Below are 72,089 nucleotides of genomic sequence, written 5' to 3' on the forward strand. Positions count from 1 at the left end.
ATGAAGTGTGTGAGATAGAGGTTGTGTGTAAGAGTCTTATGGCTATTGAGTTACCTCTGAATCTCTTATTAGTGGTACTCTTGCGAAGAGATTTCTTTGCAAGTATATTGTAATCTATTTTGATTGTTGAATAATATATTGGGAAAATTTTAGAGTGTGGGGTTTTTCTCCCGAAAGGGTTTTCCCCACGTAAATCACTATGTTATGGTTTGAATGTTATTATATCTATTTCTGTTTTCTGTAACTATTTTGATGATCTATAAATTTTTTTGCATTACTCTCCTCTCAAGGTTAGTGTAGGAAGTTGTGACTTCCTTACAATTATCTGTGATGATTTCTTTAGGGATTCCATATCGGTAGATGAGGTAATTCACGATGAACTTAGAAATTTTTTTTCTAGTGGTGAAGATGAGGGGTATGGCCTCCACCCATTTGGTGAAGTATTCAGTGGTGGTTATTATGAATTTGTGGCTATTGGATGAAGTGGGATGGATTTTCCCTATGAGATCGAGTCCCCACTAAGAGAAGGGCCAAGGTGTAAGAAACAAATGCAGATCTTGATAAGGTGCATGGATTTTGTCACCATGTTTCTGACACAGGACGCATTTCTTTTGATAATGGTACGCGTCTTCTTCCATTGTAGGTCAGTAGTATCCCATGTGCAAGAACTTTTTAGCCAATGTGAGGCTGCTTAAGTGTGCTCCACAAATACCTTCATGCACTTCACGTAGTGCCCATTTAGCCTCCTATTTGTCTAAACTCCTTAGGAGGGATCCATACAAATGCCTTCAAAAAAGGGTGTCACCAAGGATAGTGTAGTGGGCGCAATGGTAGATGAAGGTTTCTTTTTGGGTTTTGGTGAGGTAGGGTGGGATGACGTTGTCTCTGAGGTAAGTGAAGGTTTCTTGATACCATGGGGAGTCAGAGCCAACAAGGACACACACCATTTCAGATTCAAGAATATCATATGTCAGGATAAGAGTTTCTCTACCAATAACTCACACTTTTGAGTGTTTGCCGACATTTGTAGGAGGGAGCCAATTGTAACCATAGCATCCACAACTCTATTGTTTTCATGCGGGATCTACTCAAACTGAATGATTGTGAAGTGTTGCTTGAGATCCTCAACCATACTATAGTAAGGAAGAAGTTTATCATCTTTTGTCTTGTATGCGTCATTGACTTTCTTTATGACCAGTTGGGAATCACCGTAAACTTTCAATTCCAGTATCTTCCATTGAATAGCCAAGAAGAGTCTAGTAATTAGTGCTTCATATTCCGTTATATTGTTGGTGCATAAAAAGGCTATTTTGTATGACTTAGGGATGCAGTCTCCTTGAGGTGTGACTAGTAGGATTCCTACCCCCCAATCCATTCTTCCCAAGAGCCATCAAAGTATAACCACCATTTAGATGATGTGTTGTCAGTAATTATGGAATCATCAGTGAATTATGTGATGAGAGGATGATCCCCTTGTAATGGAGCATCACTCAATTGATCTACGATTACTTGTCCCTTGATTTCTTTTTTGTCTACATACTCGATGTCAAATTCAGTTTAAAGCATGACCCATTTTGTGGTTCTTCCTATGAGAGCATCTTTTGATAGTAGGTACTTCAAGGGGTCAATCTTTGCAATCAATTTTGTCTTATGGTTGAGCATGTACTAGTGGAGCTTCTGTGTGTTGAAGAGCAAGGCAAGCTCTTTCAATGGGGGTATAATTGAGCTTGTACACTACTAGAGTGCGGCCGATGTAATATGTAGCATGCTCTTTACCTCGATCATTTGTTTGTGCCAATAATGTCCCCAGTGCCACTCTAGTTGTTGATATGTATAGGAGGAGCGACTGTCCTAGAATAGGATGCATAAGAACTGGTGGTGAAGCTAGGTATTCTTTTAACTTTTCAAAATCCTTTTGACACAAACAATCCCATTTGAATTTTGTATCCTTTCTGAGGAGGTGTACAAATGGGTAGCACTTGTCAGCTAGTTGTGCAATAAATCTTCTGATAGATTGAATCTTGACTTGGAGACTGCATAACTACCTTAGAGTCCTCAAGGGAGGCATTTCCATAATAGCTTTCACCTTGGCAGGATCCACTTCTACACCTCTTTGAGAAGCTATGAAGCCAAGAATTTTTCTAGATGTGACACCAAAGACACATTTCTTGGGTTTTAAGCATAGCTTGTACTTTTCAAGTCTTTCAAAGATTTGCCTTAGGACTAGGATATGCTCATCTCTTGTCTTAGACTTCCCAAGGAGGTCATCAACACAATCTTCCATTATTTTGTGTAGCAGGTCATGAAAGATTATAGTCATCACTCTTTGGTAGGTTGCTCCTATGTTTTTTAGTCCAAAGGGCATGACTTGGTAACAGAATGTACCCCATGGTTTTGTGAATGTAGTTTTGTGTTGGTCTTCTTCTGCCATCCTGATCTGGTTGTAGCTAGAAAATCCATCCATGAGGAAGAGCATCTCATGCCCTGTTGTCAAGTCCATGATCATATCTATATTAGGAAAATGAAAGTCATCTTTAGGTCATGCCTTGTTCAAGTCTCATAAGTCTATACATATTCTATTGCCCCTAGCAGGATTTCCAATAGGTACAATGTTGGAGACCCATTCAAGATAATCAATGGGCTTAATGAAGCTGGCATCCAACATCTTCTGCAACTCTGCTTTAACTAGGAGGGCGATTTGAGGATGCATCTTGCATAATTTTTGCTTAATAGGTTTGGCATTTGGACAAACTATGAGATTGTGTACCACCAAGTCAGGATCAAGGTCCAATATGTTAGCATATGACCAGGGAAAATTGATTTGTGTTTCTTTAAGAAAGCTTATAAAGTTCTACTTCTCTTGATCAGCGAGTGACTTGGCGATGGTACATTATTTGGTGTTTCTTTTGTGCCCATGTTGATTGTGTCAGTTTCCTAAATGAGTAGAGGGGAATTTTCCTATTGTGGGGGAGCCATGGTAGGGAGGTCAATTACCTCATCTTCAAATGCTTGATTTAAGTTTTCACTTGAAGATGCGTCCTTTAGTTTTACTTTTTCTATGTCTAAAGGTGCCTTAGAGAGGTTTTCGCCAGGGGACTTCTGATTTTTCATTTTGTTCCTACTTTTGCGACTGAGGGAGTTGACCTGACTACCAAAGTAAGCTTCTGGATGAAGCTAAATTCAATTGATAGATGTGTGGTCCACAAGGTTTTGCATGTTAAGAAATGCTATAAGAGAATCATCATTGATGCAGATGTCTATAACAAGTGTTCCTTGTTGGTCCTTGTCAATAAGTTCAGGGTGGACAAGTTTAAGTTCATATGAATTGGAAGGGGTGATAGGGGTGATAGTGTTTATATGGGTGTCATTAAATATGTCGTCGAGGTATTCAAAAGGCATTTTGTGGAACTCATCTTCATCGAATCTTCGACTTCATCAGGAAGGTCTGGTTGGACACTAGCGATAGTGATCTTAGGTTTTGGAGAGAAACTCAAGCCTCTATTGTACTTATAAGAGATTGGAGAGATGGGTGCATTTATGCCTTTTTCTTCTGGTCCAAGATAATGTCCTTTGTAGCCCACCTTATCTGCTATGGAAGATTCTTTCAAATACATTTGTTTGGGGATTTCTGTCGGTTCTTCATCTTCTTCTCGGTATAACCAAGAAGTGACATATGTTTCTAACCTTTCCTCATCAAGTGGGCCCCATTTTTTGAAGGTAGTTTTCTTTGCATTTGATAATGGGTTTTTTCTTGTTTCTTGATTTCCCTTGGTTTTCCATATGAATTAAGAGAAGGTGGGAGTTGACCCACATAAAGAGCATTTTGGAGGGTATACTCTCCACAACCATTATCAATGATTGTGACCTTTTTCTTAGGTTTGGATGAGGTGGATGCAAATATTAGATGGGTGAGATGTGGGAACCAGAGAATGCCTATTGAGTGGAAAATGGTAGGGATGCTGGAATAAAGGATCACTGAGAGGGGGGTGAATCAATGATCTATTGATAAATATATTTTTTTATTTATTCTAAAACCACCAAAAGCATATGTAAGAAAGTAAAGTGCAGAAACACAAGATAAACAACCACAAGACCATAACAATAGGATTTTTACATGGAAACCCAAATGGGAAAAACCATAGTGGGATTTGAACCCACAATATTATTCCACTATGGCCAGTAGAAAAATAATATTACAAAAGGGGAATGCACTTTGCATTCAGGCACACTGCCTAGAGCTTACAATTCAATTACAATAAGGGATGCAACCTCAAAAGGCTCATTGCCTTACAAGTCTTTTACAATGATGAATTACACTTATTGAACTCCAAAATAGCATCAAACAATACCTAGATGAGTTCCAGTTAAGTGCACAAAGTCTGATTGTACCACCTCTGCTACTTTGCTCTATCTTCTGTCTCAGACAGCTACCAGATAAAGGATGTGCATGTGAAACAGTGCCAAAAGGATTTCTTGATCACAAATTGCTCATATAACTTCACACATTCACCAAAAAATTCTTCTACACTGGTCTTATATATCCGCAATCACAAAATAAACACTTATCAAGTTGGCATGTAGTGTACTATGTAATCATGAGTTGGCTTGAACCAGATCACCAAAACATATGTGGATCCACCAAATGATGTCAAAATTACTTCCACAAGTCGACCCTATCACCACATACGCGAATCTCACCATGACAATCATCGGAAAGCTTTCAGACCAAAACTCCAATGTTTAGCCTGAATTACCAGAGCTAGATTACTAATTACCGGACCATAATAACTTCTGGATATCAAAATATGTGATTACTGGATAAGATCTTCAAGGAGAGTTTCCATCAATGACAACCCTAGACCATTATCCATGCATCAATATCCACCAGATGAGTGTCAATTGCCAAAAATCTCCCCTTTTGGCATTAATGGCAACACTCATGAAAAATGACTAAGTGTTAAAACTTGTACACGAGATCAAAATTTCTAAGGCTCCCCCTTAGATCAAAAACTCAAAATCTTGTAGCAATCTATCAACCCAAAAAATTGCATCCTTATGTATATTTTTTACTCTACTCTCCCCCTTTGATAGTAATGCCAAAGATGGGTGCTCCTCAAAAACTTATGTACAAGAGTGTATACCGGATATACTAGACATATTTGAAGATATTTGCAAAAATGATCTTAAAAAATCCTATGTGAGTATCCCACCCACTCTTCAAGTTGTCCAAAATTGTGATGAATGCACTAAAAACATAGGCATGAATCTCCACGTCCTTTAATTCAGTCAGAAGAGGTTGTGCCATAACTTTCATACAATCTAATTTGTTACTTAACATGGTGTCCATCCAAGGGGCAATCAGGTTCCAGAGTTCACCAACTCTCCTCCAAATTTTGTCTTTACTTGCATAAAGGCTCGAGATTTGATCATTTAGAGCTATTACTTGCCCTTTTATGCTGCTGGTTAGGGCTATATTTGAGCCAAGAGACTATGAAATTCCAGCTAGCTTACCTTGACAAATACCAATCTGCTTATTTATATCAACTATGAATTTGGACAAAATAAGACAAGACTTATATATCTTACCACCTTTAGTCAAAACTTTTGAGATTGTTTGCAAACTCTTGTTCAGTCTCACTCTATCATCCTCTATCATCTTCTGAAATGTTTGCATGTGAACCTCCTTAAATCTGTCTATTACTCGCTTGTTGGTAGACTTCTCTAGTGATTCAAAGTTGGTAATTACATTATTAATCAACTATAATAATTTATCAAAGGGGTTAGAATTGGGATCTAGTTGTACTTCCGGTACCACCTTCTACAGAATACCTACAGACATCTCAATTAACTTCTTGTCTTCATTCTCCGAATTTACTAAGTCTTGACAAGCTTGAGCCTAGATTGCTGCAACTACCATTAGCCTTTCTATTGGGGACATATGTCTGATATCAATAGGTTTATCAAAATTAATAGATATCTGCAGAAGAATTATTTTCCCTTTGTCCTTAGGAGTGTCAATTATCAGGACAATCTAGACATTGATGGTTACATGCTCTCCCTTCTCATGTGCCTTATCCTTCTCTGCCTGTTGTTTTCCTGCATCCGGTTGTTGCTAAGTAAAAAAAAATTCTTTATCCTTTACATGTGCATCGGTGTTGCCACTTGGTGTAGTAACATCCTTGGGAGTCTCTTGAGCCTCTTCACCCTTCATCTCCACTACATCTGGAGGAATTTTACTATCTCTAGCATCGAGGGTTGAATGGCTCTGGTCTGTCGGATGAGAGGTGTCATCCTTCTGAGATTCATCTTCATTGGTTGGGACCTAATTGTTCTTTAGAAACTTTCTCCATATTACTTTTGTTTCTTTCCTCACTTCTTCAACCCTGGTAACCATAAGCTTGTTCACTCTATTTTTACTTATGAATTCCTTCCGGTTGGCCAACTCCATAAGTCTATCAACCTCTTCTTGAGATATGCAAGCACTTATGTTTATCAATTCTCTCTCTTTCTTTTCTTTATCTAATCTTCTTGATGTTAGCCACCTAACATCAAGAATATTATAAAAAGCTTTGGGAATACTGCGTTCTAGCTCAATTAACGACTTGCTGAAGTTATACAGATGAAACACAACTTCCTCACCTTCCCTTTGCTCATTTTCATCAAAGTCATCATAGTATACACTGATATTCTTAAGATTACCACCCTTAACAATTTCATTAGTTAGTTCTTTTACAGTTAACAGAGGAATAAAGGTATATTTACCCTCTACCTTGCCAGATTCAAGGTCCTTATCAAATTATGTTCTTATCCTCCTTCCTCTTTTGATCTCGTTGGTTAGAAGTTGAGCTCCATCGGACTGAGGTTTCCTGATTACTCTAAAAAAATCACCTTTCATCTTTTCTTTCTCTACTTCCCCATCAGACTCAGTCTCAGAAGCAACATGGGATATAACTACATATGTCCTCTTTGGTTTTTCTTTTTGCTTCATAACTCCTTTGTCAGATGAGCTTTGTGTTGCAGAAGGTTTTACCAGAGCAGGGGCAAACTTGGTCTCCTTATGATTTGCCTTGGAGGGGACCGGTTCAGTCTTAATCTTTCGTGATTCTTCTATTTGTGTCACCTTCTCCCTTGATTTCTTGATTGCCTCTGTAGTGAATCCCATCTGCACAACCACTTCCTCAACCATTTTGGATACTTTTATTTTTCTTGTCAGTTGGGTAAACTTCTTATGAAGCTCCAAATACTTCTCCTTGAAGGTACCAAATTTTGGTTCATTTGGATCCACCAGTTTGGTCAGAAGGTGTTGAGCATAGACCTCAAGTATTTGCACATCAACCTCATAACCCATTGGCAAAATATAGACTATCCTAGGCTCTACAACCTCCATATGACATTGGTCCTTATCAACCATGAAGCAGATAGTTTTTTCAGATTTCTCCACCACTTTCTTAGGAATCCTTTCCCTATCCTTCATTTTGCCTTGGAAGATTTTGAAAAAGCTCCACAGGGCAGCAGTCTAATCCTCCCTATTTCCCAATCTCTACATGTCTTGCTTAATTTGGATGGCCACTGGTAAGTCAAATGCCCATTGAAGTCTCCCTATTTTGAGGATCTCATTCATGAAATAGAGTGCAAGACAATTGATTAGAGAACCAAATTTAAAAACATTCTTCTTATCTGATTTAATCTTCTTTAAATTGCTGAGAAGCTCTTCAAGAAGAACTGAACATAGATCTTACTGCACATCTTCTTTCACCATCTGATAAGTTGCATAAATTGTTGTACCAGAAATATAATTTAGTCTACTAGACTAGTAAAATTTATATCTGATGATCATGGATGCAAATCTCACATCATGCTCCAAGATATCATCAATTATCATATATTTGTTATCAAATTGCACACCGGTTAACTTAGTGATGATAGGGTTCATTACCTTCCTCAAATTAGGTTTGTCACCAGTTTGATTTAGGCAAGTGACTGCATGGATGGCTTGCTTAGTTATCTTGTATGGTTTGTCCAGACAAATAAAATCATCATGCACATGGCTTAGAATGTATCTCACCCACTCATCTTCATCGAACAACAAGAAGTGAACAAATTGCATGAAACCCTTCCTCTGCAACCGAACATATTCTGATTTGATATTTCCATCTCTATCCCGGAGGTGAGTGTTATAAAGTGCTAGGATTGATTCTTTTCCAGTTTCCTCAATGTTGCAATGAATATAAGCTCTCACATCATCTACATGCAGAACTCCATATGGTACTGACGAGAAAGCACCGTTGGGATTGTCCTCTATTGATTTAAATGGATGTTTCTTGAATTAGGGCCTTGCTCTTTCAAAAACCTCAACTGCCAAAGGCATGTTAACAAAAGAAGATGTGATTTCAAGTAACTTAGGGTTCAGAATATGCTTCTATAAATACCTCTTATTCCAGACGGATGTACAATAACCTTTGTCATATCACCTCAAACCTTTTAATCGCCTTGGAAACTAGTTTGCCTCACTTTGCTGCTTCAACTCTTCGCTCGCAATGTGAGAAGTGATTCACATTATCCCTTTTTAACCTCGCAAACCCTAATTTTAAGTTGACATAAATGCACTGGTAAGGTTCAACCGGTTATCGGATGCCCTGTTCAGCATAATCCATTCAACCAGATTCAAAGATTGTCATGAAGAGTTCCAGATAATCATCTGAAATCAACCACGATTGATCACAAATCTCTCAAGGGGGTTCTGCAAGATTTTGCATGAAAATGCCACCCCCTAAGGCCAAAAGCCTTAGTTATCGAATGAAGATCCTACACCAGATTCAAGTGCACATCCACTACATGTCTTGGATTCATCTTTTCTAACCAACATCTTCTCATGATTGTCTCCTATCTCTTCTGTCTTCTCTTTGCCTTTCTCATACGATTTGTCTTTGTTTACCGGATCATTATTCTGGCTTCTATAATACTTTGCAATGTGATAGATTTTGTTGCATGTATGACAAACAACATTTCTCTGCATAGACTTGAAATTAATCTGATTTCTTCTTATCCTCCATTGGTTAGAGATATGTCCAAATATCCCACAAGCATAACATCTCTTATTCTGAAAATTATTCATTACTGTTTTGCACATGTTTGACTTGTGATCAAAATTATTGCATATGAAACACTGACTGGTAAAGATAGGACCATTGTTCATATTATTCATCCCATTTCTACATTGATTCACCTTATGACCAAATTTATTGCAAGTAAAACATCTACCATTGAATTTATGAGCATTAGGTTGTCTTACCAGAGGATTCTTTCTCTTCTTATGATTAAGTTTTGCATTGACTTGTTTAGATCCGAAGGATTCACCTTTCTCAAATCCAAGTCCTCACATGTCCTTTCCATGTCTACGACTTTCCAGCATCTCATCAAGCCATACTGAGATAGTATTTAATTTGTCTTTGTATTCATTTGCAGTAGCAAGTTCATCTCTTAGGGTAACAATCTGTCTCTCAAGTTCTTGACCATTATTCTTTGATTGTGTTAACTCCAGCTTCAACTGATCATACTCATAGGTAAGCCTAAAGTATTCATCTGCATTGTCCTTCAATGATTGAGTCAAATTCTCTTCATTCTTCTTTTGGTCTTCAATCTCCTTAGTCAGCTTCATCACAATGGATTGTATCTCATTCTTCAATACAACATTTTGTCCTGATTTTCCATGCTTTGATCTTCTCTCTCCTTCAGTTTTTCCATCATCTCTTTCCTCTTGTCTCTTGAAGTGTTGACCTGATCTTTCAAATCATTAGTGAAGCCTTCTGCTGCATTCAAGTTTCTCTTTAAGGATTGTATCTCATTTCTTACTGCATCAAGATCCTCAAGTGTCACACAAAGTTGTCTCTGAAAATCAGAGTCCATTGATTCAATCTCTCGAACCTTCCTCAAATGGTTAGGCTTCCTCGGAGGAACTAGGCTATGATACCAATTGTTGGAATTAAGGATCATTGAGGGGGGGGGGGTGAATCAGTGATCTATTGAAAAATAAAATTTCTGACTTATTTTGAAACCACTAGAAGCATATGTAAGAAAGTAAAGTGCATAAACACAAGATAAGAAACCACAAGATCATAACATTAGGATTTTTTATGTGGAAACCCAAATGGGAAAAACCACGGTGGGATTTCAACCCACAGTATTATTCCACTATGGCTAGTAGAAAAACAATATTACAAAAGGGGAATGTACTTTGCATTCAGGCACATTACCTAGAGCTTACAACTCAATTACAATAAGGGTTGCAACCCTTGGAGGCTCACCATCAATGATAGCCCTAGACCATTATCCATGCATCAATATCCAACGGATGAGTGTCAATTGGCAACAAGGGGTTCTTTCCTTCAACCAATTTGCAATACTCAAAGGGTTTTGGGTCTGCACGGATGGTAATTAATCTTCAATTGAATGAGAATTTAAGGAATTGATGGTAGGTGGAGGGGACGGCTTGAATGGAGTGTATCCCTAGTCAGCCAAGGAGGACGTTATAGGGGAGTTCAAGGTCCAAAACTTGACAAGTTGTTTCCACAACAACTAGGCCAACTTGAAGAGGCAATGTGATTGTACCTTTGGAGACTCTCTCTACATCGTCATATGCTTTTATGATGATCTCCCCAGATGGATCAACCAGGTCCTCAAAGATCCACAGTTGTTTGATTAACTTTTATGTACATAAATTCAAACCAGATCCACCATCTATAAGGACTCGCTTAAACTTATGTTTATGTACAAGGGCTTCAATGTGGAGAGGTTTAGTGTGAGATGGGTAATCGATAGGTGCGTCCTTAGATGTAAAAACAAGATTGTGTTGGGCAACAAGGTTTTCGATGAGAGATTAAAATTGGGTTGTGTTGATGTTATCAAGGATGCAAAACTCTAGAAGAGCTTGTTCAAGGATCTATGTATGGACAGGGGATGTTTTGAGGAGCTCTAGTATGAAGATCTATGTAGGAATTTTCCCAAGGTGATCATATTAGTGGGTGGATGACATAGGAGGCTGTGGAGGAGGAGCTCCTTGAACAGTTACTCTCCCTCGATGGGTGGTCACATTGCAATCATTTGATGGTGTATCTCCTTAGATAACTATCTTGGCTTGGGAAGTTTGCATAGATGATTGCGGAGCACCTTGGATGGTGACTCTGGGTCTAGGAGGAGGGTTTACTCCTCATATTGTGATGGTATTCACATGGGTATGGGCGGGTTCTATGTGACCTACCAGGGAATAAAATTTGAAGACATAATTGGTGTAGTCATAATTAACATTGTTAGATGATGAAGCCTTGTCCTTCCAATGTTTGGGGAATGGGTCCTAGTACATTTTAAGCTTATCATTGGAGTTACCAAGTTTTGCAACATCAACCTCAATATCAGTGCCCTTCTCAATAAGGTCCTAAATATAGTTCTTGAGTTCCATGCACTTACGTGTGTAATGACCAATGATATGATGGTAGTCATAGTATTCATTCTCATTGTACCATCGGGGCTTAGGTTGATTAGGATCAAAAGGGCATGTCATCAAGAAGACAATGACACCAACCTTAACAAGCTTTTGGAAAATAACCTTAATGGGCTCATCTAGCAGGGTGTGCTCACATTGGTTGTTGGGTCGGGGAGGGAGACCTTGGACATAATTGGTGTTGTGAGTTTGTGATTGAGTGTCGGATTGGTTGCGATGATTAGATCGATTGTTGAAGAAAATATTGGTGGTGGCGGGCTTGGATGGTGCGGCAACTGTTTGGACATTCTCGGTGTTAGTGACCCCATCATTGATAACATTTCTATTCTTAGACTAGAATTTGGGATTGTCATTATAAGACGAAATTTTTTTATTAGAATTCTAATAAGGTTTTATAGTTCCATCCTCTAAGAGCACACGCTCTAAAGCTATACCCTTCTTGGAAATTTCCTTAAAGGAGGTCATGTATTGACAAGTCAATGGTTTGGACAACTCTGGTATCAAGTTGCATTGAAATAATTCAACCTAGTTTGGCTCTGGTATCTTCCAAGTGAATCTTTTGATGAGATGTCACCATCTTTGAATAAAACTAGCGAAGGTTTCTCCAAGCCTCTACTTTGTATTGCACAGGTCTATCATAGAAGCATCATTCTCAATGTTGTAGGTGTAATGGTCCATAAATTTTTTGACCAAGTCAAGGAATAATGTGATGGAGCCTTGGGGCAAAGCGGAGAACCAGGTGAGCTTCTTCTGTAATTTTTTTTGGGAAAATCCTTCTAAGATATGTGTCACTATAGGCAACCTCTTGGCATAGGATATAAAATTCACAAACATGATGTCTAGGATCACCCTCGCCTTTGTATTTTTTGAACTTGGGCATCTCGAAACCAGGTGGATATGGATCAATGGAAATGGATGGGTCATAAGGACATGGACATATTTCCTCAAAAGAATAAGTTCTTTTGTTTGTCCCTTCCTTGAGGTTTTTGATGAGGTCCTTCATGTCTTGAATCTCCTTCATGAGATCAGGTTGGACATTATAATAATTTATGTTGTGTGGAGGGATTTGATGAGATATGAGGAGGGGCCACCACCACCAATGTATTGATATGAAGAATGAGAAGGTTGGGAGATGTGGGGAGCTTGTGATCCTCGAACTATAGTAATGGAAGGTAAGCTCATGTTGATGTAATTAGCCATGTTGTGGAGAGGGACAAATGAACCTAGTGGGTTGGAAATGTGAGGAGGAATATGATGTTGAGGAAATATGGTTATAGGTGTAGAAGTTGTGGGTACAGATATGGTGGGTGCAGACATTGTGGGTTGAGGATGGAGAAGAGGATCAAGGATGGAATTGTTCACAAGGTCACCTTGCGGTGGCCTATCAAGGATGGATCTGTCAAAGTCGAGGGGCAAGCATGCCCCTTGGGAAATGAATTTGGCTACAATCCTATTGGCATCATGTTTGAAAAATTTATCCATCATGTCTTGATTATAAGGGTTGTTGATGAAGGATTGGACATGTGGAGAGAGGTTGGGTTGGTCAACAAGTTTCTCCTCTTCGGGTTGAGGATCTTGAATGAAGGGGTCTCTATACTCGGGCACACTATCATTGTTTCCTTGGGCAGCCATCTTTTCCTTTTGTGATCAAGTTAAGACCATACACGGGTGACCTTAGGAGGTGAAGATTGATGAGAGATTTGAGAGGAAGTGATGATTGGACTTAGAAAATTTTGATGTTAATTTAATTTGGATTGAAATTGATTTTGATGGAGTCCTTTGATTAGGACAAGATTGATTGGATTAGAATGACACCTTAGAAGATGTGGGATTAATGTGAACCACAAACAAGGTGACACATAGGTTAAGAATAATTTAGAACTTAGTATTAGGATCAATTGATTAGGCCTTCTCTTATGTGGGACGAGCTTGTGTTCCCAAGCAAAAAGAAGGCAAGAGGATTAGGGTTTGATCAACCCAAATAATTAAGAAAGGGTACTTGGGGTAGATTCTTCCCCAAGTGCAAAATCCAAATGATGATTTATTTAGGATGAGGTCTAAATTAACTTTCACAAAGATGTGAACCTTTGGATGAGGTTCATTAGATTGACTATTTAATTGGGATTGGAGATGATTGTTTGATCAAGGATGATGATTGATTGATTTTGATTATGATAAGTCCTTAGAGGATGATTGGATGATGAATGTGTGATAAAAGGAGATTGATTATAGAAAATAAGTGTGGTGAAAGGGAAAGGTCTCCCTAGGATGACTCAATAGGTGATGGGGATAAGGCGTCTTGTTGTTGGAAAGCTCGGGTTCTTAATGACTCTTCATCAAACTTATTTTCATAGCCATGGAGGTAATCATGAAACCTATGCAAGAAGTTTCTATGCTTAAGCAAGAGTTTACGATTGACATACAAGAACTTTCGACACTTGAGGAGTTGTTTTTGACTAGGCTTCTTCTTCTTGACTTGATGATGCAAGGAATTTTTGGGATGCTTGAGGGACTTGGTGATGTGATGTGTGAAGGGAAATTTGTGAAAGTTTGGAAATTGAAGGTTATCAAATTTCTGGATTTTTTTTTGAAGGTGGTTGATTATCAACTACTCTTGGCAAGAATACATCAAGAAAAGTATACACATTGGCCAAGTGCAATGCTTCAATAATAGAGCGTGAAAGTGAGGGGGCCTAGATTAGCCCAAATAGATTTTTACGAGTTTTGCACAAATGAAGACACACTTGAATACATACAACCTAAGGCTGGAAAGTGGAAAGCACTTGATAGGCCTCTCGCACGAGCGATACCTCACTCAGGCAGATAGATAGTGACTCTGGTAGCACTGGCTCCCCCTTACAGCAAACTCACTTCTCGGGCATACCAGATTCTCTTAGCCCAAAGATCCAAGGATCTATAATATGGAGAATTCATGTTTCATCCTAAGAGGGTACAAGAGAGGTAACTTCGGGGTACAATTTGCATCCCTTACATTATCAAACATAGGATTTTGGCTACTAAAAATGGTGTCTAGTGTAGTTTTTGAGGGATCACCAATCCAATGATGGATTCTCAAAGCAAGCCACTTAAGGCTCTAATTGAGATTATCAGTGCAGGGAGGGCTCCCACTCCCACATATGTTGAATTCACTCAGCACCTCAGTCGCTTGACCAACTTATTTATATAGTAGCTCAGGAAAACCCACACGAGATCGCGCTGAGAGAGTTGATATCCTTGACATGTCCCAATTCAAACTACCCTGGTGAGGTGATGAAATCCCCAATCAAGAGTAACCCTCTCTACAAAAATAAAAAAAAGAGGGTGTTGTTGATCAGTCTTTCTCTTATACCCAAGGTCCACGAAGGCGAGAGGAGAGGATACTTGAGTGCAATGATGGGTCCACCCAACACTGAGTGTGCAAGCACACCAAACAAATAAGACACATGTTCATTTTAGTCCCACATGTTCAAAATTTTCTAACTAAATTATGAACAAAACAATCTAATCTAGTGGAAAGCAATGTCTTGGACAAGCATGTTGTAGGAAAACAATTAGTAGTTTAGAATTATGCCTTGGAAAAATGAAATAATTCTACAAAACTCAAATTTGATCAGTAACCCAAAAAACCTAAGGTTACAATGCAGGCGCTAAATCATAGGCGCAAACGTTGAAGCGTCTACACATATGTCAAAGGAGCTTGCGTGCACTACCAGACATAAAACAGGAATTGCAAAATTTTAAAAACCTGAATGCAAATTTTACCTACAGTGCATATGTCAATTCCTAGCACATACGTCAAAGCATATGCGTAGGCGTCAAAACATAGAAAATTAAATGCACACAGGGTTAGTTGAAATTTGAAAATTTAAATTTTGAATTTAAAAATGGATGGGATTTTTACTTTAGGGAGACATTAAAGCAGAGCGCAAATGTGGATGCATCTGCGCAGGCACCAATCCACCAGAAAAATCGAAACACTAACTAGATTACCTAAAAAATCTGATAAAAAACTAAAAGCAAAGTACCCTAAAATTGGTTTTTGTTCTTTTAGATTCCTTTTTTGATGTTTTTGTGTTTTGCAAATTATAAGAACGTAAGAAAATGAGAATTTAAGCTAAGAAATAAGTGTCAACAAACACTAGGTAGAAATGTCGAAGCGCAACCACATGCGTTGATTCCCCAAAACCTACAAAAAGGTGAATTAAGAATTTCAAATTTAAATGGATGTGTTAAATCTTTTACGGATATGTTGAAGCAGCGAAGCAGATACACTGATTAGCAAGTGAAAACACTAAAGTGGCAACCTTCGAGCTAAAACCACAAAAAAACTCAAAGAAGTGGTAAGTAAAAAGGGACGTGGGTCCCATCGGGTGTGCCAAAATGAAGAAGCAAGGGAAAAGTAGAAAGACAAGATTCAATGGTTAATATGCAAACAAATCAATTAAAACATAAAACAAACCATTATACCTCACTATTTTACCTTCTCCTTCGGATTGGGCTTGATGAAGTGGAAGATGTGCCCTTGTGCTCCACTTGGTTTGATTTTCCCTTCTTGATTGATGTGGAATGCTCTCCAAATGCACAACAAATGGCTAAGTGGTGGAATGATGGATCCAAGATGAATGGAGGAAGTGGATTGCTAAGAGTACTAAGTGATTATGGATGCTCAATTGACTATAGTATGGATGCACAAATGAGAATTCTAAAGCTATAATGACAACATAAGATTGCATGAATATGAGATGAGATATGAAGGGGAGGAGACCCCAATTTATAGATTGGAAGGGAGATAAAAGGATGATTCAGATTAAAAGATGATGAAGGGTGTAGATTGAAGAAGAGGATGCACATGGATTGAGAGGACATGATAGGACATGGTGTGGAGACCAAGAGATTTTCCATAAAGGCATTTCTTGTCTCCACACTCCACAAGGTGCATGGGGAAGATATCCTCAAGTACCTTGGGGGAACAAAAGTTATTAAAAATTCCTTGGAGAGAGGACAAGGGAATTAAAGAAATTACAAATAATGGATTGCATGGGGAAAGGAAATGGGGAAAGGAAATGGGAAAAGGAATTAAAAATTCCTTGGGAAGGTGAGAAACATGGGAGAATGTGAGATTTTGAAATCCTTGAAATGACCCAATTAGGTGCATTTAAGGTTGGAAGGTGAGGAGGGGACAAGAGGACTTAGCCATTTATGGCTATTGGTTGAGTTGGTGGCTAATCATGGGGACTGACCACTAGCATATGATTAGAGAAGGGTGATTAGGTGGGTTAATGAAAGATTAAAAGAAAAGTGGGATTTGTAAGAGGATTTGACAAGAGGAGAGAGAATGAGTGGAGGGATTAAAAATTAGGAAATAATGCCAAGTGGGCCTTCTAGAAGAATTAATTAGCTTAATGAAGAATTAGGGAGAGTGATTTGTAGGAATCGCATGATTTAGTTAATTAATTTGAATTAATTAACTAAAGGGAATTTTAGAAGAAATAATTAATTGAGGGAAGTTAGAGGAATAAGGAATAATTAATTTATTAAATAAATCAATTATCTAGACTATAGTGACAAGATTAATTAAATTTAATTAATACTGAGAAGCTTAAATGGATAAATTAATTATGTAGTAAGGATAAATTAATTAAATATTTAATTTAATTAATTTTAGACGTCTACATTAAGGAGAGGTATAGAGGCGGATCCTACAAAGATAAAAGTTGTAGTCAACTTGCCATATCCAAAAATATTGAAACAACTATATACTGTACTTCTAGAACAAACTTCAAGTTATCTATCAGTTCATTAGATGCGTAGTGAGTTGACTACCTCATTGAGTTTTGCTAGGAATGAATTGTTATTTCCTCTTGGTTGATTAACAACCATAACAACTCAAGAATGAATGGATTTGAACTCCTCATTCCTTTCAAACACTAGAATGGGTAGTTGAACCATAAAGGTGGTTGGGTTGAAAAATAATTATTTTGAATTAGGAACCTCTCTTCTAGTTATAGTGCTAAGTATAGTACATGCACTAACTTTTTGGCTATGGATGGAGTAAGGGCCCTATGAGGTCATCAGTAGAGGTTGTATACTCTAATACATAGGCTACCCTTCTCTATTTGAGGTGATCATTGATGGAAATCCTATGACCTATTTAAAGATAAGTTTATCAATGCTCAAGATTGATAGTAGTCAAGAGGTGTATGCTTGATATTGATAGTAGTTAAGGAGCATACACTTGAGATTGGTACTAGTCAAGGAGCATATTGTGCCCACAGACTGTTAACTGTACCACATAGATCTAGTAGGATGGACTTCATCAAGACCATGTGGGCCTTGAGGCCAATGACATGTTGGTGATGGATGTCCTATTTTGCTTAGTCATTTGATGGATTGTAGGAAATAGAATTTATAATAAAGCATTAGTAGATAACCGATTGGACCCCTCATAGTATTCATATGGTATACCCTAATATGAAACCATTATCTTAGTTTATCAATGGTAGGAGCACCTCGAGTTATGGTCTTTAGGAAGTTATCCCTATGCATTGCAGGATGCTTGGAATGTTCACTCTCTCACCATGAGCCATAGGATTAGCTTGGAGGGGTGGATAGGGATTATGTCCACATTAGAGGGTTTGTATTGCACTTGCAATGAGAAACATGGTAAATTAAAGACAAGAGTCTACATGACTAGACAAACAATTATGGTATTCTTTAGGTATCATTAACCTTAACACTCTATTGGTCTTTATGATGTAATCAAATTGTAATATTGTAGATACCATGTGGTATATATGATCTATGATCTAGGAGAATTTACATTGCTGAAAAACATTTTGTATTGTTATCATTGAATGTACTTACTCTTTTAATACCATGTTTTAAAAGAGAAAAAATGTGTGCCAATTTTTAATCTTGTCTAGGGTTTTCATTATATATATACACTTCCAATATTATTTATCTCATTAATCTCAATTTGGTGTTGGCCATGAAATTTTTTAAATTTGATCGAGATCAATTTGTATTTATAGAAGTGTTGTCTTAAGTAAATTTGATTGTTTAATCTCTTGATTTCAAGTCTATTATAAATACTTATCTAGAATAGAAATCAAATATAAATCTTGAATAAAGGTTACATATCTAGAAAAAGAAGAGAAAAATGAAAATACTTATCTTTCTACTTGGCCATGTCAACAAGCAAACCCTCATGACCCATTTGAAGGTCACATAGTGCTATATGGGCAACTCAATGTTGAGATGGGTTACAACTCGATAGGTTGGATTTTGTACAATGCATGTGTGCATGTTGGATTTTGTTGAACATGGTCTTGAGAGATAGAATGCAATGACGAATAATCATATAAAAATTTTGATAAAAAAATATAATACTTAACAAAGATAATAAAAATGTACATTCAAAATTACATTTGAATGAAGGTATTTTTGAATTATTTTAAAAATAATTCAAAATTACCTTCATTTGTAAAAACCTTCAAATAAAGATGTTTGCTAGAAATTTTCTCCATGCATGTAAATTTCTGATATCTCATAATGAGATGTACTATTGTATCCTATACTAAACCATTCCTTCAAACAAATTGATTAAGTTTTTGGTAGATGGATTTTTATTATAAGGATATCTAAAAACGTAGTTTGATTACCCTTTATTATATGAGAATGTCATCTTATTTTAAGATAAACGAAATTAGTTTAGTCACAATGTTTCCTAAGACATTTTCAAAGTATCAAGGTTTTTTGAATGAAATATTAGATTAGTATAAAGATGTTTGCTAGAAATTTTCTCCATGCATGTAAATTTCTGATATCTCATAATGAGATATACTATTGTATCCTATACTAAACCATTCCTTCAAACAAATTGATTAAGTTTTTGGTAGATGGATTTTTATTATAAGGATATCTAAAAACGTAGTTTGATTACCCTTTATTATATGAGAATGTCATCTTATTTTAAGATAAACAAAATTAGTTTAGTCACAATGTTTCCTAAGACATTTTCAAAGTATCAAGGTTTTTTTGAATGAAATATTAGATTAGAAGGTGACTCATTGCCTATTGAAAAATATCTCTCTAAATTGCCATCCTGCTCTACTTTAACTTCCTTGTATCTTTATAACTAATATGTTAATTATTCTCAAGTTCATTTCAATCCATTGTACCACATTTTTTTATTTGTTACAATTTTTATCATTACTTTTTATTTATTTATTTCTTTTTATAGTTAAGTCTTTCCTTCTTTACAATAAGTTATTTAGATTTTTTTTATAGCATTTTCAATGTTAGTGTTACTTGATTTATTATGATTTTGTATCACCTAAAAATTTGAATTTAGAATTTTAAAATTAAGGGTTTAGTTTCATATAGTGTGATTGATTTATGACAACAAAAAGTTAATGTTGAGGTGGGGAATGGATGTCTAGACACGAGGGTGTAAATTTCTAATGGGTAGAAACAAATAAGATAAAATTGAATATGTGAGAATGTATAGAAATAGGGACACGTGAAGAATGAACTTAACTTCATACAAAATTACATCATATACCAACACACAATTATATTAAATCATTCCACGAAACTAAATATAAATTAAAGTAAGTATACAAAATTTGTCCTTACATTAACAAATATGATCTATCTATTCTATCTTTACAATTACAACTTTATTTTTCTGATTAAAAAATAAATCTTTTTTTCTTTTTTTTGATCAGTAATAGGCCGAAGGCAATAAGATGTACATACCCTACCCCCTATAGGATTTGAACTTGTGACCTCTCTTTCAAGAGCACAAATTCTCCACCATTAGGCCAACTCAGGCTGTACAATTAAAAAATAAATCTTATTTTACTAGTATAAAACTTTTGTTTTAAATAATTATAAAATATATTTATATCAGTCAATAAACTTTTATTGTAAGAATGTATCTTTACAATTACAACTTTATTTTTCTGATTAAAAACTAAATCTTAGTATAAAACTTTTGTTTTAAATAATTATAAAATATATTTATATCAGTCAATAAGCTTTCATTGTAAGATTGACATTCCACATTTTAAGCAAAACCTATCTCATGCCTTTATACCATTGTCTCACATTGTTAAATTATTTTCAAGTCATTGGGAACCAATGACAATTGTGAAACTAGCATCTTCGGTTGTCTTCATCAATTAAACTGGTATCTCAAAAGTGGTGCTTAAAAACAATTTTAGGTAAGGAGAACAACATACAAGCATAAACGTATTTTTCAACGAGTTAAATAAAGCATTAGGGCATGGGGGATAATACCTTTAATAATTGAATATTAATATTTTAACATTAATAATTTAATAATTTAACATTAATAACTTAATTATGTTAATAAATAAATTTAATAAATTAATATTAATATTTTAAAATCAATAATTTAACATTAATAATTTAATATCAACTTTAACAAATTTCTTAACTTTAATAAATGAAATAACTTTCATATATTAAATAACTTTAATAATTAATTTCAATAAATTTTATTATTTTAATAAATTAATTTTCATAAATTAAATAATTTCTTTAACATTAAATCATAAACTAATAATTGATTTTTTTTCCTTTCTCTATCTTGGTACCCCTTTAGCGTTTGGAAGGCAACTCGGGTCATACTAGCAGGACTTGCTGGATAAATTGCGTCATAAGTAAAATCATTGGACTCATTGTTGGCTATCTACGTTGCTCGGGTGACTTTTCTTCAATCTGGGATCTAGGCTCTTCTTATTCATCAGTGTTTTGTTCAGGCAACTCCTGTGTATTTCCTCAAGGAATTTGAAGCTCTCTCATGCCAATTCTTTTGGAGTGGTAATTTGCATACTTCTAAGTGGAGTTTAGTTAAGTGGGAGTCTATGTGTCGGTCCAAGAAAGAGGGGGGTCTTGGTCTTCGTTTTGATACCTTGAATGGGCAAGTTCTTGCAGCCAAATTATATTGGTGATGGTGTACCAATCATAATCATGTTTGGACTCGCATCCTCACTCAAAAGTATTTATGAGGAGTTATTATTTGAGATGTTCCTCGGTGTCATTTGGAGGGCAGAGACTTTGTGATTTGGCACACTCTGAAAACTAGGGCACATCTTATTATGAGTGGGATTTTTTGGATCTGTAATAAGGGCTCAGAGGCTCTTTTTTGGCTTGATTCTTGAGATGGTAATCCTCCAATTCTCTCCATTTATCTGCACCTTCAACCCTTTTGTGATAGTTTTATTGTTATTGGTTGGGATATAGTAGCACATCATGAGACTATCAAAATCTAGGGTTGGTTGCTGGTTACAGATGGAAGGATTCCTATGAATGATCGCTAGGGGAGTTGGCAGAGGCTCAAAAAGAATTGGCTCAAATTCTTGCTTCTCGTGAGTGCAACTCTCTAGAGGGGCAAGATATTTTGGCCTAGGGGAGAGACTCGTCTGGTAAGTATTTTGTGGCTACAAGATACTTGGAGCTTGATAGACAACTATTTGGAGGTATAGAGGTGCCTTGGTGGAAAAGTGTGTGGAACAAATTTTCTTGGCCCAAGTGCAACTTTTTCATGTGGTTCGTGGTTCAAAATCGATGTCTTACTTGGGATAATTTGTGCAAGTGGGATTTCTTGGTCCCTCTATGTGCATTCTATGTTGTAATAGTGAGGACTATGTTTCTCATCTTTTCTTTTAGTGCTATTTTTCCAGGGAGATTTGGCACTTCTGGTGGGGTGTGTGGAATCAAGCTTGTTGGCATGTCTCCTCTCTAGCTGAGTTTTGGGCCAACTGGGGTAAGCCTCTTGTTAAGACTTATTTTCTTCAAATTACTTGGACTCTTGGACCCGCTTTCATCATTTGACATATTTGGTTGGAGAGGAACCGTAAGATTTTTCATGATGCTAGGATAGTTGTTCAAAACTTGTGGTGGAAAATTTATTTTTCTCTTTGTGAGACTGTCTTGGAAAAGTGTGACTTTGCTAGAGGTGTGGATCCTGGAGAGGTTGTTATTTGAAATAGGTTCAATTTTCCTTCTCAGGGAGATGTTCCTTCTCCTAAGGTGAGGAGTGCTAGGCAGATAATGAGGAACCAATGCAGATGTCCTTTACGGAAGATTAATCGAGAGGGTTGTTGGATTCCTCCTCCTCATGGAATTAAAAAAATTAATATTGATGCTTCTTCTCGGGGGAATCTTAGTCATGTTGGCATTGGCGGAGTAGGGTGTGATAGTTATGGAGATGTTCATTTTATTTTTTCAATTTATAAGGGTCTTCAAACAAATAATGTTATGGAGGCTCTCACCATTTTGTATGCTGTGAAGTGTTGTTGTTTTTTGGGTTGGCAAAGGATTATTTGTGAATCTGATTCTCAAGTGGTGGTGACTTTGCTGAATGAGTAGCGTCTAGATGATGTCAGTTGGCACTTAGCTATGGTTATTAGACAAATTCCTTGGTTGTGTGGCTCTTTGGAATTTGTTACTTTTATTCACATTCCTAGGGAGTGGAATGAAGTAGTAGATTGTTTGGCCAAATGGACTTCCGATCAAACGTAGGGTTGGAATATTGAGAATAGAGGACAATTATCACATAAATTGCCTCATATGTTGGATCATTTAGTGGATATTGACATGGTTGTGCAGTGCTCTTTTCTTTGCTAGGTAGTTGGTCCTTCCTACTTTGTAACTCTCTTTGCGATGAATAAATTTTTACCTCTCTTTTAGTTTAAATCATAAACTAATTGACATATTGTTATGGTGTTGTTGTTCTTGAATGTTTAAAGGGAATGAAGTCTCCTTTTGTGATCTCATTGATTCATAATTTGATGAATTTCTTTGCTAAATGAAGGAACTTTTGGTGGAAAGCCTTAAACAGCCTAACACTTTAATTTACTAGATGTTCCATGCTATCAAACCACATGAATTGAATTTATTCGTTGATATCTTTCTAATCCATTATATAATATCTTTAATCATATCATTCTAATCAACTTCTTTTCTCCATCCTCCAGAGTTAGCTTCTTTTGAAGAATCCTTGAATGGGGTATAGTTATGCTGGTTTTTTTTGTATTGGTCACTCCTTATATAATGTTGTCCATAGTAATGTTCCCCATGTTTTAGGCCTCTTAGTGGTTAATGTATTGTTCTCACGGGATTTTGATACTAGTGTTTGGATTTCTTAGTAGTTGAGGGTTGCCACATATACCCTCATTTTGGATTTTAATATCTTATATATGTAATTAATAATATTTTATATAATATATATAATATGTCAGATTTTAACCTTTTGCAAATAAAAGATATATAAATATAATTATATTTTATCTTTAATATGCTATCCACATCTCCCTTGAACCTCCTATAAGTGCAAGTTTTTAGTTTTTGATTGATTCTTTTCTTGAAAGAAAGGTCATACGATCAAATTCCATAAAGAGTAAGATCTGTACACCTAATTAACTCCCCCAAAGAATACAATATAGATATAGTGAACTATAAAAGAGTCATTTTATTCAGGGCAAGAATTCATTTCCATCATGTCCGCGTATAAATTAAAATGAAGTTTGACCCGACCTGCTGAAGTTAAAAGCTTGCGAAAGCAATTACAGTTTTGATCTTTACTCGTAATATTTTTCTTTTTCTCTTGTTTCAACTCTTTCAGTACGCGGGCTACACACGCAAGTGACGCGCATTTAAATTTGAGTAATGAACTCTAAATATGAAAAAACCAATACCTAGATTCCAGGGTCTTTGAAAATTCCATTATACGTCCTTTTAAACATCACCTCATGGTGGGCTCGTTAGTCGAATGTTGAGGGGAGCTATCACATTCTGGGCCAATTTCTCCACTGGTATTCATCTTAATCTCCATAAACGAACTTTACTCGATAATGTATTGAGGACAGCTCACGAGTTAACGATTCATGGCATGAAAGACAAGTGAGTCGATGCTTCCTCCTAACTACCCATAAATCTATCAGCTTATTATGAAGTCGATATAAAGGAGTAGCTGAAGATAGTTTAATCATTTCAATGCAAATGATAGTTTAGTTTTCTTATGTTGGAGGAGTTCAAAACATTAAGTAATTGGAGTTGGGTAGGGAGGCATTTGTGATTTACAGTGGTATTTTGTAGTGGGTTGTGAAGTGGGAGTGTTAACAGCCATCTTCTTTGGGGGATTTGAGAACTTTATACTAATGACGGGCATACCAGTAACAGTTTCTCTTGTTGCAATAATGGTTCTCCTTCACCTCTTTCCACAGTTTGTTGTTGATTCCTGCACAGAGACTAAGGTAAATTTCCTTCCTTTGGTTTGCATTCTTTATTAAATTGTAAGGGGCTTTCATCCTGTGTTACTTTTTGTTTAGTGATTTTTTGTCTGCGTTGAGATGAATAGCATTTCCTAGCAAATATGTTTTCCCCATTTTTACACACATATTGTGTTTCTAATTTGCTCCATCGCTGTCTTGGGTTCAATTCCTTATGCTTCCCTGTTCCACAATCATGGCTTTCAAGTTTTCAACACCCATTTTTTTCATAATTTCATTCTGTTTTGTTCAAAGTTCCTAGTGCTCATATATGTTCTCTATTAATAAGATATAAAACGATTTACTCTTTAAGAGACATAAGATTTCTGCAGTCTATAATGACATAAAAATTGTGTTGTGCTTCTAGATATAATTGCTTAATGTTTATTTGCATCAACGTTTCGGATCACACTCCATGATCCATCATCAGGATGAGAGAGCGAGGCCTGCAATTTTCTTTTGTAGTCCTTAGGAGATCGAATTGCTTGGCTTTGAAACAAAGTTCCCTCCCCTGAAGAGTATCAATTAGAGACATAAGATTTCTGCAGTCCATAATGACATAAAAACTGTGTTGAGCTTCTACGTAATGTTTATTTGTATCAACATTTTGGATTACACTCCATGATCCATCATCAGGATTAGAGAGCGAGGTCTGCAATTTTCTTTGGCAGTTTGATCCTTAGCAGATCGAATTGCTTGGCTTTGAAACAAGTTCCCTCCCATGAAGGGTATCAATTAGAGACATAAGATTTCTGCAGTCCATAATGACATAAAAATTGTGTTGTGCTTCTACATAACGTTTATTTGCATCAATATTTCGGATCACACTCCATGATCCATCATCAGGATGACAGAGCACAGTTCGATCCTTAGCAGCTCGAATCGCTTGTCTTTGAAACAATGTTCCCTCCCATGAAGGGTATCAATTAGAGACATAAGATTTCTGCAGTCCATAATGACATAAAAATTGTATTATGTTTCTGGATATAACTGCATAACGTTTATTTGCATCAACATTTCGGATCACACTCCATGATCCATCATCAGGATGAGTGAGCAAGGTCTGGATTTACTCTTTGTTTTCTACATATCTTTGTATTTTGATTAAAAAAAATTAAGTATTAAATAGTTTTTTAAAGTAAAGAATATATCAAGAAAACGCTTTTGAGTAGGAATCGAAATCCTTGCCACTCCTGGGAAAGCAGACACAAAGCTAAATACTGTTTATTCCAGGTCACAAAAATGGGTTTATAGTAAATAGAAACATGCTATTTTCAGGGATGGGGTTGCGAGTAGGGACCTTTATCAATTATACAAAAGCACAATGATGCAGATAGTTCTCTATCTCTATCTGCAACTTGCTAAACTCATTTCAGATATAAAAAACAATCGCAGCAGATTGAAAAGAATAAGGCAGAAAGAATTACGCAACTCTCAATAAATATCCATTGAATAACAGAGCAATTTCACATCTGATTTATAATATGACAGCATAGTTTTATATATCTATCCCAACTATCCATCTAATAAACATGCATTTCTGAAAATACCCAGCGGCAGGGTTCCCTGCAGGCTGCAGCCAATATGCAGCGAATGCCTGTTCCTTCCTATGAAAAAGGGTATCTATTTGAAAGATGCTGTTACCAACTTTTGAGTGGAGATAGTCCATTTGCATCAAGTAATCGCCCCCCTAAATCAGGGTAACCATTGGCATATGTGGTGGCGCGGGTCACCAAGTGCCAAAAGGTTTTCTAACTAAAGCAATTAACCCACGAACTCCCATGATCCCATCCTCTGCTTACAAGCTATCTCCAACAAACTACAAATGAAAGACTCCACCTTTGGTATGGAAACGCTACGTATTATTATTGCCATCAAGAAATTGAACAGCCAGGATATAACTGTTTATTACAGTTGGAAATAAAGGATGCATTCATTGTAATCACCAGTCTTCTGTTGAAAAACTTGAAACCACTAGTAAATGCTGCTGACTATTCAGTTACCCCCTATTCGTAGAATGATTTACATCATTCTCCTCTTCTTTCAAAACTTTGAACCTTCTAGTTCAAAGCTAACTTACTTAAAACAAACCTTAAGAAATCTGAAACTCCAAGAAATTTGAGAATTCAATTATTATTATTTTTCTTTGATGTAGGATTGCTTTTACCTGAAGATTTTTGCATCAAACATCTAGGTAAGAGTTCGGGCTAGATGGTAGAACCATCCTTTTAACCTATGGTAGAACCATCCTTTTGAGTTAAAGAATAAGGCCATAGCTTATTCTTGCACCGGATTAGATATCTCTGCAAGTTTTCACATCTTTTCTTCCTCTACTTCCAACTTCTTATTGAACCATAAATTGCGCTCCTTTGTGAATTTGTCCTCTTTCTCTTTTTCCAGCTTCTTGTGGCCTTTGATCCACTTCTTGTGGTTCTTCTCCACCAAAAGTCATCATGGTTCTTCTTGTGGCTTGGCCAATCTTTTATTGCACTTGCACACAAACCATTAGAAACAAAAATCAAGTTAAGGTAATAAAAATCTCTCACAAGTGCGTTCAAACAAAAAACAAGTTAAGGTAATAAAAATCTCTCACAAGTGCGTTCTCCTTTGTAAGACCAATTTTTATGGCTGTACTTTTTCTCTCAATCATTCTCAATTCTTCTCCAAGAAAGAGATGATCTTCTTCTCTCTTTTCATCAATTATAGGATTTTCAGAACATCTGCTCCTTGTTGGTTGTGATCTCTAAAACTAATAGTACCATCTCTAATGTGGATTGCTTCCACCAGAACACCTTGGGTCTCCTCTTGTGATAGGCTGCATTGTTTTTCATTGCAGTCTTCAAACTTTTATCCTCTCACAAGAACGCAACATCTTTGTCCCTCTCATCCTCTTTATCTTAATTCCATTCATTTAACTCCTCTTTCTCAAAATCTTTCCAAACCACTTTTATAAGGATCTTCCATTCGCTAATAATCCTACTAACTAATCAAGGGATTTGATCTTTCTCTATTTTTAATAGTTCATTCCTTGTATAATCTTAAGACTCTGCTTCCCTTTGTGAAAAAAGCTCTTGCTTATAGGTGAGTATTTGCATTCTCACAACCCTTTAAGGCCTTTGCTACAATTTTTCATTTTCTTTACTTTCCTTTTATTGCATGTCTCGTACTATTCCAACATTGATCATAACTTCTCCAACTCAAACTCTAATTCTTACAACTCCTTTTATTGGTCCTTTGTTTCTGCCTCTGCTTTTGTGTTATTTTTTCTTCCAATTTAGTTATCCTCTTTCTTGCATTATAACACAGCTCTATCTTTATATCTATAGTCATAACCACAACTGCCGTCTGAAAAATTTAACACTCTTCTCATTAATCCTCTACTCCCAGCATCTTACGATGCTTTGGTACCAAACTAATGACCTCTCTATTTCTAATCTACAACTTGCTCACTTCAAATAAAAACAAATGCAGCAGACTGAAAATAATAAAGTAGAATGACATATAACTTTCAACAAATATCCATTGAATAACAAAGCAATTACAGAAGATCTGATTTATAATATGACAGCATAGTTTTATATATCCTATCGTAACTTTCCATCTAATAAATATGCATTGCTTAAAATACCCAGTGGTGGAGAGTTCCCTGCAGACTGCAGGCAATATGCATCAATGTCTGTTCCTTCTTAGAAAAAATGCCTCTATTTGAAAGGTGCTGTTGCCAACCATATCTTGTGAGTGGGGATCCAATCCATTAGTATAAAGTAACCACCCCTCTAAATCAGGGTAACATCTGGTATAAGTGGTGGGGTGGCTGTTACTTAGTGGTAAAAGGTTTTGTAATTGAAGCAATTAGCCTACGAACTCCCACAATCCCATCCTCTGCATCAAAACCATCTGTAACAAGCTGCAAATGAAAGAATCCTTCTCTAGCATGTAAACGCCACGTATTAAATTTCCATCAAAAATTTGAACAGCCAGGGTATAACTGTTGTTGACAGTTATAAAGAGACACCGCCATTCATTGTAACCAGCAGTCTTCTGTTGAGAACTTGAAACCATTAGTAATTGCTGCTAACTGTTCAGCTACCCCCTATTTGTAGAATGGTTTACATCACACAATGTCTTCTAATCTGGTGAGTATTTATTCAGATTCACAAAATGGTTTTCATAGGACATAGGGCTTAAGAAGTATAGAACATTAATAATCTTACCGTTCCCAATAGAAATACATGAGTTTTAAGTATTACATTTGTTCATTCGAAGCATCAGTCTATGTGTACATAATGTTCTTCCACGGTTCAATTTAGAACTGGATTATTGACCTGAGTTTGAAAATCAATGGAGATTTTATTGGTAACATTAGAAATTATAACACACACTAATTTTGCCAAATTTTTGGTATGGCCGCTAAATTATAAAAAAAGAATATTTTATGTTGAACTTGCAATGAGAATCCGGTGTTTCAGCATCTATTTCCTTAAAAGTTAACTTTTTCCTTTTTTATGTATAAAATGCAACAGGCTGTCAAATTTCAAGGAAAAGATGGACGCCCCCTTTTAAGTCTCCAAGTCTCGGGGATGTGGAACCCTGATTTTTAATCAAAGTGTAAAAGCTGAATAGAACTTCAGAAAATTTAGAGAGTGTGTGGGACTTTTTCAAGAGCTGAAATTAAGTTTACCAAGTTAATCACAATATGTTCAGCAAATGTTGTATTCTCTAGAGTTATCTTTCCTTACTTGGTTGCTATTTTGACCTATATTAATCAAAATTTCTCAATAATCAAACAAATGCTTGTTGTCTTAACTATTTTTCTCTTGTTAGAAAGCAAATTTTGGTTTTAATATTTCAGAAGACTTACATATACCTTTCTTTAACAAAAGCTTCTGTGCTAGGAGGGGATTTAGTAGTATTGGATAAGTGTTTCATACTTTTCATTTTTAACTAATTAAAAGAGAGGTAAAAATTTATTCAATCTTAAAAGGAGATACAAAGCAAGAAGGGTCAACTGTCCAACAGAGAAAGAGCATTACACAAGCCTGTCATTTCCAATAAGTGATCTAACATATGAGACAATTCCAGACATAATTGTCCCCTATCTACAATATTCCACTTTTGCATTTGATCAGAGGTCCATTTGGCCATATAATCCACAACTCCAGTCCACTCCCAAGGAATGTGACTAGAAGTAACAGATTCCAAGTAACCACACAACCGAAGAATCTGTCTAATAACCAAAGCTAAGTGCCAACTAACATCATCTAGATTCTGTCCGTTCAGCAAAGTCACCACCACTTGAGAATCAGATTCACAAATAATCCTTTTCTAACCAGGAACACAACTATGCTCCACAACATACAAAATGGCAAGAGTTTCCATGAAATTATTTGTATGAAGACCTTATAAACAGAAAAAATAAATTGAACATCACCTGAGCTATCATGCCCAACGCCACCAACACCAACATGACTAGGATTCCCTTGTGATGAACCATCAATGTTAATTTTCAAAACTCCTTGAGGATGAGGGGACCAACGACCCTCCCGATTTATCTTCCGCAAAGGATGTTTGCATCTATTTCGCATGACCTGTCTAGGACCCATCAGAACACCTCCCTGAAGAGGAAAATTGAGACTATTGCAAATATCAACATTTCTAGGATCCACACCTCTAGCTAAATCACATTTAGCCGAGACAGTCTCATGAAGAGAATGAATAATTTTCCACCACAAATATTGAACAATCATCCTTGCATCATGAAAAATGTGCTTGTTTATATCTGCACATGCTTAAGAGTGAAAGAAGAGAGCTTTATTGCTGTATTGGAGAACTGTTGAGCTTTTGCCTCAGTGAAAAAAATTACTGTGCTGGGTTTTGGCCTAAAATATTTTCCCAAGAAAAAATATACTATGTATTGTCTTTATTTTGTATTTGATCTATTATTGTTTCAAATTGTATGCATACAACTTCTTTTATATGGGCTTCACAGGCTTCTTTTTATCTACAAATAAGTCTTATATTCATTTTGGAGGGTTCTTAGCAATCAAAGATACAGATAGCCAGACATGGAAAAATCAGGAAGGATTAGATTATTACATCTGTATGATTTTGAGTCTGTAGAATTGTTGAATGTTTTGACTTGGGTTGACTTCTACATGATGGAGAGATGTTTTGCAGAGCAATGTTTACCTAAATTTTGTTAAAAGTAGGGAGCATAATAAACATTCGTTATGCTATATGCCCAATTTGTTGCTTTTGTATATTCAAGATATGAAATACAATATATTGTTGTTTTCTTTAAATAAATTGTAGCTTGCATGGAAAAACCATAGTCCATTGCTTTTTGTCATAGTTACATTGCCAGTTGTATGTTTTGCATGGACGATTTTTCTTTAAATTTTGAGGATGTAGAGCAGTCAAATAGTATATTCACAGGGTAATAATCTAATCAATAGAGTGAATGAAAAGGGAAAACAAGAAGTGAGGAAGCATGATAATGAATCCAATAGAGAGATCTGAAACATTGGATGCTAATTTTCATATGCAGTTGCTTCCAGAAGCCACTAACATCGTGGAACATTGCAAATAGCTTAATTAGACAACCTAAAAACTAGAAGGATGAGAATAACAAGGCAAATGTTTGCAATGCTTGATGAGGGGAAGAGAATCTTATGGGTGGGAACCAATAGTTGGATTAAAAAAACACCATGAACAGACCACATATTCTCTTGAATAGGGATTGAACTTGTTCTTCAGATCGAGGAATTTTGGAAGCAAGAGGTGATCGCTACATTGGAGTTTCAATCAATTTTTATAGGACCATGTGTACTGACTACCTTGTGGTGATCTATTTGATCTATTTGCAATATGAAAATCCATAGAACTTTTGTTTCATTTTTACTATCAATCATAGTTACAAGAATTGTTACGACTTGTTTGAACTTGGGTATTCTCGAGTCAAGCCAACCAAACCAAGGCCTATTATATCATGAGCTCAGACTTGTCAAGTCTTCTAGATTCGTTAGACTTGGTGAGTCCGAAAAAGTAGACTTATGAGGATGGTTAAAAGGATAAAATTATGAAAATTGGTATGTGTCATGAAGGTCCGTGTGGTTTTAGTTTGGACTTTGGGCTTGGTTATAGGGACTCCATTTCTTGACCTTGTCTTGTATCACGGTAGGAAGTGCACTCAAGGCACCGTCCCTTGACCCCATTGGGGGCATTGGCCTTTGACCTCGGTCCGAGTACTATTCCCAAACCCCTGCTCTAATTTTAAAAAACAAAAAACAATGAAAATCATTTTGAGCCATGCTGAATGTAAGAACAACATTTTTTTCACTCTTTTAACTTTTTTCCAATTAATTTCTAATAATTAAATTCCATTTGTACCTAAAATTTGCTAAGTCAAGTTCTATCCTAATTCCTAAGCAATGCTCCTAAGGCTGTAGCAGCATTCTCAAACTTGTTTGAGATACAAGCACATGACTGACGTAGAGCTAGCAATGTTGGACTGAAGGATACAAGCTCCTTCCTACCATAGTTCATGATTTCATATTGTGATTTCCTACCATAGTTCATGATTTCATATTGTGATTTTCGTTTGTGATACCATGGACATCATAATCTACAAGTTTTGTACACCTAAAACACTTGATAATATTTATATGTTAAAAAATGTTGTTTCTTTTAGTTAAAAGTTACTTTTAGATTCATATGATCGATGTATACTTGTGTATGTGATCAAAGTAGCTTTTATTTGATTAGTTTATTGGGTCTTTAAAGTTTATTTATCTAAGAGTGCATGATATTAAGTTGTAAATCCTTAAAAATCTATATATTTCATGATTTTTTCAATTTGCTGAAACTTAACCAAGTCTGAGTCCAGATCAAAACCAGCTTGCTGAGTCTGAGCCGAGTACTGACATTAAGTTATGGCTAATAGCATCAGTATTTGGAATTTTGGATTGCAGGATTTTGATCCAAAACAATGGTTCCTCTCCATATTTCATTATGCGAGCAAGGAGCAATTTGCATACCAATTTTTTTCTCTCCTATGCAAGGGTACACTGTTGGAGAGGTCCGTAGGAAGCAAAAGGTTTGCGTCAGGCCTCCTTACTTTATTTCTTATCAATGAGGGAATGAAAGTCATGGCAGTGAAAGGTTGGCAACTATGGGGTGCAGCAATCATATATTCTTCAATCTGCCATGGTCAATCGTGGAAAATTCTTTTTGGCATGTATGGATTTATTCTATGTGCTTACCAAAACTGGAAAGCATTGGTTATAGCGGCAACTTTTGCAGCAGAGCTGACATTCGTATATTTCTTTTACCCTGTGATACCTATGTCTAGTCCTGTTTGTGGCACCCTTGAAGGTTTGTTATGCTCTTATGCACCTCAGTTAGCCATTTATTGTTGGAAAATGGCTCATAACTGTGTGACACATCCTTTGCCAATGATGCATGAGAACCTTGACCCAAGAGTTTGGAATTGTCAATCCTGCAATTCTGAAAATGGAGTGTATCTAGCTGCTTGTGAGAGATGTGAGGCACCTCGTGGGCATATTGCTTATTCAAATTCTGTTGTAGATGATCAACAAAACAGGGTGACCTTTGACATAACGGAGCGGGTTTGGATTTGCAGGTGTTGCTCATCTCAGAATGGAGTGTATGTTCCTGTTTGTGAAACTTGTTGGACAACACGCTGATGCACCACTGAATATGGAATTAAATCTGATGTTAGTATTGTTTGAAACTGCCCTGTTTTTGTGAGAAAGAGGAAATAAATGTTGTCTACTAGCTCTTTTAGATCTTAGAGAGTTAAATTAGAAATCTTTTTCGTTGCTGATGCCTTTTGGCGTTATATAGGAATGCATTTGGTTAGATTGAAGGTTAGAGCATTATGTAAATTCTTATTACAGAAATAAAGGATATTTTGTGTGTTTTCTGTTTTATTTTAAATGATTTTCTGTTTTCCGTTTTATTATCTGCTGTATGTGTTTACATAGTTTTAATACTTTGGTTCCAGTTTCTAGTTTGAATATGAATTATAGGATCAGGAAATCCAGATCTGAGTTTCAATCTGCAGGAACAGAGGTTCGTCTGCTTTAGACGCCCACTCTCTAAGTAGAACAGAATGTTAAAAATCTGTAAGCAGAATAGAATGCAAAAAATCATGTTCTGTTCATCCTAGCTCTTTCCATATCAAAGGTTGTCAATTTCTTTGAACATGGAAAGGTTTTCAGTTTCAACTTTAAAGTTTACATACAGATTCCATGATTCAGATTTGCTAGAGAGTACCGCATTAGTGAGTGCCTACAAAGGCAGTAATTTTGGTTTTCTTCTTCAGATTAATAGACAAAGTGGAACAGACTGTGACCCCTACTTTCATGTTTGTTCATTGGAATCAAAGTCTATAATTTTGAGACTTATATTGGAAATTGTTGTATTATACATAAGAGATAGGGTTTCATGATTGATAGGTGACAAAATTTCAATAAGAATTCCTATAAAAAATTGTCACAGTTTTGGCCTTTATTTGTATGCATATGAAGTTTATTGTTGGAGGGTTTATAGAGAAAGTAACAGTGAGGAAATAGGAAGGTAGATGTAGAAGTTTCTGTTATTCAAGAATACGTGTAGAGCTAAAAATGGTGAAGGATGAAAGGTATTTAGAAGAGGAAGAATTGCAGTGATGTGATAGCAACATTTATAATGAATCACAACTGTTTAATGCGGATGACTGATGCAGGAGCATCCAGACAAACTAGCAATCTGTATTGCAAAAAGTCTGGTTTGTTTTAATAATTGAGCATATTGTGTAATTTGTAACTTGGTCCTGTCAATTGCTCCAAAATTCACTCTGTTGCAGTCCCTTAATTTATGCCGGAATCAATATAATTTCGAAAAACAAACAACTGACAGATAAATCTCTTTAGGTGTAGACACTTTCTCTGAAGTCAGAGATTCAACACTCATGTTTCTATCAAATTCAATAAATTGAGGTATAAAAAAATATATAGGTGGCTGCATCAGAGCTGCATCTGATAGCGCTCTACTAACGCTGACTCATAATTACAATCATGATTATAATCACTTCAACTGTTTAAATCTGGGCTAGAGCGAGAGAGGTCCAGAGGTTGGGAGCTCCAGTCTTTTTGAATGTTTTTCAAAATTGATAAAAGAATGGGGATACGGAGTTAAGAAAGCTCTTAAGAGAAAATGAGGATATATTTGATCTAGTTCTTTTATCTTATTTTATAAAAGAATTCATTTTATAATTGAGAACAACAATTTATTTGTTGTAAGATTTTATTTGTCTAAATTTAGACTAACTATTTGACAAATTGTCTCAATGGAAGAAAATTGTTTAAAGTTGTGCACATTTCTTATTTTATGGATTAGTTTATATGCACTTCGATCTTTATGGATTGCACTCCAAGCTCTATGGAATGAATCTGCACCTTACAAGTTTCGAAATTTGCTCAACAAATAGTGAATGCCTAATGAAAGATCTAAATTGCTTATAGTCTTTGATTGTTGGGTTGATTTATCTATGTCTATTTTGATAAATCTATGCTTGGAGAACATCAAAGTATCATATTTGATCATGGTAAATGTATTTTGTTTCATTTAAGTTTGTTGATGTGTTTTTGCATGAGAGAAAATTACTTGACTTGTATGTTTTACATCATTACATTGAATGTGGTTTCCTACTTCAATGAATTTTTTTTCATTAGCTTGATCACCAATTCTTGATTAGAGTGTGGCTGTATCCTAAGGATAGCTTCAGAAGAATGAAGTGTAGAAATATTATCCATTGAAGTGTAGAAATATTATCCATTGGTAAAAGGTGGAAGGAGAGCAACATCTTCTAGCACGTGTTTGATTGGTGAAAGGGAGGATCTAGACTACATGAATTAATCTAAATCAATCTTTTCCTATCAAACATTGGAACACAAAATCAACCAAGGGGTTGTGCTTGATTACTATCCTCAAGGAAGAGCCAAGCTGGTTGGTGGGTTTGGTTCCTTTATTGTAATTACAAGGATTGATGGATGATGCAAAGAACTAGGCTAACAATGATAAAATTAAGCGAACTAACTAAATACAAATGCTTTAGAATGGATAGACAAAAATGGAAAGAAAAACTAGAAAGATGACATAGAGAGGAACTTGGCACAAAATATTAGGGCACATTGGCAAGGACACTAATGCATCATTTTGAAGTTCGAAAGATATAAAAAATTAGGGCTGCCTATCGATACAAACTCAACACAGTCTATATACTTGTGACATGAAAGAATAGGTAATCAATATTCAAATATACCTGAATAATTAGGATAACCTAATCTATGTATGATAAATTAGGAAAGGAAAGAGATAGGGTTTTAGAAGACTCCAAAAGGCTCAAGATGTCAAATCTTCCTCCCACCATAGCAATCTAGACACTTGGAAAATGAAAAGGGAAAACAATTGTGCTGCATAAGGGCTTGCCTTGATCAAACTCCATGTTTGATATTCCCACCTCCACAAGAAAAATGATGATGATGATAAAGAGTGCATTCTCATGATGAGAAGAGGCAAAGTAAACGGTAATAATGATGAACAATTACAAAAATCTTAGCACATAAATGCAGAGTCCTTGTTGGATCTAGGTTAACACACCAATCACATGTAAGGAGAAGCAAGGTGCTTCCTTGAGATCTTGCAAGTTTTAGTGCATACCATAATAACAACAATAATGAACAATAAGCATCAAACAATAATTCAACAAAGCTTTAGTGTAATAGAAGAATTTATAAATTTGTAGATTGTAAATTGTAAATTGCAAAACTTCTTGTGTGCTTGTATTATATCTTGTCCTTTTTTTCTATAGATTTTCCATTTTTATCTCATGTGAATTAGGGAGAAGGTTGCTTATATATGAAACTAAGAATATCTTCAAGTAAATCATTAAGGTGCATCCAATAAGCAAGGCCATGCCCTTTAATGCCATGTGGACGATATTTGAATTCCAATCCTTTAGCATGTACGGTTGAGATGCTAGCACTCTGCACTAGTGTTTAGACATAATTTGCTTTGAAAGGGCCCAATAACCAAAATTTCCAAAAAAGATGATGAAACAAGCACATTTAAACATAATCAAACACACACACTAAATCGAGTGTCAAAGCTAGCATTAAATTGTAAGCGATGATAATTTACAATGTTACATCTAGCCCCCACTTTAGCGAGAGTATGAACTTACATTCATACGAACAATATAGTATGGAGAAGACAAAGTCCTTTCATCAATACATTGAAGAGAGGATGACATAAAGTTGAGAAATGTGATAGCCCCCAGGATTAGGATCCTACCAATGTTAGGATAAAAGTGCTAAATGCATAAGATATGTGGCAAGAAGGAACATACATACATATGTATCTATAAGCTATCAAACACAAGGATGCGACCACATACTATATGCTAAAACAACTATAATTAGAAAAATAATATGGTCAACATCCAAACATACATGAAGCATATACAATAAACAAAAGCATACAATAGCCTCTTAAACTAGTAAGATCCAAAAATTATTACTAGGATCCATACCAAAAACAACATTCACAAGTCACATGCTAGCAAAATCTATTGTTTAGTAGGTGACTCATGAACAAGTGAAATCATTAGAAGCTAGTAAGATTCACATATTTACTAGGTGAGTTTCACAAGTATCAAATAAAAACAACACATGCCAGCTATATCTATAGATTTAGGAGGTGCGTTGCAAGTCAACAATATAAAAAATTATGGGCCAAGAAAAATATATTGTTTGTTGGGCACCTTTGATAAAATGTTGTAAGGATGATCAAAAAGTATTGCGACAAAGCAAAAAAATTGTGGTGTGCGAATGAAGTTAATCACACAATAGACTGCTTGCCCTCACTTTAAAGTAATTGTTAATTCCAATAGGGAGAAATTATCGTGATACATGCAAAACAAACACAATGTGACAATAGATTTCCCCCATGATGAGCAAACCAAGGTGATGCCACAAGAAACATCATACAATAGCACATAAGGGATCCAAAGACCTAGGGTCAGTGTGAATATGTGATAAATGATGTAAACATAATTCCCTAGATATTGTGGAACTACAAGTACAAAGGAAGAAGAGGACATGAAAAAAAATTAGAATTTTGGGTCAACATGGAAGAGACCTAAATGTCTAGATGCCTTGCATCATCCTCAAAAGGCATACAAAATTGCATTTATGATAAATGGAAGAACGAAGATACATAAAGAGGAACGTCACAATAGATTCGTTCGCGTTGTATCCTTGCACTAATAAGAGCATCAAGGGTCATCCAATGGGAACTAATAAACAAAATACACACCAAGAAACACATTACAGAAATAATTGTACATGTAAGCATAACACAAATGACAAATGGTACCGTGCTTGCGAGTCGGTCTATAGAAAATAGTCTAAATCCCAATCTTTCTCATCATAAAGAGATGGCGAGCAAGATGTTAGAGGGACTAAAACAAGATTAGTACATGGAGAGGGGTATGGTTTGATACATGATGGATTATTTACTAGAGAAGGATCATCATGCACTCCCCCAAAAGCCGAGTCCATTAATTATGTGAAAATCAAGGTCAATATTGAATTGTTTTCCAATGGTTCAAGCATGTCACCTAAATAATTGTCTGAATACACCACAATGGTGATATGAATGTGCTCATAGCATGGTCACAACCATTATCAATCACAAAAGAAGAAATCTTTAAGAGGAGGAATAGAAGAATCCCATGGATAGGATGATGATGAAGGCAACACGTGCTTAATTTTTTGGATTGGTTGGGAAGAGTAGAGCTCATGCTTACACTTGGACAACATGGTGAAGAATAATGGGGTTTTGGGGATGACAAAGATGGTTAAGGGAATGAAATGAAGCCAATATCTGACCACATAGGAGAAGTATTATTAGGGAAGGGTTCACTCCTTGTATCAAGTTGGCTAGCCAAAGAACAACATTGTCTCTTGCATTCTTTCACATTTTGATTGTCTTGTATAATTTAGAGCATGTGTAGGAGAACTAGGGTGTTTCCCAAAGTTCATTCCTTTTCTTCCTTTATTCAAGGAATGGGAGAAAGAATAGAAGAAAATCGACAAAGGTTGATAAACAACAAGTAAAGTCTCCTTGCAACAGACTAATTTATTTTAGACTATGAAGAGACAAATTAAACAAAAGAAATCCTTGAAGTGTGTGGAGGTCTAGTCAATGTTAGGTGTTTTCCTTGTGGTCCTAGTTAGGATGGTAGAGTTGGAACCTCAACATAGATGATAGATGCTTAAGGTTTAGGAAGGACACTTAGCTTAGGCTATGGGCCACTCATAGCCAAAGAAGATTGAGGCGCCTCAAGAGCAACATCTAGAATGATAGACGAGGAGATATAGATAGACAACTAAGAACTTTGACTAGCTTTGATTTTTTATTAGAGAGAAGAAAATCATTGTGGGGCTAAATAGGCTCAACTAGTCAAGGCAAGAAGTAATCAAGTGAAATGTTCCACTAAGGCACAAGGGTCGAAACCCATTGTATTGTACAGTGTGCACCTATCCTTCAAATAAAAAATTTAGACACTTATGGATTACAAACAACACCATCCTCATCGAAGTGAGTCACAAGTGACTCAACTTCACGCGAAATTGGTACAAAGTTAGAATTATGGTAAAAGATACATCCATTATTTGTAGTTCAACCTAGACAAGAAGAGTCAAGGCACCAATAGTAGGGTGAGTGGAACCATCATGCATTCTAAGCGAGACTTCCAATTTATTGTACTTGACTTGGTACAAGTCACACATAGAGGAACTCCTCCATAACGACATTCACTAGACACATAAGATCAATGATCACTCCTCATATGGGTTTGTCATTACTTTTGGTAGTATGTAAAGAGGACCATTATAGGTGCATGAGTAGATGCATCAATGTGGGTGAAGGTAATATCTAGTTCAAATTTAGCCTGTTCTTGATGAGGGTGTGCATCTAACATAGAAACGATGTCGTCTAATGATTTGTTTTGATGATCGAAAGTTATGGAAAATGTACTGTATCAACATATAAGGTTAGCTAAATGGTGAGGTGCAGGTTAGTATTGTAGTGTCATGAATTGTACACCTTTAATTAGGGTGTCCAATTTCACACTCTCCTAACACTCATTTTAGTATTTCCCATTCCTCTGTGCATTATGGGAGCTTTATTGATTTAAATTAATATTTAATTCAATAGTAATGAGTCTTATTCTACTTTCATACATCAACACTATACTATTTGGTCCCTTAATTCTAGGTGTTCCCTTTATCTTTTATTATCCCGATTTATTATAAATCCTACCCCATTTCAAATCTCAAGACATGTTTTCTGCATCGAAACAATATATGTTTTTATACACATCTATTTTCGACATTAGAACCCTTTTATCTTGCATTCATAAAAGTTGGGCATGAAGGTATAATCAATTCAACCAATCATTTCCATTTCATTTTTTAATTCAACTCAAGGGTTAATTCCAAACCTAGAGTTTGACTTAGGCAAATCCCTATCAACAACACTGTTTCCTCTCTTTCTGTGTGTAGGTGATAGTTTCAAGAGCCATAATTACATAATCAGGTAGAGTAGACAAAGAGGATTAGATCTAGCTTTTGTAGGAGTGAAAAGCGGAGGACTGGGTTAGCCCAAGCGAACTAGTCCTGGGAGCCATTATCATAGCTTCTGGCATAGATTCTAGGTAGCATTCTGATTCCAAGAGCTTCCTTTTTGTCTACATCCAACAACTAGAGGACAGGGTCACCCCAAGCTCCTTGGTCCTATACTTTCGAGATAGGTTTTTAGGCATAGGTTCATCTATACTCTCTCACCTCAAATCCAACTCCGTGTCTAGATATTGCATTTGTAACTTGCTGTTTACGCTATTTTATGCTATTTTTCCATCGTTTGCCTTAGATCTAGCATTCAAAACATATTCTTTCAGTTGCATCTTCAACTCAATCAAAATGAATAGAATATAATTAGTATTCGACCCTCTTCCTAATATAATTGAGGTTGAATCTATTGAGTTCATTCTTCTTTTAATGTGATGTTTGTGAAATAGGTTATTTGCATAGCTAAACTTGTGAACCCTATTCCCAACCAAAATAGGTATGATTTGTAGGTTTTGATTTGGTGGTGCTACAATTTTTTTTTTATCATTTGCACCAACTACTTGAATAACATTAGAGTTCATGACATCCTACACTTTATGCTTAAGATGCTTACATCACTCAATATCATACCTAGGTGCTCAATGACATGGACAAAAGGCCTTTGAGTCAGAAGGAGGTAGCGGTTTGGTAGTATCAATAGGGAAAATAGGAGGATGCTAAATCAAGTTATTGTTAAGAAGCTACAACCTGATGGAATGAAGGTATTCAAAAAGTTGGGAGAATTGCCAAGTATTTTATCTATGTTGATAGGTGGCCCCAATAGAAGATGTTGTGGTTGCAACCTATGATTGATTGAATGTTGTTGGAATGAATTAATTTTAATGATCTTTTTTGTTTTTCTTTTTTAATGATTGATAATTTCGAGTAGTAGTCTCAAACTGACCAATGAGAGTTGACAGGGAAGAGACCTCATGCTAGTTAATCAACAGTTGGTAGTCACAAAGAGTTATGTAAAGATGTGTGAATGTGGAATATTACATGAACACTGTTTTATCTTGAATGTGTAGTTGGAGGTTTCCAATGAAAATCCGTTGTACATCTACATTCGAAAGATAATACTGGATTTGAGAGAAGATATCTTAGTAATGTTGGGCATTGCTGCTGCTAGGATATGTTGTTGTCATTGATGTCAACATATTCCTGTGATTTGTTACTCTAGCGATTGTAGATTGGTTTATTGGGATCATGGTTTGGTGTATGAAGTATTTATAGTGTCATTATATCTTTATGTATTGGTTTCAGTGATTCAAAAAGCTTAATTGATCATATCATATGATCCGGTTTGTAGTTTATTTTTCTAATCAGTGCTTGGCAGAGTTTGGTATTTCCTCTGATATATTCCGGTGTGATCAGATCTTGAGTTGAGCTCTTGGGAGATTGTTTGGGATGGTCTTGTGTATCTTCATTTCAGATAGTTCATGATTTGGTGACAATTGCTGTTGTTTGAGTGTTCTTGAAGTTCAGATGTTGATCGATGAAGATTTGATAAGTGGTGTTGGTGTAGCTATTGCTGGTGTTTCCTAATTGTGTCCTATTTGTTTTGATGATCTGCATTGATCATTGTGTGATTTTTTGGTGATTTTGCTGAACTGGTGATGTTCTTCATGTTATGCGGTATTCTTGGTGTTGTAGCGTGTTGTGGTTGATCTTGGGGAGATTTCCAACTGTGTTGTGTCTTTGGAGATTTAATTTAGGTCAATGTTATATCATGTATATCATTATATTAGTTTGATGGTCGATCTTTGTATCGTGTGGAGTAATTTTGTAATTAGGTGTTGAGAGTTTAGCCGACCTTGTTGTCAAGGTTGATGAATTGTATAAATAGGTGGTATAGTCATATAATTTAGGTGTCGATGTCGTGTCTACATTATCAGAGAGTGAAAAAGGGTGCGAACAAGCGAATACATCCTTCAACATTGAGATTGAACATAGATTGAACTGATGCAGAGCAGACATATGTTCTTAACCAAAACTATCATCTAGCATTAACACATGTTGTTATTGCAGTTCATTTGATTCTGGATTGTTATCTGAACATTTTGTAAGTCAGTGAGACTTCCTTGTAAGGTAGTAAACCTTTTCTGATGGTTGTAGCCTTCTGAGTTGTTGTATCTTGACTGTAAGCTCTAGGAAGTGTGGTCGAATGCTGGTGCATTCACCATTGTAATATATTCACATACTAGTGTAGAGTATCATCTTATTGTTGGTAGGTTCCCACCGTGGTTTTTCTCTTAACCATGTTTTCCACGGCAAAATCTTGATGTTGTGTGTTGTGCTATCTATTTACTTATCTTTGTTGTTGTTGTAGTTTATTAGATTTCTATTTGTGGTTATGTTTAATAATTCAGTGAGAAATGATTCACCCCCCACCTCTCAGTTTCCCTTCATTGTTGTTGCCAATACTTGGTATCATAGCTATATCTTCTAGAAGAAGCTTAGCCACTTGAGGTGATCTGGGATGGCAACTGGAAGTGGAAGTGTTATCTTTAAGAAGGAGAGTCCAAGATTTGATGGAAGTAACTATGCTATATGGAAGAATTGGATAGAGGTACACTTGAAATGTCTTGGAGAAGATTACTGGAAGATTACTAAGAATGCCTATTCTATTCCTTAGAATGGATTGGCTATTGTCGATGAGATCAAGGAAGCTGAAAATAACATTAGAGTGAAGGAAACATTGTTGAGTGTCCTGATTGATTCAGAGATGACTAATGTAATGGGACTTCAGGCTACACATGAGATCTAGGAGAAGCTTGAAACCTTGTATGAAGGAGATAAACAAGTCAAAGTTGCTAAGTTGCAGAGTTTAAAAGGGAAGTATGAGATGTTGAGGATGAGAGAAGATGAGAACATAAATTCCTTTATGGCTAAGGTGGATGAACTTGTCCTAGACCTATCAGATGTGCTGGTGGAACCCTTGAACAAGATGAAATTGTTGCTAAGATGCCGAGATCATTGCATCCCGCTTACAAACATAAGGTAGTTGCTATTGATGAGATCCCGAGTGTGACTACTATGACAAGATATATGATAGTTGGAAAGATTGCTGCATTTGAACTGAGCAAGTTTGGTGAATGATAAGGAAAGTCTGAGACAACATTTAGAGCATCTATATCCAGGAAGTAGAAGTATGATCCTGAAGAATGCAGAATATCCAAATATGAAAGAGAGAGAAGAAAGATGGAAGATAAAGAAAGAGAATTGGATGATCTTGAAGCATTGATTGCTTGGAGATTGCCTAAGGGAGTTGGTAAGTATGATGGAAAATTGCCTCTTAAATGTTTCTCTTTTAATAAGATAGGATATTTTGCTTCTAGATGCCTAGAGAGAATGGGTAAATATGATAGGCATGCTAAATTTGATAAGCATGATAGGAATGATATATATGAGAAGCACGATAAGTATGATATGCCTTACAAGTCTAATTGGAAGTATAAGAATTAGAAGAACTGTTATTATGCTATTGATGAAGGTGTTACAGATGAAGAATCAAAAGGAGATGAAGTTGTCTTTATTTCTATTAAAGAGGATGGACCAGTACCTATTGATTCCACAAGATGCACTACTGAGGAGAAAGATCTAGTTGCTAAAGTTGAAGAGAAAGATGAATGGGTAATTGATAGCAGTTGTTCACATCATATGACCAGTGATAAAAGCAAATTTGTGAATATGTCAAGGTATGATGGTGGAATAGTAAGATTTGGGGATGAGAAAGCCTGTGTGATTCATGGTAGAGGCTCTATTTCCTTTAATGGTAAGCATAACATTGATGATGTATTGTATGTTGAAGGTTTGAAGCATAATATTTTAAGTGTTGGGCAGATGGTTGACAAAGGTTATGATTTACAATTCAAGAATGGAAAATGCAAGATCCTAAATGCCTCCGATATAGAGATTGCATCGGGAACTAAGACTGAAGGTAATATATTTTATTTGAATGCTGGTGAGAAACGTTGCTTGATTGATTAGATTTATGAAAGTTGGTTGTGGCATAGGATAACGTGTCATGTTAATTTTGATTCAATGATTAAGATCATTTCTATTCAAGCTGTTAGAGATTTGCTTAAAATTGTTAAGCCTGCTAATCTGGTATGTAAAGAATGTCAATTGGGTAAGCAAACAAGAATTTCTTTGAAGAGTAAGTAGTATACATCTGATGGATTTCTAGATCTTATGTGTATTGACCTATGTGGACCTACAAATGTTAGAAGTGTGTAGGGTGACATATATTTTATGTTACTTATTGATGATTAATTTAGAATGATGTGGGTTGTCTTTTTGAAGGTGAAATCAGAAGCATTAGATAAATTCAAGATATTCAAAGCAAAGGTTGAGACTGCGACATGATGGAAGGTGAAATGTCTGAGATCTAACAAAGGAGGAGAATTTTTTCTGGTGAGTTTAATTCATCATGTGATAAGCATGGGATTATAATACAATTATCTTCTCCTAGAATCCCACAACTGAATGGAGTTGTTGAAAGGAAGAACAAGACTATCTTGGATGCTGCAAGGACTATGCCGATTAAAGGGAATGTTCCAAAGATCTATTGGAGAGAATCCTTTAGCACTACTGTTTACACATTCAACCAAGTACATATAAAAGATGATATCGGTAATAATCCTTATGAGACATGGTTTGGTCATGTTCCCACTGTGAGATATTTCAAAATTTTTGGTAGCAAGTGTTATATCAAGAGAGATGATGATATATGAAAGTGTGATGCAAGAAGTGATGAAAGAATTTTCTTGGGATATTCAACAAAGAGAAAAGCCTACCGATGCTACAATAAGAGATTGATAAAGATAGTGGAAAGTACAGATGTGAAGGTTGATGAGAACCATGGAAAAGAGATCAGAGCATGCATTCAGATGTTGCTACTGTCGGTGAAGAGGTGCAGGAATCGAAAAATCAAAATAAAGGCTATGGAAGGTGTGATGAGTAGAAAAAGGCTAGCTACTGAAGAGGTATGTTTGATTTCTAAATTGAACCTAAAGTTGTTGTTGAAGCTTGTAAAGATGAAAATTGGATAAAGGCTATGGAAGAATTATTATATCAGATTGAGAAGAATGACACATGGGAGCTTGTGCCTAGATCTAAACATAAGAATGTGATTGGTACTAAATGGGTATCCAGGAACAAATTGGATGAAGCTGATGAAGTCAGAAATAAAGAAAGATTGGTATGCAAAGGATATTCATAGAAAGAAGGAATTGATTATGAGGAGACTTTTTCTATGGTGGCTAGACTTGAAGTTGTTAGATTATTGCTTGCATATATTGCCTAAAAATATTTCAAGGTATATCAGATGGATGTCAAGTCAGCCTTTTTGAATGGTGATCTTGAGGAAGAAGTCTACATTGAGAAACCTGATAGATTTTCATTATCAGATTATGGTGACATGGTATGCAAACTAAAGAAAGCTCTTAATGGATTGAAACAAGCCCCTAGAGCCTAGTATGATAGATTGGATAAATAATTGCTGAAATTAGGATTTAATAAAGGTACTGCTGACAATAATCTGTATTTCAAGATTGAAAATTATAACATCTTAATTGTTGAAGTTTTTGTTGATGATATTATCTTTGGAGGAGATGATAACTTGACTATGAATTTTTCTGGTGATATGCATAAAGAATTTGAAATGTCTATGATAGGAGAGATGAAATTTTTCTTAGGATTGCAGATTTCATAGAATGGAAAAGGTATATTTATATCTCAAACTAGATATGTGAAGGAATTGCTAAAGAAGTTTGGGTAAGAATACTCCAAGCTAATTGGAACTCCTATGGTGATTGGGTGCAAATTATCTAAAAATGATGAATCTCCAAAAGCTAATCAGACTTTGTATAGATCTATGGTTGGTGGACTGCTATATCTTACTCAGACTAGACCAGACATTATGCATGCTATGTGCATGGCTACTAGATATCAAGCTGATCCAAAAGAGAGTCATGTCACTGTTTTAAAAAGGATATTCATATTTTTGAAAGGAACAGTGGATTATAGTTTGTGATATCCGAGGAATGATGATTTCATATCGTGTTCTTACATTGATGCTTATTGGGCTGGTGATATTGATGACCAGAAGAGTGCCTCCGGTGGTGCATTCTTTTTGGGTAAGAAATTGGTTTCATGGGCTAGTAAGAAACAAGATTCAGTGTCCCTATCTACTTTTGAAGCTGAGTAGATTGCTACTGCTAGCAATTGCACTCAGGTAGTTTGGATGAAGCAAATGTTGTAGGATATCAGAGTTATCTATGATTAACATACTGCCATATATTGTTATAATTCCAATTCTATCAATATGTCAAAGAACTCGGTGCAACATTACAAAACTAAACATGTGTCAATCAAGTATCATTTCTTGAGAGAAAAAGTTATTGAAGAGGAAGTAAAGCTAGAATATGTGTCTACAAAGGAACAAATTGCTGATATCTTCACTAAGCCTTTACCTGTAGATACATTTGTCTATTTGAGAGATAAGTTAGGGGTATATACCCCTCTTGATGAGAACTAGATGCATTGAGTTGCATTAATCCAGTGGACTTCACAGCCTTATCCTTCTATCTGGATTGATGAGTTGGTGTTGCTACTCTAATGGAGTAGTTAGTGTGTTTTAGGGGGAGAGTAAGTTTGGTTTTCTATTTTGAAGACCTTTGTCATTGATGTCAAAAGGGAGATTGTTGGGTATTACTACTGCTAGGATACATTGTTGTCATTGATGTCAACATATTCCTATGATTTATTGCTCTAGTGATTGTAGATTGGTTTATTGGGATCATGGTTTGGTGTATGGAGTATTTCTAGTGTCATTACATATTTTTGCATTGCTTTCAGTGATCTGGAAATCTTAATTGATCATATCATATGATCCGGTTTGCAATTTGTTTTTCTGATAAGTGCTTTGCAGAGTTCGATATTTCCTCTGATATATTTCGGTGTGATTAGATCTTGGGAGATTTTTTTGGATGGTCTTGTGTATCTTCATTTCAGATGGTTTGTGATTTGGTGATAGTTGCTACTGTTCGAGTGTTCTTGAATTTCATATGTTTATCGATGAAGATTTTTGATAAGTGGTGTTGGTGCAACTATTGCTGATGATTCTAACATGCTTGCTGGTGTTTCCTAATTGTGCTCTATTTGTTTTGATGATCCGCATTGATCATTGTGCGAGTTTTTGGTGATTTTGTTGAACCGGTGATGTTCTTCATGCTATGCGGTATTCTTGGTGATGTAGCATGTTGCGGTTGATCTTGGCGAGATTTCCAGTGGTGTTGCGTATTTGGAGATTTGATTTAGGTCCATGTTATATCATGTATATCATTATATTGGTTCAGTGGTCGATCTTTGTATCGTGTGATGTAATTTTGTAATTAGGTGTCGAGGGTTTAACCGACCTTGTTTTCAAGGTTGATGAATTGTATAAATAGGTGTATAGTCATGTAATTTAGGTGTCAATGTTGTGTCTGCATTATCTAGGAGTGGAAAAGGGTGTGAACAAGAGAATACATCCTTTGGAATTGAGATTGAACATAGATTGAAGTGATGTAGAGCAAACATATGTGCTTAACCAAAACTATCATTAGGCATTAGCAGATGTTGTTATTGTAGTTCATTTGATTTCAGATTGTTATTGGATCATTTTGTAAGCCAGTGAGACTTCTTTGTAAGGTTGTAGCCTTCCAGGTTATTGTATCTTGAGCTGTAAGATCTAGGCAGTGTGCCTGAATGCTAGTGCATTCCCATTGTAATATATTCACTTACTAGTGTAGAGTATCATCTTATTGTGGGTAGGTTCCCACCATGGTTTTTCCCTTAACTAGGTTTTCCACATCAAAATATTGGTGTTGTGTGTTGTGCTATATATTTGCTTATCTTTGTTGTTGCTGTAGTTTATCATATTTGTATTTGTGGTTAAGTTTAATAATTTGGTAAAAATTGATTCGAACCTCCTCCTCTCAGTTTTCCTTCATTGTTGTTGGCAACAGGTAATGCCCTATAAAGTCATTTACTTTCTCTTATACCACTTGTTGACAATGAACCAAGTCATTCAATGTGACTTGAGGTCCAATGTTGGCTTAGAATTGTTGGAGGAATTGATTGATAGGTTGTTGAAAAGAACGGATTGAGTTATTAGGAAACAAACAAAACTAGTTTAGAGTCATGTCTTTTAATGACCAAGGAAATACCTTATCTAGTAGAGCATCTTTGAAAAGAAAACACTGCATAATGTGGTAAAGGATGACACATGGTTATTAGGGTTTCCTTTTCCATTGTACTTCTCAAAATGGGGCATTTCAAAGTTTGATGGAATTGAAGTTCTTAGGATAATGAATGACAATGAGCTACAAGTGTAATATGATGGAGCATTAGGTGGGATTGGATTTGAATTCATATTCGCTAATTGTTGTTGTAAAGAGTTTACATATTTTAATGTTTGATTAATGAAAAGATCGATATTTGTGAGGTGGTAGAATACAAATGAATAGAGCTAGCAATAGTGCAATTAGCATTTTGGTAAGTGAATTATGGATGAGGTTGGATAACAATATGTTGGGAAACAACTGGATAGAAATTTTGAGAAGTAAATGAAAGGCCCAAGGAAGGTGGGAAAAAGCTATATTTCTTTATAGGATTCCCATATGCGACCCCAAAACTAGTGTGAGCATGTTGTTACCAAACTATGTGAAATATTTGAAAATGGGGTTCGACTAGCTTAAACATGCAAACTAGGAACAATTTCCCACCATACATTCATTGGTGACCAACCAATTAGGCCCAATTTTAATCCCTTAGGAGAGTCAAACATTGTGGTTGATTGTTCTCTTTTTGATTGATATGATTGTATACCAACTAGTGTAAGAACTAGGTAAAATGTTAGGGAATTGACAAGCTTCAACATAAATAGAAAGACACAAAATAGAAAGTAAGCATAGAAAGACAAATCTGGAAATAAGACAGAAAAAGGAACCTATCATAAAAATTTGAGCTTGAGAATGTTGGATCAATGTGCTAGGCGCCTTAGTCCCGATAGGTGTTCTGCAATCTGAGACTTTTGATTTTGGATCAGAATGCTCCTCAAATCACACTCTAAAAAATTCAACTAAAAAGTGTTAGACGATTGTGCTAATTGTCAATTTCCATCAGTTTTGGATTGCTCAAATTTTGGAACTGTAGTTCTCAGTCTACTCTCTATAACTCTTAGTAGTCAAATTTGAAACCTACACATAAAAAATAGGAAAAAAATAATTTTATCAGTTTTAGAATGAATATGCATTTTGAAATGCCTAGAAAAACACATTTTAGTAAAATGGATATATAACTTTTACATTTCTTATTAAAATTTTGATTTTTTACAAGCACTAGAAAGGTGATTGAAAGCTTTATGCAATAGAATAGCTAGTGTTTCTATATTATGCATTAAAAAAAAAAAAAAAATTTAAATTCATCCTTCATTTTTGAAACATCAAATTTTTACAACTTCTACATATGAATTCCCTCTTTCATGTTTTTTTTGCAGCAAGATCATCTCAAAATACTTTAAACATTAATTGAATAATGAATAATAAAAAAAGTAAGAATTTTACTAAGGAGAGTAATAAATTTTGATAAACCATCACATCTTTCTCTGTTTCTTTCTCTACCTCTCTCTCTCATAAGATAAAAATCTATCGCTCCACCTCTCCCTTGCTCCCCGATTCTCCTTTTCTACCTCTTTATACATCTCTCTCTAACTCTCATTGAATCCCTCCTTCCTTCTCTTTCTCTCAATCTCTACACTTATATTTCTAGCTCTTCATCACTCTCTCCTCTATCTCACTCTCTCTTGCCTAAGATCTAGACTTGTCTCTCTTCCTCTCCCTTTCTTCCTCCTTCCCTCCCTACTCTCAATCTCAATCCTCTCTCTCCCCAATCCCTCTACATATCTCTCTATATATCTCCTTATCCCCTCTCACACTCTCTCTACCTACCTTTCCCTCACTCCTTAGCTCTCTACCTCTCCCTCCCACCATTCTTGCCTCTCTATTTGTCTTGATCTTTAAAGCTCTTTGTAATTTAGTGAACCAAATCAATCTTATACAACCTAGCCTTCTTCTAGGGTTTTTTATTCATGTTAGGGTTTCTTAGTGTAGACACCTAAAAATTGTCATGTCTAATTAAATAAATATTTTATTTATTTAATTATCTAAGCTTAATTCTTCTATTAATTAAATAAATCTTTATTTATTTAATTAATTCATTTATCCTCTTCTAGCCTTATTTCTCATTTAAATAAATACATTTATTTATTTAAATTATCCTTTTCCTAAATTAAATAAATATCTTATTTATTTAATTGATCCCACTTCTTCTATTAATTAAATAAATCTTTATTTATTTAATTAATTCATTAACCTTTTCTACCCATGACACATGTCATTCATCTCTTAATTCATACACTACCTACCCCTTTCATTATTTTATTATTTCTTTTACCTACCCTCTAATCATAGCCGACCTCCTTTTACACCTCTCAATCTTATCCCTCCATTTCATATTGTGTCTTCTATTTAAGGAGATGCTTTCTTCATTATCAAACCCTAATCACTGATCTTAAGGACTTGACTATACTACGATCCTACTTGCAACCACATTCCGTTCTTTGTTGAGCTCTTGTGCACATAAAATTTGAGAGCAAATATATCAAGCAAGATCAATGGAGATAGGAAGAATGGAGATCAAAACCCTATTGGACATGTAATGGTATAATCTTTGTGATTTCATTTGATTTGCATTGTCTTAGGTAATCTTCATATTTTATGGTGGATCTTTGTTGATTGTTAGGCTATGGTTTGGTGGTTGAATTCATTTAGCCTTTCAATATTGTTATTATTGTTATCCATTTTCACCATATACACTTAGATGTATACTTTCATGACATCTACATCTCAATTTTGAATTCAAAACTCTTTAAACATGACCAATTATTCATTGATTTTATATTGTTACATATTTTTCTATTATCTAAATTGTGAAATACCTTCTACTTACATTACCCATCTTTAGAAACCACATGAAGGTTTTACTTTAACATTTGATATATTGTTGATATTTCTACTTTTTTAATATTAAAGCACACATATTTTTTATTTAGTTTTCCTCTCCTACTCTCCTTCTCTCCCTCTCTATATATTTATCTCTCTATCTCTCTACCCCTCTCTTTATCCCTCTGCATATATATCTCTCTCTCCACCTATCTCTCTCCCTTTGTCTTCCCCCTCTATCTTTTCCGCTTCATATCTATCTATAGATATCTATCCCTCTTTATAATGCTATATCTCCCTCTCTCTCCGACCATATTACTCTTTCTTTCTATATGTCTCCACTTAAATATCTCTCATTATATCTCTCCCTCTTCCTTTGTTTATCCATATCCTTATCCCTCTCTATCTCCATCTCTATCTTAATATCTCCCTCACTCATACGTGTAGAGCCCTATTTATCCCTTCCTATCTCTTTCTCTCTATGTTTAGATATCTCTCCCTATATCTCCTTCTCTCCTCATGATTACCTCTTTCTATATTTCTCTACTTCTCATCTATCTACTTCTCTCCCTCTCCCTCCCTCTATTTATATATCTCTTACCCTCTATATCTCTGTCTTTATATATCCATTTTACTCTTACACACATACAGACACATGCAATCCCTATTTCCCCTTCCCTCCCTATCAATAGAAGATAGAGGGGAGAGATACTCCACATACCTCATCAAGAACTAAGACCCTTATATTTCTAACACATAAACATTTCAATTATAAGGATAATCAAGCTCCATTACCAATAGGGAGATATAAATATAGATCAATAGATATATAGTGGTTGGATATAGAAAGGGAGAGGAAGAGATAGATATATAGTGGTTGGATATAGAAAGGGAGAGGCAGAGATAGATATATAGAGGGGGATATAATGAGAGAGGGAGAGACATAGATATAGAAAGATAAAGATAAAGATAAGGAGCTTGATATAAGGGTAAAGAAATATGGAGAGACAAGGAGACAGAGATAAAGAGATGGAGAGATAGAAGGTAAAATATAGAGAGATAAAAATACCTAGAAAAGAGATAGAGACATTAAGGTCTAGTAAGAGAGAGGGAGAAAGACAAAAAGAGAAGGATGGATAGAAAAAGGGAGATATATCTAGAGATATAAAAGTAGAGAGAATGATAGAGATAATCACAAACCCTATAGAAAATACATCAGTCAATCAAAAATATGATTTTCGGTAACCAAAACATGATGCGGTTCCAGTCATAACCTCATTACAATGTTACAGACACATATTCCCAACCACAACACCGAATTCTTCATCAATCTCTAGATCCAATTACTTAAGCATAACATAGTTTCACATTTACTGATTAAAGTCCTATTTTCCAGTTAATTGTGAAATCCATTCGATAGCTTTTCAGTTAATCATAGATGACTGAGGTAACATGATAGAACAATATAACCATATTTTCCATGAATGGCAACACAAACTGATCATCAAGTCATCAAACAACATCTCAACTATATCATCACCAACAATCCTTATACCGGTTCATCAATATCAATAGTTATGTCAATATCCATTCACATTATCAATTATGCCAATATGCCAACATTATCCCCCTTTGGCATTGATGGCAACACTAAAAAACCTCATCATACTGAATTGAACTGATCTGTTCTGTACTTGCTCTCTTCTTCTATTGACCTCCTTTGTATTTCATCTATTGGTTATCTAGTTCTTCTTCTTCTCAACTAGTTCTTCTCTCCCTTTGATAACAATGCCAAAGGTACAAATATCTTTTATGTCTTCATCTCTGTTGCTGTCACCTCTATTTATCTCATCGTAGCTGCTTCACATGAGGAGTAGCCCACTTCACATCAATCCAAAACTGAAAGATATCCAATGCATTCACCAGTTTGATGCATCACCAACATCTTAGTTGATCTTGTGCAAGGGTACAACCCCTAATATACCTCTGAGATATTCAAAGGTTGTCTTAGGCAAAGGTTTAGTGAATATATTTGCTAACTGCTCTTTGCTAGACACATACTCCATTCTTACTTTCTTCTCTTGTACTCTTTCCCTCAAAAAGTGATACTTCAACTCAATGTGCTTTGTTCTTGCATGTAACACATGATTTTTTGAAATATTAATCACACTAGTGTTATCACAATGAATAGTCACCGATTTAGACATGTCTTCCTTAAAACCTTCCAAAATATGTCTCATCCATATAGCCTGAGTACAATTCATTAATGCTGCCACATATTCTTCTTCATTGTTGATTGTGAAATACAGGATTGTTTCTTGCTTATCCAGGACACCAATCTTTCTCCTAAAAAGAAAGCTCCATCGGTTATGCTTTTCCGGTCATCATCATTTCCAACCGTCTGCATCTGTAAAAACTTCTAAAGAAAAATTATCATTGTAAGGATAGCATAAACCATAATCAACTATTCCTTTCAAATACTTGAATATCCTTTTTACCACTACCATGTGTGTGTCCTTAGGATCTTTCTGAAATCTTGCAACCAATCCAACAACATGTGCAATGTTCAGTCTTTCGTGAACAACATAATGCGACTTTCCAATCATAGACTTGTATTCTTTCTCATCAACAAACAATGAATCATCTTGTTTTGATAATTTACAACCTATCACCATCAGAGTACCAACCGGTTTACAATCGTCCATGCCAAAAGTCTTCAAAACTTCTTTTACATACTTAGTCTAACAGATAAATATTTCATTCTCCAGTTGTTGAACCTATAAACCAATAAAGAATTTTATGTCACCTATAAGAGACATCTCAAATTATTTCTTCATTTCATCTGCAAAAGACATACACATGTCATCATCTCCATCAAATATTATATCATCAACAAAAACTTCAACAATTAACATTTTTTCTCCATTACTCTTCAAATATATGTTACTGTCTTCACTGGTTCTCTAGAATCCTATCTTGATCAGATGTGTGTGCAATATTTTAAACCATGCTCTGGGAGCTTTCTTCAATCCATATAGTGCTTTGTGTAGTTTGCAAACCACATTTTTCATCTTCACTCAATGCAAAACCATTTGGTTGTTCTATATATACTTCTTGTAGGATACCATTCAGAAAAGCTGATTTAATGTCCATCTGATATACCTTAAATCCTTTAAAAGAAGCAAAGGCAAGAAACATTCTAACACCTTAAAGTCTTTCCACTAGTGTAATGGTTTCACCATAGTCTTCTCCTTCTTGAGTGTACCCTTTCCAAACCAACCTTGCCTTGTTTCTTACAACTTCACCATCCTCATTAAGTTTGTTTCTGAATACCCATTTTGTCCCAATAACATTTTTGTCTTTTGGTCTAGGAACAAGAGACCATGTATTGTTCTTCTCAATCTGGTCAAGTTCTTCATTAATTGCATTCAAAGAATCTTCTTCTTTTAAAGATTCTCTAACAGTCTTCCACTCAATAGTTGAAATCAAATAGGAATTCTCTTTGATTTTTCTTCTTGTCTGCACACCAACATTCTTGTCACATATAATCCAGTCTTTTGAATGAATTAGCCTTACATATCTTGGGATTACCGGTTCTGGTACAATGATTTCAACTTCATGTTCATCATCTTCTTCATTATCATCAAAATGCTTAGATATGTTGGACTCATCATGTTTGTCAGAAAATTCATCAATTTTAACATTCACACTCTCAACTATTTTCTTTGTCCTTTTATTATAACATTTGAATGCTTTACTCTTGGTAGAATATCCAAGAAATATCCCGTCATCACTCTTCACATCAAACTTTCTAGTAAAATCATCTCTTAATAAAATATCTACCACCAAAAAATTTAAAGTAGCTGACATTAGGAGTCTTACCATGCCAAAGTTCATAAGGTGTTTTATCATTACCTTTCTTCACAAGAACTTGGTTCAAGGTATAAACAACAGGGCTAACTGCTTCTCTCCAAAACATTTTTGGATCATCTCCTTGTATCAACATTGTTCTAGCAACTTCCACTATAGTTCTATTTCTTCTCTCTGCAATGCCATTCTGCTATGGAGTCCTCGATGTTGACATCTGTCTCTTTATTCCATGTTCTTCACAATACCTAGTGAACTCATCAGAAGTAAATTCTCCACCCCGGTCAGATCTTAAGAACTTCAAATTCTTTTTGATTTCCTTTTCAACAAGGGCTTTAAAGATCTTGAATTTGTTGAATTCCTCTGATTACTCCTTCAAGAAAGTTACCCACATCATCCTTGAAAAATCATTAGGAAAAATCATAAGATACTTATCACCAAAGAAACTTCTAGTGCTCATAGGAAAACATAGATCAATATGCACTTAGAACTAAATCAAGAATATTCTCTGAAGAAAAAAATCACTCTTAAAAGATGTCAAAGTCATCTTACTCATCTGACAATCCTTGCATAACATATTAACCAGTTTAACAAGTTGGGGCATTGGTGCAGGAGCACTTGATAAAATTTTGTTGTTTAGGTTCGAAGAGTTAGGAATCATGAGATTTTGGTTTTCTATAAGGTCAATAGGTTAATGAACAAGTACTTAGATGTTTGTAAGGACCCTAGGAGTCACTGATTGGCCAATGTTGCCCTATGGGCTCTTATGGGTGTCAGGTAGAGTACTTGGTAGAATAAGTTGACTTTATGTTAGAATAGGTAGATTGATGTTTTTTAGTGGGTTTTAAGGTCATTTGAACCTTTAGAAATGACCTAGGTTTGATTTGGGCCAAAGTTTCTCAATTATGTAAAAGTTGTAAAAAGTTGCTCATAGCAACTTTGCAACTTTTGCATTTTCCAAACACCAACGACTAGTTGGTTGTATTTTTTAGTTAAAAGAAACTTGTAACCAACCCAAGGATGATATAAGGCTTGGGAAAACCAATGATAAGGTTGGTTAAATAATTGGAATAAGGAGAGCAAGATTTAACCTTGAATTTTTGTGTGTTTCAACAATTTGCATTGAGTTTCATTGGTATTCTATGGTCTGTACAAACTTCCAAGCCTAGAACAAGACATGAATTGATAAAACAACAACTTAACTTCCATTTCATGTGATTTGAGATTTTGAAGTGTTTTTTTGTAAGTTTTGGTATTTTTGTTGCAGGCAGGTCCTAAAGACCTTAAAACAAGGGTTTTGAAGACTCAATGGCTCAAACCTAGCATTCCATGGTGGAGCCACATATTGAAACCTTGTGGAATGCTAGGAGGCTTTGTAAATTATGTTTTCATTTTGTTTTTAAGGAAAGGAAGGCTGATCTCTAGTTTTGCCACCATACCTTAGGCTTGGAACGCTAAGTTGGCAAGCAATGGGGAATATGGACAACATACCCTAGATGGGTAAATCCGATGAATGAAATTGATACCGGATTGTATTGGAAATCCTCATGGGTGTATAGACCTGAGACAATCATTATATTTCTTGATCATTCGGATTGGTGAGGACATTTGAGCCAAACCCTAGTTTGTAGGTTAAAAAGTTGGAAAGTAGGCCTAAAAAGGGTTAGGTGGGTTAGAGACCAAACCTAAAACTAATTCTAAGATATTATATGAAGCTTCCAAAAGGGTATTAAAAAATATAAAGAGTTCATACCGGTGTGCAGGACTTCTAGCAGATAAGTGCAAAATACTTCGCATGTAGGCTAATTGGACTAGGTCTTCTAGTAGGCCTAAAAGAGAAAATTGGTTCTAAGGCTAAGAATCTATAAACACCAAAGACATAGTTAAAGGGATAGGGTTGAAAATAAAAATAAAATCAACCCTAGGTGAGTTGGGAATGACTACAGGAAGATCCTAAGGTAGAGGGGGCTGGCTCATGGGAAAGTGTGAGGAGGTATTGGGCTGAGGGGTCTCAATTGGGGAGTGTTGGACTCTTACAAGACAAGAGGTGGTCACCTTAGTCTCTAGACCTTTGGAAGGTCAGTAAGGGTGATCCCTAAAACCTTTGGAAGGTTGAGTCATTGGGAACCATTAGATGGTTCAAGAGGCAGCCTAGAGAAACACCAAGAACAAGAAAACTCTGAAGGAGTGAGCATCCTCTCTACATCAGATTGGTATCATAGCCACTTGATTCAAGAAAGTGGTGTATGTCAGAACAAGAGGTAGAATCAGAAGCCAACAACATGCCACCTAAGGAAATGAGTCAAGAGGCCATCAGGAAGTTGGTCCAAGACATGCTTAATGAAGCCCGGGAGCAAGACTCCAAGAAATGTAAGGGCAAGATCACAGAGTGGGGTGATGAAACTGATGATGAAGATGCAAATGTGATAGGAGTGGTAGCAAAGAAGAAAGAGTTGGAGAAAGATAAAAAAATCTTCTTAGATGCCCTCAAATCACTCAACAAAGATAGCCTAGATGGTTTACCAGTCTATAGTGGAAGCCTGAATGGATAAGAACTATTGAATTGGATAGAAGCTTTGAACAACTATTTTGAATACAAGGAGTTTGCAAAAGAGAAGAGGGTCAATATGGCTAAGACCAAGTTGAAAGGATCAACTTTAGTATCGTGGAACATGATGCAAGAAGAAAGGGAACAAACTGAAAGAAAGAAGATCAACTCTTGGGAGAGAATGCAGATCGGAATCAAAACTCAATTCCTTCCACTAGATTATGAGGTGGAGATACACAAGAAATTGATGAGTTTGAGGAAAAGGGAAATGGATGTGAGTGCTTATACAGAGGAGTTCAACAAACTAACTCTAAGAGAAAGGAAACAAGAGTAAGAAGTGGAGAAGGTAGCAAGATATCTAAATGGTCTAAGACAAAACATTCAAGATGAAATTAGCACGATGGCACCTGAGACAGTTCATAAGAGTTTTTAGTGGCCTTGAGAGAAGAGGACAAGATCAAGAGGAAAAGTGAGTTCAATCAAAGAGGTAGAGGTGGTAAAGGATTTAGATGAAGAGGCACCTTTGGAAGGGGTCATAACTCTGGAAAGAATGAAGAAATCAATCAAATTGAACATAGTGGGGATAACTTTAACAAGAATGGTCCATTTAGAGGCAACTCTAGAGGAAGAAACAACTTTAGGGGTAGATTTGGTACTCAAGGGAGAGGACCCACAGTCTTCATGGATAAATGCTTTCATTGTCATCAAGTAGGCCACACAATGAACTGATATCCTGAAAAGACTTCAAGTTCTTATGTAGGTGAAAGAAGAAGTTCTTATGTAGGTGAAAGAAGAACACAATTGGTGTTGGAGGAAGACAATCAAAGTGTTACCTCACCAATCAAAAAAGATGGACCATTTTTAAATGGAGAAAACCTGATGTTAAGGAGGGCCTTGTTGAAGGTACCATAGGCCAAAGAACCTACTCAAAGAAAGACACTCTTCAAAACCACTTATAGATCATATGGTAAGATTTGTAAGGTCATAGTGGATTCAGGGTCTACTGAGAACATTGTAGTAGTTGAGATGGTAGATAAACTCAAGTTGAAAAGGTTGCTACATACCAATCCTTATAATGTATCGTGGCTGAGTAAAGGACAACATGTGCTAGTTGATGAGAAAGCTTGGATAGATTTTGAAATTGGAGAGTTTAAGGACAGAGTACTATGTGATATACTACCTATGCATGCATGCCATTTTTTGCTTGGACGCCCTTGGCAATATGATATCAAATCCATACATGATGGGGAGAAGAATTCTTATGTTATCACCAAGGAAGGAAATAAGTTCCAAATGGATCCTTTGGTTGTTCAGGGAGAAGAAAGACATGCAGGATCAATTTTTATGTTGCTTAGAGGGAAGGATTTCCTAAAAGAGTTGAAGCATGAGGGGGACCAAGGATATGCCATCATAGTGAAACCAAAAGAAGAGGCAAAGTCTGAACCTAAACTGGTAGTACCTCAAGAAGTGAAGACATTGTTGGACTGGTACAAGGACATAGTGTGAATGAAATACTGGATGCTCTACCTCCATACAAAGATGTGAACCATTAGATAGACCTCATACCCGGAGCTACCTTGCCCAACAAAGCTGCATACAAAATGACACCAACTCAAAATGAAGAAATAGAAAGACAAGTGCAAGAATTGATAGATACGGGGTTGATAAAGAAGAGTCTAAGCCCATGTGCAGTACCTATTGTCTTGGTACCTAAGAAAGATGGCAAATAAAGAATGTACACTGACTCAAGGGCCATCAATAAGATTACCATCAGATACCAGTTTCCAATGCAAAGAAATGAGGACCTAATGGACTACCTAGGAGGAGCTTGTTACTTTTCAAAGGTGCATTTGAAATCAGGCTATCATCAAATAAGGATCAGACCTGGAGATGAGTGGAAAATAGCCTTTAAGACCAATGAGGGGCTTTATGATGGTTGGTGATGCCCTTTGGGGTCACAAATGCACCTAGCACTTTCATGAGACTCATGAATGAAGTGCTTGCAGAGTTTATTGGTAAATTTGTGATTATTTATCTTGATGACATTCTAATTTCTAGTGGGTTAAGGGAGGAGAATATCATACATTTGGATCAGGTCTTGAGGAAGCTACATAAAGTAAAGTTGATGATCAACTTAGACAAGTGTGAGTTCTTCAAAACTGAACTAGTATATCTTGGTATTGTAGTTTCTCAAGGTTGTTTGAAAATGGATCCAACAAAGGTAGATGCAATAGTCAATTGGCCTACTCCTAAGTTAATAGGAGATGTGAGAAGTTTTCAAGGATTAGCTTCATTCTATAGGAAGTTTATTAGAGGGTTTAGTCATGTATGTGCACCCATATTGAATACCATCAAAGGAGGAATGCAATGTCAATTTAAGTGGACTAGTGCAATAGACAAGGGGTTTGAATTGTTGAAACAAAAAGTGGTAGAATTACCTTATCTTAGGCTCCCTGACTTCAATCAGCTTTTTAATGTGGAGTGTGATGCTAGCAAGTTGGCAATAGGAGCAATTTTGAGTCAAGAAGGTCATCTGGTAGCATTTTTCCCTAAGAAAATCAATGAGGCAAAACAAAAGTATTCTACCTATGACATGGAGTTGTATGCCATGGTACAAGCCTTTAAGAAATGATGACATTATCTACTTTCTAAAGAATTCATAGTTTATACTGACAACCATGAACTTACCTTCTTGAATGGACAAGAGAAGTTGCATCAAAGACACATCAAATGGGTTGAGCACTTGCAGGCCTATACCTTTTCCATCAAAGACAAGAAAGGATTCACCAATAAGGTCATAAATGCCTTAAGTAGAAGAGTTCTTACCATCCAAGAAGTGAAACTCCAAAGTATGGGGTTAAATTAACTCAAAGACCTATACCAAGGTGACAAGGATTTTGGTGAAGCATATGATGTTTACACCAAGTTACTAATGTTTGTCATGTTGCATAATCTGATTTCATGTTGTAGGAAGGCCTTTTGTTTAAAGGAAACTTACTTTGCATACCTCAGTGCTCTATGAGAGACAATATCATCAAGGAGAAGCATGAAGGCAACTTAGGAGGACATTTTGGTCTTGAAAAGACCTTAGAGAAGGTTGGAAGGTTTTATCATTGGCCTAAACTTCAATCAGATGTTAGGAGATTTGTGGAGCAATGTCCCATATGACAGAGAGATAAGGGAAACTCCAAAAATGCAGGCTTATATCAGCCATTGGCCATACCAACCAAACCTTGGAAATGTTTGAGCATGGACTTTGTTCTTGGTTTGCCTAGGACTCTAAGAGGGTATGACAGTGTTTTTGTCATAGTGGAAAGATTCAGTAAGATAACACACTTTGTGCCTTGCAAATGCACTAATGATGCCTCTTACATATCATGGCTATTCTTCAAGGAAGTTGTGAGTTGGGTCAAGCAGAGTATGCCTACAATGACTCAGTTAATAGAAGCAGAGGCAGGAGTCTCTTTGAGATTTTTTATGGATGTCATCCTAGGGGAATCTTGGAGCTTAGAGACCTTAGTCATATGGACCATAGAAGTGCACAAGGGGAAATCTTTGCAGAGAATATTAAAGAGATACACGAGCAGGTCAAGAAGGCATTGAAACAACACAATGAGAAGCACAAGGCATTGGTAGATAAGAAAAGAAGAGAAGTACACTTTCAGGTTGGTGATCTAGTGTTGGCCTACTTGAGGAAGGAGAGGCTACCCAAGGTACAACCTAGTAAGCTATGCATGAAGAATATTGGACCTCTTAAGGTGTTGCATAAATTTGGCAATAATGCTTATGAGTTAGAGTTACCTCCAAACTTGGGCATATCCCCAATCTTCAATGTATGTGATTTGTATCCATACAAAGGGTCTTAGACAACAAAAAATCAAGAAGACCCTACTGATATGGAAGAAGTATATTGGTTACACGATTTACCTCCAAGCCAACTGGTCACACTGGAATGCATTTTGGATTCTAAAGTTGTGAAAAGACTAGAAAAGGAGCATATAGAGACTATCTAATAAAATGGACAGGGTTACTTGAGTCAGAGGCTACATGGATGTCAAAGAGAGATATCATACAACATGGTACCACTATACAAGCTTTATCCACTCAAGAGACTTGAGTTCTTCTTACCCCCGGAGCATGGTGCAGGAGCACTTGATCAAATTTTGTTGTGTAGGTTCTAGGAGTTAGGAATCATGAGATTTTGGTTTTTTATAAGGTCCATAGGTTAATCAACAAGTACTTAGATGTTTGTAAGGACCCTAGGATCACTGATTGGCTAATGTTGGCCTATGGCCTCTTAAGGGTGCCAGGTAGAGTACTTGGTAGAATAAGTTGATTTTATGTTAGAATAGGATAATTGATGTTGATTAATGGGGTTTAAGGTCATTTTAACCTTTAGAAGTGACCTAGGTTTGATTTGGGCCAAAGTTGCTAAATTATGTAAAAGTTGTAAAAAGTTGCAAAAAGTTGCTCATAGCAACTTTGCAACTTTTGCATTTTCCAAACACCAATGGCTAGTTGGTTGTCTTTTTTAGTTTAAAGACACTTGTAACCAACCCAAGGCTGATATAAGGCTTGGGACAATCGATGAGAAGGTTGGTTAAAGAATTGGAATAAGGAGAGCAAGATTTAGCCTTCAATTTTTGTGTTTTCAGTGATTTGCAATGAGTTTCATTGGTATTGTACAAACTTCCAAGCCTAGACCAAGACATGAATTGATAAAACACTGACTTAACTTCCAGTTCATGTGATTTGTGTAGACACTTAAAAATAATTTTTATTTTAATTATTTTAAGTTCTTGACATAATTAATTTATTAATTATGCCAATTTTTAATTCCTCCCCAATATTAATTAATTATAATTAATATTGTCACTATAGTCTATTGATTGATTTATTTAATAAATCAATCCCCTTTTATTCTTCTAAAAATCCACAATATTAAATCTCCTCAAATTCCTCCTCTTAACTAATTAATTTCAATCAATTAGTTAACCTAGGTGATTCCTACAAATCACCTTTTTTGCTAACCCATCATTAACCTAATCAATTCTTCTAGAAATTCCCTAAACTCACTTAGCATTATTCTTCTAATTTTTAATTCCCTCCACTCATTCTCTCTCCTAGTAAAATCCTCCTACAAATCTCATCTACCCTAATCCCACCTAATCTTTCTTCTAATCCCTCTCCTAATGTGTTGCTAGTGGCTAATCATCATGATTAGCCACAAAGTCAACTCCTTGTCCCTTCCATCCAACCACTCTCCTTAAATTCTCTTTTCCTAGGTGAATGTGAGATTTTCAAAATCTTACATTCCTCTAGGCATCTCATCTTCCAAGGAATTTTTAATTCCTCCTTATTCCTCCAATCCCCATGAGCATCCCTTTTGAAGATTTTTTAATTCTTCCTTTCCATCCCTCAAGAAATATCCCATCCCTTTCTCTTCTCAAGGCACATTGGTAAGTCTTCCCAATGAACCTTTAGGAGTGTGGAGACAAGAAATGCCTTTAAGGCATATCTCTTGGTCTCCACACCTCCTCTTGGGCCTTGTGTGGGCTCACAAGGAATCCTGACCCTCCAGCTTGGGTCAATCCTAGTCCTTCATTTATCCTCCTCTCCCTATAAATTGAGGACTCCATCCCCTCATATTTCATCTCCAATTTTAGCAAATTCATGCTACTAGTTTGTGCCTAGGAAACCATCCTTGCATCCTTACCATGCCAAAACTACTTCTCATCCATACTTAGCCATATCATCCTTCAATCCTTAATCCATCACATCCATTTGTGCACAATATTGGAGAGCCAACCACATAGAGCAATCTAGGAGAAAATCAACATCATGTTGGAGGCATTTGGGCACACTTCGACTTCATCCAAGCTCCATCCGAGGGAGAAGGTAAAGGTTTTCAAGGTATAAGCATTGTCTTCATGTTTAATGTTTTAATATGTTTTAGTGTTTTGTTTGCATCCTAACCATCTGAATACACCTTTATTCTTTTTACCATCTTCAATTTGAGATTTTGAAGTGTTCTTGTTTGCAAGTTTTGGTATTTTTGTTGCAAGCAGGTCCTAAAGACCTTGAAACAAGGGTTTTGAAGACTCCATGGCTCAAACCTAGCATTCCATGGTGGACCACATACTGAAACCTTATGGAATGCTAGGAGGATTTGTACATTATATTTTCATTTTGTTTTTAAGGAAAGGAAGGCCGATCTCTAGTTTTGCCACCATACCCTAGGCTTGGCATGTTGAGTTGGCAAGCAATGGGGAATATGGACAAGAAGCCCTAGATGGGTAAATCTGATGAATGAAATTAATACCAGATTATATTGGACATCCTCATGGGTGTCCAAACCTAAGACAATCATTATATTTCTTGATCATTCGGATTGGTGAGGACATTTGAGCCAAACCCTAGTTTGTAGGCTAAAAAGGTGGAAAGTAGGCCTAAAAAGGGTTATGTGGGTTAGAGACCAAACCCATAACCAATTATAAGATATTGTATGAATCTTCCAAAAGGGTATCCGAAAAGATAAAGAGTTCATACTGGTGTGCAAGACTTCTGGTAGATAAGTGCAAAATACCTCGCAAGTAGGGCTAATTGGACTAGGTCTTCTAGTAGGCCTAAAAGAGCAAATTGGTTCTAAGGCTAAGAATTGGTAAACAAAAAAGACCTAGTTACAGGGATAGGGTTTAAAATCAAAATAAAATAAACCCTAGGTGAGTTGGGAATGAGTGTACGAAGATCCTAAGGTAGAGGGGGTTGGCTCATGGGAAAGTGTGAAGAGGTGTTGGGCTGAGGGGTCTCAATTGGGGAGTGTTGGACTCTTACAAGACAATAGGTGGTCACCTTAGTCTCTGGACCTTTGGAAGGTTGAGTCAATGGGAACCATTGGATGGTTCGAGAGGCAGCCTAGAGAGACACCAAGAACAAGCAAACTTTGAAGGAGTGAGCATCCTCTCTACATCAGGCATACCTATCACCATACTTGATTTGCTGACCTATATCAAATTATCAAAGTTGACATGACAAAACCTTTTGTACCACAACCAACTATCTTCAATTTTAGCCACCAAACAACTATTCACATTAGCATTCAGATGAAAAAGATTACCTCTAGTTTGTTTACCAGTAGCTATCAAATCTCCATTGCATCCCATGATCCTACACATTCCTTTTGTAAACTCAAGGTGATATCCTTTATCATTTAATTGTCCAACACTCAACAAGTAATGTTTTAAACCTTCAACCCAATAAACATCATTTGCATTACTCTTATCATTCAGTGAAATATATCCTTTACCTTTTACCCTTCAGGGTGAGTTATTACCAAATCTTAGCACACCGCCATCAAACTCTTCAAGGGATATGAATTCATTCTTATCACCGGTCATGTAATGTGAAAACCCACTATCTATTATCCACTCATAACTAAAGTCAATATGAGATACCAAAGCCTTTTCATTAGTCATATCTTCTTTTACAACAATAAAGACAATTTCCTCATTGTCCTCTTCCTCAGATTCCTCATTTGCCACACCTTAATCAACTGCAACATAGCATTGTTTCTTCCCTTTTCCTTTATATTTCCTAAACTTCTCCATTCTAGCATTGTTAGGGAAATTTGCAGAAATATGTCCAATCTTATTGCAAGAGAAACACTTAAGAGGTAGTTTACCTTTATATTTACCAATGCCTCTTGGAAGTTTCTTAGCCAGAAGAGCTTCAAATTCCATTAGATGGTCTTCATCATCATTATCTCCTCTGCTACCACCATGACTTGATCTGTAATCATAACTTTAACATACATATTTTCTTTTTTCCATAGGTGTATTGATTATAGATGCCTTAAAAGATGATTCAGATTCCTTAGAAATACTGTTATCAAAACTATTTAATTTAAATGCAGTCAACTTACTAATAAGAGAATCAACAGTGACTTTATCACTACTTACTGAGCTTAACTCTTGAATAGCAAAAAATTTCATTGCATAGGTAGGTAAAAGAGTTCTTAACATCTAACTTACAACAGTGTCATCTTCAATCTTTCCTCCATCACTTTTCATACCACCAACAACCTCTTTAATCTTTTGTCCATACTGAGCTATATTCTCACCTCTACCATTCTCATGTCATCAAATTTGCCTCTAAGACTTTCTTCCTTAGCTTTTTGAACATGTTTGTCACCACCATAGATTAGTTATAGTTTCTCCCAAACTTCAAATGCAGTTTCTAATTCATGTACACCAATGTATTCAGTATCAGACAATGCACTTACAATAGCTTTCAGTGCTTGATTATTTTCTTGTTGTTCTTTAAGTTGTTTAGGAGTCAAAGGACTGGTAGGAGGTACATATTAGTAGTCACATGTTGCAAAAAATAAGAACCCATACCTTTGATATAAATATTTATTCTATCTTTCCATATTGTGTAGTTGTCCTTGGTAAACTTTGGACCCTCTTTCTTCATCATTTTTCTTCGCATATTTTCCTCAAAAGGTTAAGCTTCTGCACACAAAGGACCATTAATGCTCTAATACCAATTGTTATTTGTGAGAATCCGGTAATTACTGAGAGTGGGGGGGGGGGGGGTGAATCAATAATTACTGGTAAACTTTAAAACTTTAACAATCACCGATTTTTGTTTCCAAACAACTCATAAACAATACAGGTAATAACTGAGATCATACCGCTAATCAGATTTATCAAACTATTCTTCTAAGTGTTCATCATTATGAATGTAATAGAAATATATCAACTCAACACATAAGAAATCAATCAACCCATGAAAACCAGAATTTTCACATGGAAACCCAAATGGGAAAAACTATGGTGGGAATTGGTACCCACAATATTTGTGCACTCTTTCGAAATGTGCCTTGTTAGGAGCCTAGCTCAGTTAGGAGCTTACAAATATGCCTGATTAGGAGAAAACCTTGTTAGGAGTCCCCTGGTTAAGGGATTTACCTCATCCCTGTTAGGATCTTTACTCTGTTAGGAGTAACCTTGTGAAAGTATTTACAACCCAAGCTAATGAGTCACTCGGTGAAGATATTTATACAATCAGGCCTGTCAGAACCTACCCGGTTAAGGGATTTTGAGTCTGATGCAACTGCTAGGGGATAATAGATGTATGATATGAAAATGGAGCTCTCTTCTTTCTTGTACAGATCCTTATTAGATCCAATCTTCATCTCTCTTGCAGACATGCACACTGGTTCAACCACACACTCTTCTTTTGATCACCGACACGGTAAATCATCACAGGCTTACTCTAAATAGACTTTACAACTTAGTCGGTTACAAAACCATAACCTCATACATAGATCATCATAGATATTTAAAAATAATTACAAATCATCATATGGATCATTACAAAAAATTACAAATCAATTACAATCGTTGAATGATCATAAATCATCACCGCACTTCGATCTGATAAGCAATCATGCCCTTAAAACATTTTTCAATGTTCTTCATTGTTTCCCAAGAGATTCCATCTTTAATCGTGCCAAAATAATATTTTAACACTTCACGTGGATTTAGGCATGTCACCACAAACTTACAAACATAATGAGATACACCGCAGAACTCAAAATCATTATTGGTTATAAGATTTGAATACCGGTTCTTAACCCTATAGAAAATACATCAGTCAATCACAAACATGACTTCTGGTAACCAAAACATGATGCAGTTCCATTCATAACCTCATTACACTGTTACAAACACACATTCCAAACCGCAACACTGAATTCTTCATCAATCTCTAGATCCAATTCCTTAAGCATAACACAGTTTCACATTTGTCAGTTAAAGTCCTATTTGCCAGTTAACTGTCAAATCCATTCTATAGCTTTCCAGCCAATCATAGACGACTTAGATAACATGATAGAATAATATAACCATAGTTGCCATCAATGACAACACAAACTGATCATCAAGTCATTAGACAACATCTTAACTATATCATCACCAATAGTTCTTATACCGGTTCATCAATATCAACAGTTATGCCAATATCCATTCACATTATCAATTATGCCAATAGGCCAATAGAGATGTAGAAGGTGTGATAGAGTGAAAAAGAGATAAATTAAGATAGAAAGGAATATAGTGAGAGGGATAGAGAAAGTGAGAGAGATGGAGAGATATAGATAAAGATGGAGTGTGAGGTAGGAATATATAGAGATAGAGGTAGAGAAAGAGAGATATACATAGGGAGGGCAAGAGAGGAAGAGGGCTAGAGATAGATTAATCATGTATAGAGGAAGATATATATTGATAGATGAATATATAGAAAGAGAGATGAATATAGAGAGATAGATATATACATGGATATAAAAATATAGAGAGAGTAGGATAGATGAAGGGAGATATGGAAAGAATAAGATAGAGTTAGAGATAATGAGATATAGATATACATGAAGATAGATCTATAGGGAGATAGAGATAGAGGGGAAAAGAATGAGAGATAAAGGAGGTTGATAAAGACAAGTAATAAATAGGTATGGGTAGAGGGAGGGAGATAAATAAAAGAGAAGCAATATTAGTAGAGAGATATAAAAATAGGGAGTGATAGGGATAGGGTGGGAGACGGATATAAAGAGGGAGATATATGTAGATATAGATATAACTTGGGAAAGATCTAGATGAGAAGACAAAATGAGTGAGATATAGATAGAAGTAGAGTGAGGGAACTTAGGGAGAGAGATGGATTGAAAGGGAGATAAAAGGATAGAGGGAGAGAGTGAGATATACCCACCTAAATAGAGAGAGGGGGAGATAGGTATAGAGAGACATTTTCTCTTAGTTTACTTGGGCATTGGTGTGCATATGATCAAATACATCAAGGAAACCTTCTATGATGATTTATGAAAAAAATAGTCTCATTAGTACATAAAATCTAAATGTTTCATTATTTACTACTTTTTAAATATTTCAATTCTTTTGGGAGAAAAAGAATGAAAAAAAAGACTTGGTATGCAAAATTTGTGAGTATTTCAAGTTTTGAAAATGAAGGATTGACTTCAAATGATTATAATTAATTATTTTTGGTCTAAATTATAATAAAATTACCTTACCCATTTTGTTGGTCTCTAAATCACCTTTCCAATTTCTATTAAAAATTAAAATTTTGATATGAAACATAAAAGACATGCCCATTTTACTAAAGTATGCTTTTTAGGTAAAACAAAACAAATATCTGTTTTGTTTTCCATAATGGATATCCGTTTTAAATAGATATACATTTTTGAAAATATGAAATCATAATGATGATGCTAGGAAATGGATATCCATTAATAATAGATATCCATTACTAACAGATATTTGTTTTGATTCGGTATTTACAAACCAAATTCAATTTCTTTTCGATCCATACAAAAAGTTGAAGTGAAATTTGATGTGTTTGGCAAAGTAAAAACAAGTTTTTTTCCCATTGCCACTTTTTGGACACCCATGATATTGCACTCACCCTAATTATGATTTTGATTATATGACTCTTTGTATCTTTTCTAGTCACACTAACTTGACCTTTCATTATAAAAAAGTTATAGACCTAATGATATGATATAAACACAATCTTTACTATTAATTAAAAAAATAAGTTTTAAATATTTCAAATTCAATTCTTTAATGAGTTTATCACACAAGTGAAGATATTGTTTCTCCACTTTTTCCATGACTAACTTTAACCTTTAAAATTCTAAATATAAAAAATGCCTTATTTAGTCTTACACTTGTGGTGGGTAATTAAAAGAAATACAAAACATATAGAATATTTAATACTGTACCTTCAAGATTCTTGTATAGCTTTTAATTTTTAGTGTTAAGCTTAAAAGATAGTCAAAATTTGAAGTATAATCAATTTGTGATAGGATGTTTTTGATTAAAAAAGTAGCATTAACAAGGGCACTGACCCTTAACATAGTCATAGACTATAAAGAAGAAAAGACCACATGCAAAAAAAATAACACATCAAAGCAAGTCCGAGACTAACAAGGTTGAACAAAGGAAACTTGTCCAACCTTCAACAACACAGATCCAACTCAAGGAGGGGTGTGGACACCCGATCCTTGGAGGGTCAGGGAGGACTGTCCCTTCCATTTGCGACAAACAATAGTCTAGGCGATATTATTATCAGGGCCATCGAGGGAATGACCATGCGGTAAGGATCTTGCTTGCAAACCATCAGTAAAGTTAGCATAAGACTATTGCGAAACAATAATAGACTGCTATAGAAAAAGAGTTAGTTGCATAACAAAAGGTTGCTGCAGAGCATTGGGAGCAAGACTAGTAGGTGTAGAGAGAACTTGCAAATAAGAGGTAACAGGGTCCATCAGGACAAGAGGAGACAAAATGGTGGAATCGACAATAACATCAACGGTAGTAGAAGACACCTCATCCTCCGGAGAGGAACCATCCAAATCAGATTCAACAACATAGAGTAGTCCAAAGCAAGATGGCCCATAAAGAAACATTTTCGACAGCACAAGGGAAGACCCTCAAAATCTAACAATTGTGTCTAAGGCCGATCTCCAACTATAAGAACCATATCTCCTGGGAGAGGTAAAGAGATGTCAATATCAACTAGGATGCGATCAAAGGTAGTGTGGCCCATAGAAGATGTGGCATCATCCATCTTTAAGAAACAACCTAAAGAGTTATCAATAGCCTCATAGCAAGAAAGGTCCCAAAAATGAAGAGGGAGATTCGGAAGGCGAACGCAAATTGGAAGTACATTAAGCGATTTAGTGAGAGGGTTGAAAGAAGTTGTCCAAGGCTTAACAGAGAGGGAGTGAACTCCCTAATCCCACAACTTGTCCAAAACTAAATCCCTATCAGATGAAGAAGTAAAAGAAGCAATAAAAAATCCTTTAGCACAAGGAAAAAACTCAATATTATGAGCTACCAAATGCCTCCAAGAGTCACTCACTCAACGATGGAGGTTAGGAAGTGAAAGCCAGAGCCTCAAGAATCTGCAAATAAAGCACAATGTTGGTAGAACCTAATGTTGTCCACAACATCCTACCCACAAACCACCATGAGGGAGGATTTGGCACAAGGAAGAGGATGAACTCCCTTGGAGGATTGGGTAGTAGATCTGGCCACATGAGAAAAGCTATGCTTGCTAGCAAATGAAGGTCTGAGCGGAATCTGAGCACTAGTAGGAAGATGTGCATCCATTATTAGTACATGTTGTAAAGTCATCATACATGAACAATTGTTTTAACTCTTTTATTTCATAAATGCTAACCTAAATTTGGTATATAACCTTTTACGAGACAAAAATTATGATTCACAATAGTTCTTAATTAAAGACATTAGATTTCCATTGTTCATGATGATGTGTGATAATGTTCCTACATTTGACTATGTTAATTTCTTTCATCAACATTTTTAATCATACTCTTGATCAATCATAAAAAACAAATAACTACTACTTTTTTTTAAAAATAAATAAATTTATGTAATTGTTACCACATATTTTAAAATAAAAAATTAAAAAGGTAGATGAAATAATATAATTAAATTGAATATTAGTGAATATTTAGATGGACTGATGAGGAGTAAGTTCCTTGATGAAGCTCTTTAGTGTATAAAACTTGACATTTCTAGAAGAAACATCAGAACTTTCACTTCCACTTCATTTATTCTTCCTTTACCTCATTCATTAGAGTCAATTAGATATTTTTTAAATATTAATAGTTATATGTGTTATTATCTATCATTTTATAAAGCCAAACTAAGGGTGAATTTTTAAAATAAAATCTCACAAGTTAGAATATTTTTTTATGTATAGTAATATTTTTGGTTGATAGTATTTCAAATTAGAATGAGGAACACAAAAAATATTTAGTTAGTTGATGCTCTCATCCTCTTTCTTTTCATCCCTAGTTTTTCTCTTTCAACCCCCTAATGAATCTACTATTATCTCTCTAGTTTGGGTAAGGTTGTGTTACATCCCTCTCCATTTCTAGTGCAAATCTACCTATGAGGCTATAGGAAATATGCTAGGCCACTTCCTTATGGTGGACCATAAGACCAGAAAATTCACTCACACCTCTTATGCTCATATCTTGGTGGA

At 35.7% G+C, this 72,089-nt stretch overlaps 1 protein-coding gene across 1 annotated transcript; it reads left to right on the forward strand.

Annotated features, from left to right (window-relative positions):
* Positions 1–24,113: 24,113 nt before the first annotated feature.
* Positions 24,114–33,749, forward strand: LOC131073226 (uncharacterized). Its single transcript, XM_058009612.2, has 2 exons — positions 24,114–24,783; positions 32,769–33,749. The coding sequence occupies exons 1-2, from the start codon at positions 24,688–24,690 to the stop codon at positions 33,501–33,503; spliced, it is 831 nt and encodes a 276-aa protein (XP_057865595.2). The 5' UTR covers positions 24,114–24,687; the 3' UTR covers positions 33,504–33,749.
* Positions 33,750–72,089: the final 38,340 nt, after the last annotated feature.

The sequence above is a fragment of the Cryptomeria japonica genome, chromosome 2 (genome assembly GCF_030272615.1).
Source record: "Cryptomeria japonica chromosome 2, Sugi_1.0, whole genome shotgun sequence".
NCBI classification, from domain to species: domain Eukaryota; kingdom Viridiplantae; phylum Streptophyta; class Pinopsida; order Cupressales; family Cupressaceae; genus Cryptomeria; species Cryptomeria japonica.

Bases quoted from the DNA above. Each gene is read 5' to 3' on its own strand.
- LOC131073226 (XM_058009612.2), top strand. From the start codon at position 24,688: ATGACGGGCATACCAGTAACAGTTTCTCTTGTTGCAATAATGGTTCTC. The intron at 24,784-32,768 runs GTAAATTTCCTT...TTTGGATTGCAG, and splicing joins ATTCCTGCACAGAGACTAAG to GATTTTGATCCAAAACAATG.